Source organism: Rhinoraja longicauda, chromosome 28, assembly GCF_053455715.1.
Source record: "Rhinoraja longicauda isolate Sanriku21f chromosome 28, sRhiLon1.1, whole genome shotgun sequence".
Taxonomy (NCBI): Eukaryota; Metazoa; Chordata; class Chondrichthyes; order Rajiformes; family Arhynchobatidae; genus Rhinoraja; species Rhinoraja longicauda.
Window position 1 is genome coordinate 29,852,008 of NC_135980.1, and position 71,089 is coordinate 29,923,096.

The 71,089-nt window shown below is 49.4% G+C and overlaps 3 protein-coding genes and 1 long non-coding RNA gene across 7 annotated transcripts in view; 2 read left to right on the forward strand and 2 right to left on the reverse strand.

Moving 5' to 3' along the window:
• Positions 1–3,323: 3,323 nt before the first annotated feature.
• On the reverse strand, positions 3,324–9,331 carry c28h6orf120 (chromosome 28 C6orf120 homolog). Its single transcript, XM_078424150.1, has 2 exons — positions 9,227–9,331; positions 3,324–5,383 (listed from the first exon to the last, which is right to left on the reverse strand). Exon 2 carries the CDS (start codon positions 5,339–5,341, stop codon positions 4,793–4,795), a length of 549 nt encoding a protein of 182 aa, XP_078280276.1. The 5' UTR covers positions 5,342–5,383; positions 9,227–9,331; the 3' UTR covers positions 3,324–4,792.
• A 35,653-nt stretch (positions 9,332–44,984) lies between these two features.
• On the forward strand, positions 44,985–56,883 carry LOC144606996 (uncharacterized). 3 transcript variants are annotated; one of them, XM_078423513.1, is made up of 5 exons: positions 45,003–45,909; positions 47,216–47,273; positions 47,957–48,068; positions 49,493–49,615; positions 51,636–51,771. In XM_078423513.1, the coding sequence occupies exons 1-4, from the start codon at positions 45,436–45,438 to the stop codon at positions 49,605–49,607; spliced, it is 759 nt and encodes a 252-aa protein (XP_078279639.1). In that variant the 5' UTR covers positions 45,003–45,435; the 3' UTR covers positions 49,608–49,615; positions 51,636–51,771. The 3 variants fall into 3 exon arrangements, with proteins under 3 accessions (XP_078279640.1, XP_078279638.1, XP_078279639.1); XM_078423514.1 differs by lacking the exon at positions 47,957–48,068 and having other exon boundaries at positions 44,985–45,909; XM_078423512.1 differs by lacking the exon at positions 49,493–49,615 and having other exon boundaries at positions 44,995–45,909; positions 51,636–56,883.
• LOC144606997 (uncharacterized) lies at positions 52,858–60,035 on the reverse strand. Its single transcript, XR_013549042.1, has 3 exons — positions 59,178–60,035; positions 57,564–57,755; positions 52,858–54,829 (listed from the first exon to the last, which is right to left on the reverse strand). It is a non-coding gene; the product is annotated as an uncharacterized LOC144606997 (long non-coding RNA).
• A 6,258-nt stretch (positions 60,036–66,293) lies between these two features.
• The window catches only part of LOC144606995 (uncharacterized), a 9,316-nt gene continuing 4,520 nt past the window's right edge, over positions 66,294–71,089 (forward strand). For both annotated transcript variants that reach the window (XR_013549041.1, XM_078423511.1), the window contains exons 1-4: positions 66,294–66,998; positions 68,639–68,717; positions 69,399–69,510; positions 70,927–71,049. Coding sequence is in view for 1 of the 2 variants with exons in the window: in XM_078423511.1 (XP_078279637.1) it covers positions 66,306–66,998; positions 68,639–68,717; positions 69,399–69,510; positions 70,927–71,041 (999 nt within the window). In the remaining variant the exon portion in view is untranslated. The remainder of the gene's footprint in view (positions 66,999–68,638; positions 68,718–69,398; positions 69,511–70,926; positions 71,050–71,089) is intronic.

Below are 71,089 nucleotides of genomic sequence, written 5' to 3' on the forward strand. Positions count from 1 at the left end.
CTATCCATGTATCTGTCTAACTGCTTCTTAAACGTTGGGATAGTTCCTGCCTCAACTACATCCTCTGGCCAGCTTGTTCCATACACACGCCACCCTTTATGTGAAAAAACAAAGTATGTCCTTTGTGTGTAGACACAAGAAGCTGGAGTAACTCAGCGGGACAGGCAGCATCTCTGGAGAGAAGGAATGGGTGACGTTTCGGGTTGAGACCCTTCTTCAGACTGAACACATTACATTATGTCCTTTGTCTCCTTCTGCCAAGTTAAGTTGGATGTTGGCTTTTCCATGACATACTGATGTGTCCCAGCGAATATTGACCCTCAATCAGTCATTAAATACATTCCATAGGCCATTCATCCATTTGCCAAGTGGCTTCCTAAACAATAGTGATCTCACATGACTCTGTGACATCTGTAGATGTGACAGGGACTACAGAAATGCAAGTTCTTTCTTTGTCTGGAATTCATACAAATAAGTGCAAGAAGGGTGGCACGGTGGTGCCATGGGTAGAGTTGCTGCCTTACAGCGCACCCGGGTTCGATCCTGACTACGGGTGCTGTCCGTATGGAGTTTGTACGTTCTCCCCGTGACCTGCGTGGTTTTTTTCTGGGTGCTTCGGTTTCCTCCCACACTCCAAAGACGTGCAGGTTTGTAGGTTAATTGGCTTGATATTAGTGTAAATTGTCCCTAGTGTTTGCTGGGTTGTGTTAATTCTGGATATATTAATAACAATAGACAATAGGTGCAGGTGTAGGCCATTCGGCCCTTCGAGCCAGCACCGCCATTCAATGTAATCATGGCTGATCATTCTCAATCAGTACCCCGTTCCTGCTTTCTCCCCATACCCCCTGACTCCGCTATCCTTAAGAGCTCTATCTAGCTCACTCTTGAATGTATTCAGAGAATTGGCCTCCACTGCCTTCTGAGGCAGAGAATTCCACAGATTCACAACTCTCTGACTGAAAAAGTTTTTCCTCATCTCTGTTCTAAATGGCCTACCCCTTATTCTTAAACTGTGGCCTCTGGTTCTGGACTCCCCCAACATTGGGAACATGTTTCCTGCCTCTAACGTGTCCAACCCCTTAATAATCTTATACGTTTCGATAAGATCCCCTCTCATTCTTCTAAATAGAAACATAGAAAATAGGTGCAGGAGTAGGCCATTCAGCCCTTCGAGCCTGCACCGCCATTCAATATGATCATGGCTGATCATCCAGCTCAGTAGCCTGTACCTGCCTTCTCTCCATACCCCCTGATCCCTTTAGCAAAAAGGGCCACATCTAACTCCCTCTTAAATATAGCCAATGAACTGGCCTCAACTACCTTCTGTGGCAGAGAATTCCACAGACTCACCACTCTCTGTGTGAAGAAATGTTTTCTCATCTCGGTCCTAAAAGACTTCCCCCTTATCCTTAAGCTGTGACCCCTGGTTCTGGACTCCCCCAACATCGGGAACAATCTTCCCGCATCTAGCCTCTCCAACCCCTTAAGAATTTTATATGTTTCTATAAGATCCCCCCTCAGTCTTCTAAATTCCAGCGAGTACAAGCCCAGTCTATCCAGTCTTTCCTCATATGTAAGTCCTGCCATCCCAGGGATCAATCTGGTGAACCTTCTCTGTACTCCCTCTAAGGCAAGAACGTCTTTCCTCAGGTTAGGAGACCAAAACTGCACACAATACTCCAGGTGAGGTCTCACCAAGGCCCTGTACAACTGCAGCAGAACCTCCCTGCTCCTAAACTCAAATCCTCTTGCTATGAATGCCAACATACCATTCGCTTTCTTCACTGCCTGCTGCACCTGCATGCTTGCTTTCAATGACTGGTGCACCATGACACCCAGGTCACGTTGCATCTCCCCTTCTCCCAATCGGTCACCATTCAGGTAATACTCTGCTTTCCTGTTCTTGCCGCCAAAGTGGATAACCTCACATTTATCCACATTATATTGCATCTGCCATGCATTTGCCCACTCGCCGAATCTATCCAAGTCACTCTGCAGCCTCCTAGCATCCTCCTCGCAGCTAACACTGCCACCCAGCTTCGTGTCATCCGCAAACTTAGAGATGTTGCATTCAATTCTCTCGTCCAAATCATTAATATACACTGTAAATAACTGGGGTCCCAGCACTGAGCCTTGCGGTACCCCACTAGTCACTGCCTGCGGTACCCCACTAGTCACCCGTTTATTCCTACTCTTTGCTTCCTGTCCGCCAACCAATTTTCTATCCACCTCAACACTGAACCCTCAATACCGTGTGCTTTAAGTTTGTACACCAATCTCCTATGTGGGACCTTGTCGAAGGCCTTCTGAAAGTCCAGATCGACTGGTTCTCCCTTATCCACTCTACTAGTTACATCCTCGAAAAATTCTATAAGATTCGTCAGACATGATTTGCCTTTGGTAAATCCATGCTGACTTCGTCCGATGATTTCACCACTTTCCAAATGTAATGCTATCACATCTTTAATAACTGACTCTAGCATTTTCCCCACTACCGATGTAAATTCCAGTGTAACGTTTTTAGATGATCATATCATCATATATATACAGCCGGAAACAGGCCTTTTCGGCCCTCCAAGTCCGTGCCGCCCAGTGATCCCCGTACATTAACACTATCCTACACCCACTAGGGACAATTTTTACATTTACCCAGCCAATTAACCTACATACCTGTACGTCTTTGGAGTGTGGGAGGAAACCGAAGATCTCGGAGAAAACCCACGCAGGTCACGGGGAGAACGTACAAACTCCTTACAGTGCAGCACCCGTAGTCAGGATCGAACCTGAGTCTCCGGCGCTGCATTCGCTGTAAAGCAGCAACTCTACCGCTGCGCCACTGTGCCGTGATGAAAAGGAGGACTGTCATTGGGGCAAATTGGTTTCAAGAGGGACCCGATGTGGGGGTGGGGGCTGAGAACAAAGAGGAACCATTGGGACTTCATTGAACACTTTGTAGTTTTGTCAACGCCCTATACGCGGCGACTCTTTGCATACTTTGTGAAAAATGCAAAACAAAGCATTTCATTGTGACAGAACACAGTGATAATAAAATATTAATCTAAAGTATCTCAATCAAAGCGAAGTGATACAGTTTGGAGGCTTTGACCCGTGCAGAATGACTACAGTAATTGTAATGCCAGGCTGCTGCTGCTGGACTAACCCCGACAGTCTTTATTTAAGGAAAGAAAAACTGCAGATGCTGGTTTAAATCGAAGGTAGACACAAAATGCTGGAGTAACTCAGCGGGGCAGGCAGCATCTCTGGAGAGAAGGAATGGGTGACGTTTCGGGTCGTGACTGGAGAAGGGTCTCGACCCGAAACGTCACCCGTTCCTTCTCTCCAGAGATGCTGCCTGAGCCGCTGAGTTCCTCCAGCATTTTGAGTCTACCTTAATCTTTATTTAAGGAAGGCTCACATTCACTCTCAACGATGGACACGCAGAAAGAAGATTCTCTCTCCGTCGTCATTGCGATGATTGTATTTATTGGCTTTCACTCTCACAAGGGATGTCGCCTGCATTCCTTTTCTTTCCTTCCCCCACAGTTTAGAAATGAAAACAAAGTATTAGAACCCTTTCGGTTGAGCCTCCCTCTCACAGGAAGCTTGGCCACGGATGGGAATCCCAGGGGTTTGAGAGAACTTCCATTTCCGATGTCTGGCGTGTTCAAAGTCTGCGGAGTTGGGATCATCCAGCAGCAGCAGCTCAGAAATGGAAGTTGTACCTTGTACGAATTCTGATGATTTTATTTTCCAAATGCAAAGGTACGGGCCCACCACCGATTATCCAGCACCCTTGATTCCGCAGCCTCTCTGCATTATCCGTTTAGCCGGACCGACAGAGGTCGGTCAGGCCGCAAAGTTGGCCTCGGGAGTCGGCTGTGGGAATGGATCTGCCGGCTCCGGTCGGCCGGAGTTCCAGAGCCCCGGCCGTGGGGGGGCAGATTCAATCCCTCCTCCGATTGGCCGCGGAAGTCCCGATGAGGTTGACATCGGGATGTGCATCGGACTTTGGACTTTCTTTTTGTAAATGGCACCAAGGTATGGGGAGAAAGCAGGAACGGGGCACTGATTTTAGATGATCAGCCATGATCATATTGAATGGCAGTTCTGGCTCGAAGGGCCAAATGGCCTTCTCCTGCACCTATTTTCCATGTTTCTATGAGATCGGCCGCCTCACATGGCCTGGGTGATACATTATCGTGGGGGAGGGGGGGTGACGACGACTTTCACGGGGAGGATTTCAAGTGCGTTCTCCTAGTGTCCGAATTAGAGGAGCCGGACCATCAGTTATCGGAAAATTGGGGTGGTGGGCCTGTATCTGTAATCTGACCGGGCCAGTTGTGGAACAGTTGTGAGGAGGGGGATGCTGAGAAGCAGATCTGACACGGACAGAACTGCGGCAATTCTGGGAAATGGACAGGAGATTAACCAGAGAGGGTTTATCCCAGAAAATAAGACATGGAATAGACAGGCAAGGAGTATCCTACATCAGCACATCTTGGAGTCCTACATGTAATTGTACATGGGGGTTGGGAGTTCACCAAATCACCAACCTCTTACACCACTCTGAGTAGAACCGAACGCACCACTAGTCACCGGCTGGTTAAAATCTGTGAAGAATAAGTTTGGTCTTGTCTGATAGAGAGCAGGCAGTGATGGTTTGGGGCCTTCAGATCGGTCTCCAATTGTCCTCTACCCACATGTATGCATGCACGCACCACGCACACATGTATACGCACGCACGCAAACAAACGCACACACAACCCCCCGGCAACCACGAGGGGAGCCTTCAAAAGAGGATCTCCAACACCAGTTTGAGAATGCCAATCAATATGGTCCACAGCACCGACTCTTCCGTCTCCTCGCTCGCCGTCATTTTCGGGGGAATCTTGTCGGTGGTGTCCTCGTCTCCGGGGTAGTAGAGCACGGGAAAGGGGGTTTCTCTCAGCACTTCGTCCAGGTACACCCTCATCTCAAACTCTGTCTGTAGGTGTGAGGGGTAGCCGTAGATGGCGATGCCCACGGGCCTGCGGAACTTGGCGGGCACCGCCAGAACGTCCAGGCCGCAGGTGGACGACTGCAGCTCGTACTCGTCGAAGCTGGGGTGGAGCGTGGTGTCGGAGATGTACAGGTCAGCGTCGCCCAGCGGGCTCTCCATCCTCAGCATGATCTGCCCGTCGTGGTTGAGGCGCAGGTAGCTGTAGTTGCCGGCACCCACTTGCCCCTGGACCACGTGCAGCAGCACCCAGTCTTTGGGCACCAGCTCGCTAACCGTGAGTCCACCCGGGACCAGCCAGCACAGGAGCACGAGAGGAATCACCCACCACACCACCGCCATCTGCCAGGGATGCCAACTCTGCCCACGTCATCTGCACATCTCCTGGGGAAACACCAGAGGGGGGCACCTTTAGACTTTACTTTAGAGATACCGTTCCGTGGAGTTTAGTTTATTGTCAGTGAAAAACATTTGTCGCGTGCTGACCAGCCAGCGGAAAGACAACACATGATTACAATCGAGCCATTTACAGTGTACAGATACATGATAAAGGAATGACGTTTAGTGCAAGGTAAAGGCAGTAAAGTCCGATCAAAGGTAGTCCGACGGTCCTTGATGAGGTAGATAGTAGTTCAGGACTGTGTAGTAAGGAACTGCAGATCCTGGTTTAAACCGAAGATCGACACAAAATGCTGGGGTAACTCAGCGGGACAGGCAGCATCTCTGGAGAGAAGGAATGGGTGACGTTTCAGGTCGAAACCCCTCTTCCGACCCGAAATGTTACCCATTCATTCTCTCCAGAGATGGAGCCTGTCCCCCTGAGTTACTCCAGCATTTTGCGTCTATCTAGTCGTTTAGGACTTCAGGTTGAGGGAGGATGGTTCAGTTGCCTTATATAGCTGGGAAGAAATTTCCCCTGAATCTGGAGGTGTACGTTTTCACACAGCATGGAAACTGGCCCACCATGTCCGCACCCACCAGCAATCACCCATACACTGGCACTATCCTACACACGAGGGACAATTTTCAATTTTACTGAAGCCAATTAACCTACAAACCTGCACGTCTTTGGCGTGCAGGAGGAAACCGGAGCACCCGGAGAAAACCCACGCGGTCAAGGGAAGACCGTACAAACTCCATACAGACAGCACCCGTTGTCAGGATGGAATCTGGGTTTCTGGTGTTGTAAGGCTGTAACCCTACTGCTGGGCTACTGTGCAACCTGTGACAAACTTTTAAGAAGGTAAAGAAGGTGTACGGCATCCTTGCCTTCAACACTTGAAGCATTATGAGAGTCAGAAGTCACGTTGCAGCATAATAAAGCATTGGACATGCTGCATTTGGAGTATTGCATGCAGTTCTGGTCAGCCTATTACAGGAAGGTTGTAAGGAGGTTTACCAGAATGCTGCCTGGGTTAGAGGGAGAGGTTGGTCTACCTGGGGTTGTGTTATCTGGAGCACTTCTACAGGTGTACAATAGAGAGCATATTGACTGGTTGAATTATGACCTGTTGCGTCAACACGAATGCCCAAGAAACGAAGAAGATTGCAAAAAGTGATGAACATTGCCCAGTCCATCACGGGTACTGACCTCCCCACCATCGAAGGGATCTACAGCAGTCGCAGCCTGGAAAAGGCAGCCAGCATCATCAGAGACCCACACCACCCTGGCCCACACCACCCTGGCCACACTCTCACTGACCCACACCACCTTGGCCACGCTCTAATTTCATCCCTGCCATCGGGAAGAAGGCCTGAAAACTGTAACGTCCAGGTTCAGGAACAGCTTCTTCCCCACAGCCATCAGGCTATTAAGCACTACAACCTCCAAATAAACTGTGAACTACGTAGACTTGGGGGCATTATTTTTGTCTTTGCTTCTTGTTTATTTTGTGTGCGTGTGTGCGTATATATATATTTTATACAGTGAATTTTCTTTTGTTGTTTATTATGGGTTTATAGAGTACCGTGTTTACATTGGACACTTGCCAATAAAACACACTTGACTCTTGAAAATTATGAGAGGCATACATGGAGAGGAATGGTAGTTTATATGGAGGTATTGTTACCTAAATTGTTAAAGAGGCTACATCGGTGCATAGTTTTGCCGCTATATTTAAGAAAGAACATACTAGCTTTGGAGGAAATCCAGAAGAGATTCATGAGGTTAATTCCTGGGATGAAAATGGCAGTGTGTCATGAGAGGTTAAGGAAGTTCGATCTGTCTTCTTTAGAGTTTGGAAGAATGAAAGGTGATCTTATTGGAATACCTGAGAACTTAAGAGGGCTTAACAGCAGAGATACTAAAGAAAGACACAAAATACTGGAGTAACGCAGTGGGCAGGTAGCATCTCTGGAGAGAAGGAATTCCTTCTATCCAAGGATGCTGCCTGTCCCGCTGAGCTACTCCAGCATTTTGTGTCCATCTTCGGTATAAACCAACATTTGCAGTTCCTTCTTGTACAGGGGAGATCTTGAAATATCCACTGGAGGAAGAATCTCAAATAGGGGACATTCCAGGATGAAGAGAGGCAGTGAATTAAAATTGAGATGATAGGAGTTTCTTCTTCCAGATGGTGGTGTATTTCAAAAATTCTGTACTTCAGAGGCTTGATTACGGAATAGTATGGTTTATTTAACCGCGCGTCCGGAGTACAGTGAAAAGTTTTTTTTATTGTGTGTTATGCAATCAGTGGAAAGACAATACAGGACTAGTCATATAATCATGGGGGATAATGGAGGGGTAAGGAGGAAGGGGGTGAAGGCAGTAACGTGTAGGAGAGTAATGAGAGGGGAGTAATGGGAGTGGGGTTAATGGGGAGAGGGGAGTAAAGGGGAATTGGGGTGGGGGAAATGGGGAGAGGGGAGTAAGGGGGAAATGGAGGTGGGGGAAATGGGGTAGGGGAAGTGAGGAAGTTGGGGGAGGGGGGTGAGAGGGGAGGGGGAGTGAGGTGATGGGGAGTGAGGTGAGGGGTAGGGGGTGAGGGGAGGGGGGTGTGAGGGGTTATGAGGGGGATGGAGGGGTGAGGGGAGGGGATGAGGGGAGTGAGAGGTAGGGGGAGTGAGGGTAGAGGAGTGAGCGGCAGAGGGAGTGAGGGGAGGGGGGAGTGAGGGGAGGGGGGAGTGAGGGGAGGGGGGAGTGAGGGGAGGGGGGAGTGAGGGGAGGGGGAGTGGGGGGAGGGGGGAGTGAGGGGAGGGGGGAGTGAGGGGAGGGGGAGTGGGGGGGAGGGGGAGTGGGGGGTGGGGGGAGGGGGAGTGGGGGTGGGGGTAGGGAGGTGAGAGAGGGGGTGAGGAGTAGGGGTTGTGAGGGGAGGGGGAGTCAGGGAGAGAGGGGGTGAGGGGAGTGAGAGGTAGGGGGTAGTGAGGGTAGAGGAGTGAGGGGTAGAGGGCTGAGGAGGGGAGGGAGGTGTGAGGGGAGGGGGGTGTGAGGGGAGGGGGGAGTGAGGGGAGGGGGGAGTGAGGGGAGGGGGGAGTGAGGGGAGGGGGGAGTGAGGGGAGGGGGAGTGAGGGGAGGGGGAGTGAGGGGAGGGGGAGTGAGGGGAGGGGGAGTGAGGGGATGGGGGTAGGGGGGAGAGGGGGTGAGGGGGGAGAGGGGGTGAGGGGGGAGAGGGGGTGAGGGGAGTGAGAGGTGGGGGGAGTGAGGGTAGAGGAGTGAGGAGTAGAGGGCTGAGGGGGGGAGGGAGTGAGGGGAGGGGGTGTGAGGGGGGGAGTGAGGGGAGGGGGGAGTGAGGGGAGGGGGAGTGAGGGGATGGGGGTAGGGGGGGTGAGGGGAGTGAGAGGTAGGGGGGAGTGAGGGTAGAGGAGTGAGGAGTAGAGGGCTGAGGGGGGGAGGGAGTGAGGGGGGGAGGGAGTGAGGGGGGGAGGGAGTGAGGGGGGGAGGGAGTGAGGGGGGGAGGGAGTGAGGGGGGGAGGGAGTGAGGGGGGGAGGGAGTGAGGGGGGGAGGGAGTGAGGGGGGAGGGAGTGAGGGGAGGGGGGTGAGGGGGGAGTGAGGGATGGGGTAGGGGGGGAGGGGGGGGTAGGGGGGGGGAGGGGGGGAGGGGGGGAGGGGGGGTAGGGGGGAGGGGGGGGGAGGGGGGGAGGAGTAGGGGTTGTGAGGGGAGGGGGAGTCAGGGGGTGAGGGGGGTAATGGAGGGGCAGCCGATGTGGGGCCGGCGGCCACTCCGGGCCTGGTGTTTGTCCAACTCCTCCCGGACCCCGGGCCACGGTACCACAGCGCCCCCGCTTACCGTGCTGTCGCCGCCGCCACTTCCCTCAGTCCCAGGCCGCGGCTTCACCGACACCGACGCTGCACAGCGACGCCGCCCGGCACCGCCACTCCTGGCCGGAGGCCGCCACTGCAGGCTCCCAACCAACGCGTCCGACACCGCCTCGCCTGGCCGGAGGCCGCCACTGCAGGCAGGGTCAGGACAGCCAGGTTCCACTGTCGCGCCACGCCCCGCCCGGCACCGTCACCCCTGGCCGGAGGCCGCCACTGCAGGCGCAGGGTTGCCCATGGAGGAATTTGGGAGTCAAAGAGTCAAGAGTGTTTCATTGTCATATGTCTCCAAACACAACAATGAAATCCTCACTTGCAGCAGCACAACAGGCACGTCAACATAGTACTGTGTCAACATCATAATAAACAACAAAAACAACTTCGGTATATATATATATATATAAACATAGCACAAAAAGTAAGGAAATTTGTGTTTGGTAGATTATTTCTTTGTTGTAACAATGCTTCTTGGCAATAAATCTTATACCGTTGGAAAGCCTGTTTATTTCCCTTTTAAATGGTGCCACATTTGTAAGGAACATGCATTTGTGGGATGAGCAGCAGAGCTGAGTATATGGGTTGCGCCCATGAAAAATTTGCCAAATCTTCTCTGCCAATGCCAAACAGCTTATTCTGCTGTTGCTATTGACTCTTGTTTTGAGCTTCTGGTACCCCCAGGTGCTGCCAATCAGGTGCCTGATTGGCACCTGATTGGCAGCATCTGTGAGCATGGGCCCTGCTACAGTGGTCAGTAGGTGTCTGCTCCAAGAATCGGCATGCCACGTTTGACTGATCTGGATAGGGCCTGTGCGATAGGGCAACTTCAAGCTGGTGTTCCGCAAAACCAAGTTGCGGCATTATTTGGAGTGAGCCCTAGTACCATCTCCAAAGTGAAGGCCAAGTTCCATGTAATGGGGGATGTCAGAGACAGGCCGCGAAGTGGGCGTCCCAAGAAGACGACACCCGAAGAAGACCGTTTCCTCACCCTGTCAGCACTCAGGAACCGTAGGCTGTCTTCTACAGATTTGCAGTCAAGGTTTGCAGGACGATATGGCCGACGGCTCTCTGCCCAGACAATTCGGAACAGACTGCACGCAGCCGATCTCCGGTCTCATAGGGCTGCCAGGAGGCCTGCCATGACTGCTCTTCACCGTCAGGCCCGTTTGCACTGGTGTCGGCAACACGTGCACTGGAACCTGAACATGTGGAGGAACGTTATGTTCAGCGATGAGTCCAGATTCTGCCTACGGCAGTTGGATCATAGGGTCAAAGTGTGGAGAAGACGCGGAGAACGCTATGCTGATTGCTGCACCGATAGAGTAACATCTTTTGGTGGAGGCAGTGTGATGGTGTGGGGCGGCATCTCCCTCACTGGAAAAACGAGGCTTGTCATCATTGGAGGCAATCTCAATGCAGAGAGATATCGAGATGAGATTCTGCAACCAGTGGCAATCCCATATCTCCACAGTCTGGGACCGAACTCTATCCTCCAAGATGACAATGCTCGCCCCCACAGAGCAGGGTTTCTCAGAGACTACCTCCAGAATTTGGGAGTGGAGAGGATGGTATGGCCTGCCAGCAGTCCTGACCTCAACCCCATTGAACACTTGTGGGATCAGCTTGGGCGTGCTGTTCGTGCCAGAGTGACCAACACAACCACGTTGGCTGACTTGCGACAAATGCTGGTTGAAGAATGGGATGCCATCCCACAACAGTGTGTGACCAGGCTGGTGACCAGCATGAGGAGGAGGAGGTGCCAGGCTGTTGTGGCTGTGTATGGTTCTTCCACACGCTACTGAGGCTCCTGTTTATTAAATGAATAAATTGTTAAATTGCCAATATGTCTTGTTTCTTCAGACTTCAATCATCCAATCCACCAAACAACACCGAACAAGAGTCAATGGCAGAATAAGCTGTTTGGCATTGGCAGAGAAGATTTGGCAGATTTTTCATGGGCGCAACCCACATACTCAGCTCTGCTGCTCATCCCACAAATGCATGTTCCTTACAAATGTGGCACCATTTAAAAGGGAATTAAACAGGCTTTCCAACGGTATAAGATTTATTGCCAAGAAGCATTGTTACAACAAAGAAATAATCTACCAAACACAAATTTCCTTACTTTTTGTGCTATGTTTATATAAGGTAGACACAAAATGCTGGAGTAACTCAGCGGGTCAGGCAGCATCTCTGGAGAGATTCCTTCCCCCCTGAAATGCTGACCGACCTGCTGAGTTACTCCAGCATTTTGTGTCTACCTTCGATTTATTAGATATATATATATATCTCCTTTCCCCATGCCAGTATGTTCCCTCCTCGTGTAGAATATTCACCTATTTTCCTTTATCCCCAGTACATTGGAGTGAGAGAGTGTTGAAATAGGCCCTTCGGCCCAACTTGTTCACACCGGCCAACATGTCTCATCTACACTAGTCCAACCTGCCTGCGTTTGGCTTAGATCTCTCCAAACCTGTGTGGGAAGGAACTGCAGATGCAGGTTTAAATCGAAAATAGACATGAAAAAGCTGGAGTAACTCAGCGGGTCAGGCAGCATCTCTGGAGAGAAGGAATGGGTGATGTTTCGGGTCTAGACCCTTCTTCGGACTGAAAGTAGAGGTAGGAGGGGTGGGCGAAGAAATAAACTGGAGATGAGAGAAGGCCAGAACAAATCAGGGCCAGCAACAGGTGACCTCAGGAAGGGTGGAGCCCACAATGGTCCATTGTTGACTGGGGAAGAGGTGATAACAAGAGGGATGCAAGGATGTGAACAGTGGAACTGGTAGGATGACTATCGTTGGGGGGGAGGGCGTGCAGAGCTAGAGTGCGAAGGGGAGAGTATACAGAAGTTACTATAAATACTCTGACTGATGAAAGAGTTCTTGGCTACTCACCTGTGGTCTGACGCCACTTTGGCCCTTTGTGTTCTCATCCTGAAGTTTGCAGCAGACAAGATAACTGTTTGCACATAAGCTTTCAGTGTGAATAATGTTTTACTTAGATTTATATTGCTCTTAGTATAGTCTTTAGTTTAGAGAGACAGTGCAGAGACAGGCCCTTCAGCCCAGCGAGTCCGCGCCGACCAGCCATCCCCGCACACCAACACTATCCTACACACACCAGTGACAATTTACAGAAGCCAATTAACCTGCAAACCTGTACACACTATGGAGTGTGGGAGGAAAACCGGAGATCCTGGAGAAAACCCAAGTGGTCACGGGAAGAAACTTCGTACAGACAGCACCCGTAGTCAGGATCGAACCAGGTCTCTGGCGCTGTAAGGCAGCAACTCTACCGCTGCACCGCCGTGCTGCCCCCTATTCTGCAGATCTAAGGGCTGGCACGGTGGCGCAGCGGTAGAGTTGCTGCTTCACAGCGCCAGAGAGACGGGTTCAATCCTGACTATGGGTGCTGTCTGTAAGGAGTTTGTACGTTCTCCCCGTGACCGCATGGGTTTCCTCCGGGATCTCCGGTTTCCTCCCACACTCCAAAGAGGTACAGGTTTGTAAATTAATTGGCTGGGTATACGTGTAAATTGTCCCTAGTGTGTGTAGGATAGTGATAGTGTGCGGGGATCGTTGGTCGGTGTGGGTATAAGGGCCTGTTTCCGCGCTGTATCTCTAAACTAACCCAAACTAAAGTAAACAGCATTGACCCTGCCTGGTGGGAACTGCAGGAAGCAAGTGTGGAGGTTTCTGGGTTACTGAACTGGCACTGAAATCACAGCACTCCCCGAAGACAGAGTTGTTCACGGCTGGCTTATCGAGCGGCTGCTTCTCACGACTCCTGCAGCCCGTGCCAGGTCAGCTCCAGGAGGTGAAGGAAAGGTTTGCTTGCACTCGTTCACCTCTCTCCGGGGTTTAATAGCAGCTGAAGACCCTCGTTATGGGTTCAAGGATAATGCCAGTGAGGGGGCCTTGGTGAATTATGCCGCATCTAAAAATGTCTTCTGTTCGCTGAATTGCAATAAATTCTACGTCAACTTTTTATTGACGGAAGTATGGGACCATCTGTAGTTGGCTCTGCAGTGTCTTTGGATGAGAACATCAGAAACAGCAGCAGGAGCAAAGTGTACCATCGTGCCTACTCCGTCATTCAATTAGATCCTGTCCCTGAGCACCACTTTCCTGCACTAATCCCATTAGCCCCGAATGCCTCCAGTCTGTACAACTGTACGAAGCTGACTTAAATACACTCGGTGACTAGGGTTGCCAACTTTCTCACTCCCAAATAAGGGACAAAGGGTGATGTCACCGCCCCGCGCCCCACGTGACCTCACCCAGCCAGCGTCCACGAGCCCCCGCTCCAATGGTGGCCGCCCGGGCCGGGAGGTGGGTTGCTAGGCAACCTCCATTAGGCGGCGCCCGGGCCTCCGGGCCTACACTGTCCGGGCCTACAGCGGCCCCCAGACCTACAGTGTCCGGGCCTACAGTGTCCAGGCCTACTGTGTCTGGGCCTACAGTGGCCCCCGGGCCTAATACGGGACAAGGACAGTCCTGTATGGGACAAACCAATTTAGCCCAAAATACTGGGATGACCCGGCTAATATGGGACAGTTGGCAACCCTACCGGTGACTGACCCTCTTGGGTAGAGACTTCCAAAGCTTCACTACCCTGTGCCTGTAGAAATTTCTTCTTAAACCGTTGACCCTTTATTTTTAACACTGCGGCACGGCGGCGCAGTGGTGGAGTTGCTGCCCGACCGCGCCAGAGACCCGGGTTCGATACAGATGAGATAAGCATCTCAGATACAGGACAAGGGTATAGCAGTAGTACACTGAGACAGTGTCCAGAGTCTGCATGAAAGAACTGCTGATGCTGGTTTAAATCGAAGGTAGACGCAAAATGCTGGAGTAACTCAGCGGGACAGGCAGCGTCTCTTGAGAGGAGGAATGGGTGACGTTTCAGGTCGAGACCCTTCTTCAGACTGATGTCAGGGGAGTGGGCGGTACAGAGATAAAATGTAGTCGGAGACAGTAAGACTGGTGGGAGAACTGGGAAGGGGTAAGGGATGGAGAGAGAGAGAGAAAGCAAGGGCTACTTGAAATTAGAGAAGTCAATGTTCATAGCGCTGGGGCGTAAGCTACCCAAGTGAAATATGAGGAGAGGCGCCAGTTTGGTGCCAGTTGTTGTCGGTGCAGGGTTTTTGACCTGACCATAAAGGTCTGTTTAGTTTAGAGATACAGTACAGAAACAGGCCCTTCGGCCCACCGAGTCCCCACCGACCAACAATCCCCACACATTAACACAAGCCTACACACACCAAGGACAATTTTAGACTCATACCAAGTATACAACCCAAGCCAAATTAGCCTACAAATCTGTACGTCTTTGGGATGTGGGAGGAAACCGAGGCACCCGGAGAAAACCCACGTGGGTCACGGGGAGAGAAGGTACAAACAGCACCCATAGTCAGGATCGAACCCGGGTCTCTGGCGCTGCAAGCGGTGTAAGGCAGCAACTCTACCGCGGTGGCGCCTGGCTGCCCTGTTGTCCTGGCGGCGTGGCGGGGTCGGCCTGGCTATGTCTCCAGGTGGGTTCCCCTGGGTCCTTGATCCACCTCCTCCGGCAGTTCGTTCCACAAGAGTTCTCCTTTATCTCTCTTTGGGTCGTTGTAGATTCATCTGCCGTGCCACCGGGACTTTTGTGCAAATCATTTTATATTAACTGTAAATAGCCGAGCTCCCGGCTCCAGTCACTGAGGCACTGCTCTTGATGCGTTTCACCAGGCTGAAAATGAAACATAAGTGCATTCTCTGTGCTGCCGATTAGACAGTCAATCTCCTCCACATGCCAATATGTCACCGCCTACGCCCCAGCTATGGTTTTCTGCAGTAATCTTTGATGGAAATCTCAGCACAGAATATTCACCTATTTCATAAGTTGTAGGCAGACACAAAAAGCTGGAGTAACTCAGCGAGACAGGCAGCATCTCTGGAGAGATAGAAGGGTCTCGACCCGAAGCGTCGCCCATCCTTTCTCTCCAGAGATGCTGCCTGTCCCGCTGAGTTACACCAGCTTTTTGTGTCTATCTTCGGTTTAAACCAGCATCTGCAGTTCCTTCCTGCTCATAAGTTGTAGGAGTAGAATTAGGCCATTTGGCCCATCAAGTCTACTCCACCATTCAATCATGGCTGGTCCATCTTTCCCTCTCAACCCCATTCTCCTGCCTTCTCCCCATAAGTACCATGTACATTTATAAGTACCTGGGTGTCCACCTCAACAATAAACTGGACTGGACTGAAAACACCGATGCATTATGCAGAAAGGGCCAGAGCAGACTTTATCTGCTAAGGAGACCCAGGTCCTTTGGAGTGCAGGGGGCACTCCTAAGGACCTTCTACAACACGGTGGTTGCATCGGCCATCTTCTATGGAGTGGTCTGCTGGAGCAGCAGCATCTCAGCGGCGGAAGGGAAGAGACTCGACAAGCTGGTCAGGAAGGTCAGCTCTGTCCTGGGTTGCCCCCTCGACTCAGTGCAGGTAGTGGGAGAGAGGAGGATGATGGCAAAGCTAACATCGCTGCTAGACAATGACTCCCACCCCATGCAGGACACTGTCACTGCTCTGAGTAGCTCCTTCAGTGATAGACTCCTTCACCCCAAGGGTGTGAAGGAGAGATATAGGAGGTCCTTCCTTCCCGCTGCTGTGAGACTGCAAACCAGCACTGCTCCCAGCAGACGAGTCAACAATAACAGCTAAGAACACACAGAAAACTGATGACAATTTATGTATCTTTTATTTATAATGAATGATCTCTTGCTCTCTTGCGATCCACTTTGCTGCTGTAACACTGTAAATTTCCCCGGTGTGGGACGAATAAAGGAATATATATATATACATAACCTCTGACACCTGTACCTATCAAGAACCTATCAATCTCCACCTTAAAAATATCCATTGACTTGGCCTCCACAGCCACCACCCTCTGACTAAAGAAATTCCTCCTCGTCTCCTTTCTAAAGGTACGCTATTTAATTCTGTGGCTGTGGCCTCTGGCCCTAGACTCTCCCACTAGTGGAAACATCCTCTCCACATCCACTCTATCCAAGCTTTTCACTATTTGATAAGTTTCAATGAGGTCCCTCCTCATCCTTCTAAACTCCAGCGAGTACAGGCCCAGTGCTGTCAAACGCTCATCATGTGTTAACCCACTCATTCCAGGGACCATTCTTGTAAACCTCCTCTGGACCCTCTCCAGAGCCAGCACATCCTTCCACACTGGCGCCCAAAGCTGCTCACAATACTCCAAAAATCCGACTGCGGACGGTTCAACAGCCCCGACCGCAGGAGAACAAAGAGGAAGCTGATTGAACTTTATTACCTTCCATCACAGTGAGGAATGTGCAATCCGCTGTGGTGGTTGTTTATGTTAAATTTTATTTTATGTGGCTGTGTGTCTTGTTGCTTTTCACTTAGTATGGTTGCATGGTAACTCAAATTTCACTGTACCTTAATTGGTACATGGGACAATAAATTGATCTTGAAATCTTGAAATCTTGAAATCTTGATCTTGATCTTGAAATATCCCTTTATCCCCAGTCCAATTACTTCTTGAGAGAGCTTCAGAGAATCCAAAGGTGATTTTTTGTTCACCATGCTGACTTTCCCTGATTAATTTTATTTCTAAGTGCCCTCCTGTTATATCTTTCATTGAGGCTACAGCGTTTTTCCTGTCATCCAAGTGAACCAAGCTAAGGTATCTCACTGAGCAAGACAAGAGGGAAAAAGGAGGAAATCCACCGGCACGTTGCCATGAGTTTAGGAAGCAATGGAAGTCATGTTCTGTCATTATCATTGCATCTTGTCTACCAGTCTCCCATCAATCACACAAACAGCAGCCTAATAAAACCCTTAATGCGCGGAACGTGATGAAAGACTAGATCACGGAATGGAAACACTTTGGACATTAGTAGATCCTGTGTTTTATATCTTATTTTCTTCTTGGAGTGTTGAAATCCCAGCCAGAAATAGGCAAAACTACAAAATACCGGCAATTTTTAACTGATGCATCCAGATTCAGGGACGGTTTCTTCCACTAAACCATCCTACCGTAACGGGAGAGCAGTGCTGAATGACTATCCACCTCATCAGGGACCCTCGGACTATCTTTGATTGAATTTTACTGGCTTTACCTTGCACTAAACGTTATTCCCTTATCATGTATCTGTACACTGCGAATGGCTCGATTGTAATCATTATTGTCTTTCCGCTGGCTGGTTAGCACGCAACAAAAGCTTTTCACTGCACCTCGGTACAAGTGACAATAAACTAAACTGAACTGAACTAAATATGCGCCAATATGTGTAGGGAACATAGAAACATAGAAAATAGGTGCAGGAGTAGGCCATTCGGCCCTTCTAGCCATCATCACCATTCAATATGATCATGCCTGATCATCCAAAATCAGTACCCCATTCCTGCTTTTTCCCCATATCCCTTGATTCCCTTAGCCCTAAGAGCTCTTTCTTGAAGGAACTGCAGATGCTGATATACACCAAAGATAGACACAAAATGCTGGAGTAACTCAGCAGGTCAGGCAGCATCTCTGAGGAAAAGGAATAGGTGATGTTTCGGGTCGAGACCCTTCTTCAGACTATGGGGAACACTATGGGTGCTGTCTCTACATAGTTTGTACGTTCTCCCTGTGACCACGTGGGCTTTTTCCGGTGCTCTGGTTTCCTCCCACACTCCAAAGATGTGCAGGTTTGAAGGTTAATTGGCTTCGGTAAAAAATTGTAAAATTGTCCCTAGTGTGTGTAGGATGGTGTTATTGTACAGGGTGATCATTTGTTGGCATGGACTCGGTGGGTTGAAAGGCCTGTTTCCACACTATCTCTAAAGTCTAAAGTAAATGGATTAGTTATTATGTAAAGATGCCTCGGTTTGTACGAAGTGTTATACGAGGGTAAGGTCTTATTTGTTTCCAATCCTACTACAATCTGACAGGTACGGAGATAAGACGGGTTTTTTCACACAGAGGGTGGTGGGTGTATGGAACAAGCTGCCACAGGAGGTTGTTGAGGAAGGGACTATCCTAACGTTTAAGAAACAGTTAGACAGGTACATGGATAGGACAGGTTTGGAGAGATATGGACCAAGCGCAGGCAGGTGGGACTAGTGTAGCTGGGACATTGAATTGAATTGAATTGAATAAATGTTATTAGCCAAGTATGTACACATACAAGGAATTTGCCTTGGTGCTCCGCTCGCAAGTAGCAACACGATGTACAGTAAACAATTAAGAATAAAACATAATTTAAACATGTGAATCTATGTGAATCTATAAATGGAATAAAATACTAGAGCAAAAGGAGGCTACAGACTTTTGACATGTTGGCTGGTGTGGGTAAGTTGGGTCGAAGGGCCTGTTTCCACACTGTGTCACTCTATGACTAGGTTTCGAGGGATATGGGCCAAACGCAGGCAGGTGGGGCTAGTGTAGATGGGACATGTTAGCTGGCGTCGGCAAGTTGGCCCGAAGGGCCACTGTATGACTCTATGACTCCACAATGGGTTCCACCATCCCGGTACCTCTGACTCATGGAAGTAACGTCTATCTGTCTGGACTGATAACTGACGGGAATGTGTTTGTACTTTCACAAATCACACTTCTCCAGCAGGGCCGGTCTGTTTTTTTCTTTCTAATTCGGTCAGCGTTTCCTCCGGGCTGCCTTTGATTCCAGCCTCTGTAAGCATTGACAGAACAGCTGAGAGATCACTCACCCATTCCCTTTCCCAGTCATGAATCTTTAAACAGTCTTCACTGCCTGCCCTGCAGAAATGCAGAAAGAAAAGTCCCACTCAGCCATTCTGTTAGCCGATCAACAGATTGCTTTTTTTTTTTGCTCCAGAGAACACAGTTTCATCAATGGATCTGGGGTAGGGGTGCCAACTATCTCACTCCCAAATACGGGACAAGGTGACGTCACCGCCCCGCGCCCCACGTGACCTCACCCAGCCAGCGGCCACGTGTTCCCGCCGCGCCAATGGCGGCCGCCCGGGCCAGGAGGCAGGTTGCTACGCAACCTCCGTCAGGCGGCGATCTACGAGAAGGCAGGAGAGTGGGGTTAGGAGGGAGAGATAGATCGGCCACGATTGAATGGTGGAGTAGACTTGATGGGTTGAATGTCTTAATTCTGCCCATATCACCTATAAACTTATAAACCAATCTAAACTAAAATTAAAAATAAGACTAAAACTAAATTAAAATTAAAACTAAACTAAAACGTGTCACATTTTACATTTCAGGTATCCTCATTTCACTGTACCTCGGTACACGTGACAATAAACTAAACTGAAATTAAAAAGGGGGGGTTTTAGATAGATGCAAGAAAGAACATTTCGCAGGTTGTTGGAGTAAGCGAATGCAGCGAATGCAGCGCCGGAGACTCAGGTTCGATCCTGACTACGGGTGCTGTACTGTAAGGAGTTTGTACGTTCTCCCCGTGACCTGCGTGGGTTTTCTCCGAGATCTTCGGTTTCCTCCCACACTCCAAAGACGTACAGGTATGTAGGTTAATTGGCTGGGTAAATGTAAAAAATTGTAGGATAGTGTTAATGTACAGGGGATCACTGGGCGGCACGGACTTGGAGGGCCGAAAAGGCCTGTTTCCGGCTGTATATATATGATATGATATGATATGAAGTGTGGGGAGTAATAAACTAAATTAAACTAAAGTATATTGTGTACTTACATTTCTGAATTGGGTCTCAAATCTTCAAACTCCCAATGTGGGATAATGGCGCCATCCACTCAATTGACGGGCGACACGGTGGCGCAGAGGTAGAGTTGCTGCTTTACAACGATTACAATGCCAGAGACCCAGGTTCGATCCTGTCTACGGGTGCTGTCCGTACGGAGTTTGTACGCTCTCCCCGTGACCTGCGTGGGTTTTCCCCAAGATCTTTAGTTTCCTCCCACACTCCAAAGGCGTACTGGTTTGTAGGTTAATTGGCTTGGAATAAGTGTAAATTGTCCCTTGCGTGTGTAGGGTAGTGTTAGTGTGTGGGGATCGCTGGTCTGCGCGGGACTCGGTGGGCCGAAGGGCCTGTTTCCACGCTGTACCTCTAAACCAGATAAAATAAGACTGGTCTGTGGCTATTTGTGCTAACTGGCCTGTTCTGGGTCTCCACAGGTCAGGAAATCAGACATTTCCATTTTCTACTTTAACTTAATTTATGTTTACAAGCAGTGAAATAAAGACCAGACTCCAGCTCAGCCGACAACGCAGTCTGGCTGCTAAAACAGCTGGCGTGTATTATAACTAATTTTACAATTTGAGATAACAGGTATCTTTTACTATCATCTGACACGGGTGCTTCTGGGAGTTAACATGGACCGGAAGTCATGAGTCATCTTTTGTCGAATAAAGACTTCATTAGAAAACATAGAAAAAAATGGGTGCAGGACTAGGCCATTCGGCCCTTCAGGACTAAGCTCTCCCAGTATTTGGAATTCCAGCTACTAAACAGGTCTGTAGCATTGAAAGCGGACACAGATGGCAAACTGATTGATCAATCGATTTTAATTCAATTTTAATTCTCCTCCCCTCTTCGATTCTTCCCATTTTGTTTTCTAGACCAGAGCAGGTTGTGAAACATGCCCTGTCACACTCCATCGTTTAAGGAAGAAGTTAGGACTGAGATGAGGAAAAACTTTTTCACCCAGAGAGTTGTGAATCTGTGGGATTCCCCGCCACAGAAGGCAGTGGAGGCCAATTCACTGGATGTTTTCAAGAGAGAGTTTGATTTAGCTCTTAGGGCTAACGGAATCAAGGGATATGGGGAGAAAGCAGGAACGGGGTACTGATTTTGGATGATCAGCCATGATCATATTGAATGGCGGTGCTGGCTCGATGGGCCAAATGGCCTACTCCTGCACCTATTTTTCTATATTTCTATTTTCATCCAGAGAGATTTTCTCGTTTGGAAAGCGCTGCCTCAACGAACAGCAAATGTAGATTGGGCAGGAACTTTCCAGGGATCTGGAGACATAGTCAGGGGGGAAATGTGTGGGGCTGTGGGGAAAGAATGTAAAAACAGAGACGTAATGCTGAGGCTCTATAAGGCGCTGGTCAGACTGCATTTGGAGTATTGTGAGCAATATTGGGCACCGTATCTGAGGAAGGATGTGCTGGCTCTAGAGAGGGTCCAGAGGAGGTTTACGAGAATGATCCCAGGAATGAGTAGGTTAACCTATGATGAGCGTTTGTCGGCACTGGGCCTGTACTCGCTGGAGTTTAGAAGAATGAGGGGGGACCTCATTGAAAATTAACGGATAGTGAAAGGCCTGGATAGAGTGGATGTGGAGAGGATGTTTCCACTAGAGGGAGAGTCGAGGACCAGAGGCCACGGCCTCAGTATTAAAGGACGTACCTTTAGAAAGGAGATGAGGAGGAATTTCTTTAGTCAGAGTGTGGTGAATCTGTGGAATTATTTGCCACAGAAGGCTGTGGAGGCCAAGTCAGTGGATATATTTAAGGCGGAGATTGACAGATTCTTGATTAGTGCGGGTGTCAGGGGTTGTGGGGAGAAGGCAGGAGAATGGGGTTAGGTGGAAGAGATAGATCGGCCGTGATTGAATGGCGGAGTAGACTCGATGGGCCGAAAGGCCTAATTCTGCTCCGAGAACTTGTGAAAGAGCGGAGGGGTGTTGTAAACTGGAGAGTCAGCAGGGGGCAAGATGGACCAAATGGCCTTCTTCCGTTTCCTAAGAGACAGTGGGACAGAGACCTTGGTTGCTTGCACTAAAATGGGTGCTATGGTATCGGGATCACCCACCATCCCACCATCCCCCCCCCCCCCCCCCCCACCTTCTCACCCACTCTCAGTGAAACAAGTTTCCATCACCAGATCTGTCTGTGAATGGTGTTGATCACACTTTGCAGAACGATGATTATTCATCGGGTCGGATTTATTTTGTTTAAGATTGCTTCTTTCTTTATTCATTTTTAGCTTTTAGTTTAGTTTAGAGGTACAGCACGGGAACAGGCCCATCGGCCCACCGAGTCTGCGCCGACCAGCGATCCCCGCACACTAACACTACCCGACACACACTAGGGACAATTTACAGTTCTTACTGAAGCCAATTAACCTACAAAACCTGCACGTCTTTGGAGTGTGGGAGGAAACCGGAGCACCCGGAGAACGTACAAACTCCGTACAGCCAGCACCTGTGGTCGGGATCGAACCCGGGTCTCTGGCGCCGTGAGGCAGCTGCTCTACCAACTGCGCCAACTCTTGCTCAGACTCAGTGAAACTAATCTCCATCCCCAGACCTTTCTGTGAATGGTGTGTAGGAAAGAAAACTACAGATGCTGGTTTAAATCGAAGGTAGGCACAAGATGCTGGAGTAACTCAGCGGGACAGGCAGCATCTCTGGAGAGAAGGAATGGGCGACGTTTCGGGTCGAGACCTCGCCCCGAAACGTCGCCCATTCCTTCTCTCCAGAGATGCTGCCTGTCCCGCTGAGTTACTCCAGCATCTTGTGCCTACCTTTCTGTGAACGGTGTTTATCGCACTTTGCAGAACTCAGTCGGGATAATTCATGGGGAAAACCAGGGCAGGAGTTTTGCTCAAGATTCCTTCTGTCCTGATTCTTCTCGGAGTGAAAACAATTCCTTTTTTATGCTTCTGCAGAATAAACTTCAAAGGGGAAATAGCACTCCGCTGATCTGCTTTCCGATTTGGAACGGGGCGGGTGATTATCTGTTTCAACGGCCGACAGGATTTAATAAATCTGACAGTGGGGGATGATTCACAGAGCCGTGGGGAGCTTTGCTTTCCTTGCTGGCAGCACGGTGGAAGACCCTCTGCTATGCTCATTACCCTGGCCATGAACAAACGTCTTTGTCTTCCGCCGCTTGGCCACCGATTGTAATTCTGGTGAAAACAGTCGCACTTTCATGAAACTATTCAGCGGTGAGTGAAGGAATGCCGCTGTGTTTAGTCTGGACTGCGGCTTGGAGGAGCGACCCAGTTAGATTTACGACCGGCTTCACTTCACCTCCACAGAGTGAAACCGATCGTCATGTTTCCGTGAAACTGAAGATGGGGCTTTAATGAACTCTTTAAATAGCACGGCCACTTGCGGTGAGCGAAGGCTCGTGAGTCCAAAGGACTAAAAGCTGGACAGGTTTTATATAATAACTCTCCGTGCCTGAACAACAGCTCGGCGTTGAGGTGGGGGGGAGGGGGGGGGGGGGGGGGGTGGGGGGGTGGGGGGGGGGGCGCTGAGAAAACAAAGAGGAACTCGGTGTGGGGGGGGGGGGGCCCATTGAGAACTAGGGTTGCCAACTGTCTCACTCCCAAATACGGGACAAGGTGACGTCACCGCCCCGCGCCCCACATGGCCTCACCCAGCCAGCGACCACCTGCTCCCACTCCACCAATGGGCCGGGGGGGCAGGTTGCTATGCAACCTCCGTTAGGCGAACGCACTCGGCCCCGCTCCCCGAACACACTCCGTTAGCCCACACTGTACGGGCCTACACCGCCCCCCCCCAGGCCTGCAGCGCCCCCCCGGGCCTACAGCGCCCCCCCCTGGGCCTACAGCGCCCCCCGGGCCTACAGCGCCCCCCCCCCTGGGCCTACAGCGCCCACCCCTGGTCCTACAGCGCCCCCCCCCCCCCCCCCCGGGCCTAATCTGGGACAAGGGCGGTCCCGTACGGAACAAATCATTTTAGCCCAAAATACGGGATGTCCCGGCTAATACGGGACAGTTCGCAACCCTACTGAGAACATGGGGGGGGGGGGGGGGGGGAGCCGGCATGGGGGGGCTTCTGAGAACAAAGAGGGTGGGCGAGAACTAAGAGGGACCATTGGGACCATATTGGACATTTTTGTGACTTTGTACGCACCCTTTGCATACCTGGTGTACTGGACACAAAACAAAGAATTTCACTGCATCAAGTACATGTGACAATAAAGTATTCAATCAATCAATTAATCAATCAATCAATCAATCAATCAATCAATCAATCAATCAATCAATCAATCAATCAATCAATCAATCAATCAATCAATCAATCAATCAATCAATCAATCTCATCAATTAATCAATCAATCATCAATCAGACTGTAGCCCCAACATTTCCACAGCACACTACACTTTGTCCTTGTCATTTTTATTCAAGACAAATCCTTAATGTGGCGCAGTGGTAGAGCTACTGCTTTACAGCGCTGGAGACCCGGGTTCCATCCCGACTACGGCCGTTGTCTGTATGTAGATTGTACGTTCTCCCCGTGACCTGCGTGGGTTTTCTCCGAGCTCCTTGGTTTCCTCCCACACTCCAAAGTGTGGCAGGTTTTTGTAGGTTAATTGGCTTGGTGTAAAATGTAAAAAAACTGTCCCTTGTGTAGGATAGTGTGAGTGTGTGGGGATCGCTGGTCGGCGCAGACTCGGTGGGCCGAAGGGCCTGTTTCCGCGCTGTATACCTTAAACTAAAACTAAAAACAGTCTGGTGATTCGACCCACCGATCGGCCGCGGAAGTCCCGATGAGGCCGAGATCGGCCGTCTCACCCGGTCCAGGTGGAATATTTTCGGGGAGACTTCCAGTGGAGGGGGAGGAGAGTATTCTGTCCAGATTAAGGTGCGGGTCAGACAAGCAGTTGCCAGAACATCATTGGTGGGCCTGTCCATTATCACGTGCACCGAGGTACAGTGAAAAGCTTATTTGTTGCGTGCTAACCAGTCAGCAGAAAGACTGTACACGATTACAATCGAGCCGTCCACAGTGTACAGATACAGGTTAAAGGGAATAATATCTAGTGGAAGACAAAGTCCAGTAAAGCCCGATTAAAGATAGTCCAAAAGTCTCCAATGAGGTAGATGGGAGGTCAGGACCGCTCTCTAGTTGGTGAGAGGACGGTTCAGTTGCCTGATAACAGGCGGGAAAAAACTGTCCCTGAATCTGGAGGTGTGCGTTTCGCACCTTTTGCCCGATGGGAGAGGGGAGAAGAGGGAGTAACCGGGGTGAGACTGGTCCCTGATTATGCTGCTGGCCTTGCCGAGGCAGCGTGAGGTGTAGATGGAGTCGATGGAAGGGAGGTTGATTTGTGTGATGGTCTGTGTTTGTACGTGTCTACCTGTGTTTGCTCATGTATGTATGTGTGGATGTGTGTGTTTGTCGTAAGGTCATTAGTGATAGGATCAGAATTAGGCCATTCGGCCTTTCAAGTCTACTCCACCATTCAATCATGGCCAATCTATCTCTCCCTCCTAACCCCGTTCTCCTGCCTTCTCCCCATAACCCCCGACACCCGTACCAATCAAGAGGTTTGTGAGTATCAATAGACAATAGACAATAGGTGCAGGAGGAGGCCATTCGGCCCTTCGAGCCAGCACCGCCATTCAATGTGATCATGGCTGATCATTCTCAATCAGTACCCCGTTCCTGCCTTCTCCCCATACCCCCTGACTCCGCTATCCTTAAGAGCTCTATCTAGCTCTCTATTTAATGCATTCAGAGACTTGGCCTCCACTGCCTTCTGAGGCAGAGAATTCCACAGATTCACAACTCTCTGACTGAAAAAGTTTTTCCTCATCTCAGTTCTAAATGGCCTACCACTTATTCTTAAACTGTGGCCCCTTGTTCTGGACTCCCCCAACATTGGGAACATGTTTCCTGCCTCTAACGTGTCCAACCCCTTAATAATCTTATTGTTCGTGTTGTTACAATTGAGCGGAGCACCGAGGCACATTCCTTGTATGTGTACATACTTGGCTAATAAACCAATTCAATTCAATTCAATTCAATTCAATTCATTTCAATTCAATTCAATTCAATTCAATTCAATTCAATTCAATTCAATTCAATTCAATTCAATTTAATGAGGAAGGAAGTTGAGACTGGACTTCAAAACAAAGAGTCGAATGTCCATCATCTCATCCACATCAACCTCTCGATGAAGCAATGAAGCACTGTTGAAGTGTATCGGTTCAATAGCATGAGGAGCAGATGGGCCCATCCAGTGTACTTCAATCGCGGCTGATCTGACTTTGGGACTTTAGAGGTACAGCGCACAATCAGGTCCCTCGGCCCACCGATTCCGCACCGATCACCCCGTACATCAACGTTATCCTACACGTGAGGGATCATTTACGATGTTGACGTGCAAACCTTTACGTATTTGTGGTGCGGGAGGAAACCGGAGCACCCGGAGAAAACCCACATGGCCACAGGGAGAACGGACGATCTCCATACAGACAAGCACCTGCGTGCGGTCAGGATGGAACCCGGGTCTCTGGCGCTGTAAGGCAACAACTCTACCGCTGCGCAACTGGGCCGCCACCTGTCCTTTCCCCTCAACCACATTCTCCTGCCTTCTCTCCGTAGCCCTTGACAACCTTACCAAGCTCTCTATCTCCGCCTTATGTCTTGGCCTCCACAGTCGTCTGTGGCAATGAATTCCCCACATTCACCACCCTCTGACTAAAGAAATTCCTCCTCTTCTTCACCTTGAACCTCTGTCCTCTGGTCCACGATTCACCTACTCTGGGCAAGAGACTCTGTGCATCTACCCAATCTATTCCTCTCATGATTTTTTACACTTCTGTAAGATCACCCCCTCATCCTCCTGTGACCCAGCCTAAGCTACAGCTCAGACCCTCGAGTCCTGGCAACATCATCCTAAATCATCTCTGTTCCCTTCCCTGAACTCGGTATCTACAGCCTTGCTTAGTTTAGTTTAGTTTGGAGATACAGCGCGGAAACAGGCCCTTTCGGTCCACCGGGTCTGCGCCGACCAGCGATCCCCGCGCACTAACACTAATCTACACCCACTAGGGACAATTTTTACATTTACCAAGCCAATTTAACCTACAAACCTGTACGCCTTTGGAGCTTGGGAGGAAACCGAAGATCTCGGAGAAAACCCACGCAGGTCACGGGGAGAACGTACAAACTCCACAAGGACAGCGCCCGTAGTCGGGATGGAACCCGGGTCTCCGGCGCTGCATTCGCTGTAAGGCGGCAACTCTACCGCTGTGCCACCGTGCCGCATGTGCAATTACTGATGGAAGTCTCGTTTCAGAGGAAACTTTCAGGCTGGGCAGAGCTGGAGGATGTTTTGTTTGGACGTTTCGCTGGCTCACATGCCTAGTCTTTCCATCCATCCGTCTAAGTCACACTGCGCTGGCCCATTGGCACCGGTACTCAATATTTATGCAGCAGCAGGTTAAATCTCTTTCCCCGAAAGTACATATTATTTGAGGAAAAACTGCTCAGACAGACACAAGGCAGCAATTCAGGCTCAAAGGACCGTTTCTTTGGTACCTGTTGATGGGATAAAGTTTATTTTTCCTCCGACTGTTTGCGTTAAGCCAGGCACCGGCCACTTCAACTTCCAGAAGCTTTCCAATTTCGTCCTTTAAATCGAAACAAGCCGCCAGTAACAAAATAGAAATGTCAGATTTGATAACCTCCTGCCACTGGAAGTAGGGTTGCCAACTATCTCACTCCCAAATAAGGGACAAGGTGACGTCACCGCCCCGCACCTCACGTGACCTCACCCAGCCAGCGGCCACGTGCTCCCGCTCCACCAATGGCGACCGCCCGGGCCGGGAGGCGGGTTGCTACGCAACCTCCGTTATGTGGCGCCCGGGCGTCCGGGCCTACAGTGTCCGGACCTATAGTGTCCAGGCCTAGTGTCCGGGCCTACAGTGTCCGGGCCTACAGCGTCCGGGCCTACAGCGTCCGGGCCTACAGTGTCCGGGCCTACAGTGTCCGGGCCTACAGCGTCCGGGCCTACAGTGTCCGGGCCTACAGTGTCCGGACCTATAGTGTCCAGGCCTACAGTGTCCGGGCCTACAGTGTCCGGGCCTACAGTGTCCGGACCTACAGCGTCCGGGCCTACAGTGTCCGGGCCTACAGCGTCCGGGCCTACAGTGTCCGGGCCTACTGTGCTCCCCCCCCGGCCTAATACGGGACAAGGGCGGTCCTGTATGGGACAAACCAATTTAGCCCAGCAAACGGGATGTCCCGGCTAATATGGGACAGTTGGAAACCCTACCTGGAAATGGGGCCGCACTATTCACGGTATCTCACAGTGAGCTGATGAAATGACACATCGGTTTGGTCACCCCAGGCTGGTACTGAGACCAATTCCTCATCTCTTCTCTGTTGGTAGGAAGACACAAAATGCTGGAGTAACTCAGCGGGTCAGGCAGCATCTCTGGAGAGAAGGAACGGGTGACGTTTCGGGTCAAGAAACTTGTTCATTCCTTCTCTCCAGAGATGCTGCCTGTCCCGCTGAGTTACTCCTGCATTTTCTGTCTACCTTTGATTTAAACCAGCATCTGCAGTTCCTTCCAACACATAATCTGAGTTTAATTCATTTTAATTTAGTTCATTTTAGTTCAGTTTAGTTTAGTGATACAGTGCGGAAACAGGCCCTTCGTGGAATAGGAGTCTGAAGAAGGGTCTCGACCTGAAACGTCACCCATTCCATCCATCCAGAGATGCTGCCTGTCCTGTTGAGTTACTCCAGCATTTTGTGTCTATCTTCAGGATTGTAGGTTAATTGGCTTCAGTAAAATGGTAAATTGTCCCTCGTGTGTAGGATAGTGTTCGTGCAGTGTAGTGCAGGATCGCTGGTCGGCACGGACTCGGTGTAACGCGTGCACATAAAATGATGTCATTCCCCACACTTCCTGAATAATTGGTCCACAGGGCAGTGTCCCACGGTATAATTTATTGGATATTTGAGACAAACAGATTTTACAACCAAAGACATGCAGGTCAATTGTCCTCTATAAAATTGCCCCTAGTGTGCAAGTACACGGACCCTGGTTTACAATGCGTTCACAAATTAGAGATGATTGAAATCTTCAAATTCCTGGGAGTATATATCACCAGCAACCTATCCTAAACAAGCCACATCCAAGCAGACTATACGTCTCTGGGGTGGCATGGTGGCGCAGCGGTAGAGTTGCTGCCTCACAGCGCCAGAGAGTTGCTGCCTCACAGCGCCAGAGACCCGGGTTCGATCCTGACTACGGGTGCTGTCTGTACGGAGTTTGCACGTTCTCCCCGTGACCTGCGTGGGTTTTCTCCGGGTTCTCTGATTTCTTCCCACATTCCAAAGACGTGCAGGTTAATTGGCTTTGGTATAATTGTAAACAGTCCCCAGTGTGTGTAGGATAGTGCTAGTGTGCGGGGATCGCTGGTCGGTGCGGACTCGGTGGGCCGAAGGGAACAAGCCTTGGCGAGTTGACTGAGATGGGCGGTGGTGGTGGTGGTGGTGGTGGTGGTGGTGACGGTGGCTGTGGCGGTGGCGATGGTGGTGGTGGTGGTGGTGGTGGCTGTGGCTGTGGTGGTGGTGGCTGTGGCGGCGGTGGTGGTGGTGACTGTGGTGGTGATGGTGGTGGTGACGGTGGCTGTGGCGGCGGTGGTGGTGGCTGTGGCGGTGGCGATGGCGATGGTGGCGATGGTGGCGGCAGTGGTGGTGGCGATGGCGGTGGCCCAGCGACTCACCGCCACCTGGTAACCTTCTCACTTACAGCTCCCTGTATCACACGCACGCTGACACACACACCCCACACACACATAGACACGCACGCTCACACACACACCCCACACACACACAGACACGCACGCTCACACACACACCACACACACATGCACACACACAGGCTCACTCACACGCACACACACATACACCCTCACGCACACACGCTCACACACAAGCACACACACGCACACACACGCACGTTCACACACACACATACGGGCTCACTCTCACGTACTCACACACACGCTCTCATACGCACACACACACACGCGCTCACACACACACGTTCACACACACACGCACACACACACACGGGCTCACTCACACGTACACACACACACACGCTCTCACACGCACACACGCTCACTCACACGGACACACATTCGCTCACACACGCACTTGCTCACACATGTACACTCACACGATCACACAGGAACACATACATGCACGCAAACATGCTGCACGCATGCGCACACACTCACAATGCACACACACACACACACACGTACTACCCCTTTATTGTTAAACTGTGTGACCCCTGGTTCAGGACTCGCCCAACAGCGGGAACATTTTGCAGGAATCCAGTTGGCTGAAAGAAGATGGAGAAGATCGTCCACATTGACTGACAAACATAAGAAGGTGCTGGGCTTGTATTCACTGGAATTTAGAAGGATGAGAGGGGTTCTTATAGAAACATATAAAGTTCTTAAGGGATTGGGCACGCTAGATGCAGGAAAAATGTTCCTGATGTTGGGGGGAATCCAGAACCAGGGGTCACACAGTTTAAGAATAAGGGGTAGGCCATTTAGGACTGAGATGAGGAAAAACTTTTTCACCCAGAGAGTCGTGAATCTGTGGAATTCCCTGCCAACAGAAGGCAGTGGAGGCCAATTCACCGGATGTTTTCAAGAGAGAGTTAGATTTAGCTCTTAGGGACTAACGGAATCAAGGTGTATGGGGAGAAAGCAGGAACTGGGTAGTGATTTTGGATGATCAGCCATGATTATATTGAATGGCGGTGCTGGCTCGAAGGGCCTGCAACTATTTTCTACGTTTCTATGACAAGGTGCTTGGGTTCCTGGCACGAAACTCTGAGCTAAAGCGCAAAACAACATTTGATTGGAAGTGTGGATGTAAAAGGTTGTTTTAAAACATTCCAGGACGTTTGAGATTGAGTAATGCAGAACAAGGTGCCAGGATCAGATAGCGGTCCATGTAAACATGTAGCCTTCTCTCGACTGACCGGTAGCAGTGAATTATTGAAAATTCCAAGCCTTTCTCTCGTTCCCATTTGGTTCCAAAGAGGTGAATCGCCAATTCATGTTTAGTTTAGAAATACTTGATTAGTATGGGTGTCAGAGGTTATGGGGAGAAGGCAGGAGAATGGGGTTAGGAGGGAGAGATAGATCAGCCATGATTGAATGGCGGAGTGGACTTGATGGGCAGAATGGCCTAATTCTGCTCCGATCCCTTGTGACCTTATTTCCTATCCATGCACCTGTCCAAATGTCTCTTAAATGTTGTTAGACATAGAGAGACATAGAGGTTTCTGAAGAAGGGTCTCGACCCGAAATGTCACCCATTCCTTCTCTCCAGAGATGCTGCCTGACCTGCTGAGTTACTCCAGCATTTTGTGATACCTTCGATTTGTACCAGCATCTGCAGTTATTTTCCTAGAGAGACATGGACATAGATGTAGAGAGATAGATCAGCCATGATTGAATGGTGGAGTAGACTTGATGGGCCGAATAGCCTACTCCTATTCCTTACGACCTTAGGATAGCACAGAAGGGGGCCCTTCGGCCCACTGAGTCCGCGCTGCCCATCGTTCACACCGGCACCATGTTATTCCACTTTCCCATCCACTCCCTGCACACGAGGGGCAATTTACAGAGGGACTATTAACCTGCACGTCTTTGGGATGTGGGGGGAAACCGGAGCACCCGGAGCAAACCCACACAGGTCACAAGGAGAACGTGCAAACTCCTCACCGACGGCATCTGTGGTCAGGATCGAGCCTGGGTCTCCGGCACTGTGAGGCAGCAGCTCTACCCGCTGCACCACCGGGTATTTTTAAGGCAGAGATAGATAGATTCTTGACTGGTACGGGTGCCAGGGGTTATGGGGAGAAGGCAGGAGAATGGGGTAGGAGGGAGGGATAGATCATCCACGATTGAACGGTGGAGTAGACTTGATGGGCCGAATGGCCTAATTCTACCCCTACTCCTTATGACCTGACTCAACCAGTACTGTACCCCAGTGTTATTTGATGACTACCAGTGTGGTATGTCCTGTTGCTAATGTATCTACATGTTTATGGTTGTACAATGGGAAACTTGTCGGATTTCCTGCCTCTTGCGTGGCCATTGCAATCCCCATTCCTTAGGCAGCTCTGCCCCCTGCTGTCCACACCCTGCATTGGCAACCAGGCTGTCAAACAGTCATAGTGTGGAAACAGGCCCATCGGCCCAACCTGCCCACAACGTCCCAGCTACACTAGTCCCACCTGCCTACGCTTGGTCCATATCCCTCCACACCTGTTCTATCCATGTACCTGTTTCTTAAACGTTGGGATAGTCCCAGCCTCAACTACCTCCTCTGGCAGCTTGTTCCATACACTCACCACCCTTTGTATGAAAAGGTTACTACCCCTCAGATTCCTATTAAATCATTTCCCCTTCCCCTTCATCTTAAACCTACAGTATGTCCTCTGGTCCTCGATTCCTACTCTGGGCAAGAGACTATTTATTTATCCGATCTATTCCTCTCATGATTTTATACACCTCTATAAGATCACCCCTCATCCTCCTGCGCTCCAAGGAATAGTGTCCCAACCTACTCAACCTCTCCCTATAGCTCACACCCTCTAGTCCTGGCAACATCCTCATAAAACTTCTCTGTACCCTTTACAGGTGACAACATCTTTCCTATTGCATGATGCCCAGAACTGAACACAATACTCCAAATGCAGCCTCAACAAGACCCTTACGTCAGAGGGTGGTGAATCTGTGGAATTCTTTGCCACAGAAGGCTGTGGAGGCCAAGTCAGTGGATATTTTTAAGGCAGAGATAGATAGATTCTTGATTAGTACGGGTGTAGACTTGATGGACCGAATGGCCTAATTCTGCTACAATCACTTACGATCTTATGATAAATTCAGCCTCACCAATGTCTTATACAACTGCAACATGACCTCCCAAGTGTGGCAGGCTGACCTCTACCATGGTCAAGCCATGTGGCAGCTGGGGTCGCAAACTGTCCCGTATTAGCCGGGACATCCCGTATATTGGCTAAATTGGTTTGTCCTGTACTGGACCGCCCTTGTCCCGTATTAGGCCCGGGGGGGGCGCTGTAGGCCTGGACACCGTAGGCCCGGGGGCCGCTGTAGGCCCGGGTGGCGCTGTAGACCCGGACAGTGTAGGCCCAGAAACCTAGGCACCGTCAAACGAAGGTTGCTTAGCAACACGCCCCCGGCCCGGGCGACCGCCATTGGTGGAGCGGGAGCACGTGGCCGCTGGCTGGGTGAGGTCACGTCACCTTTCATCCCTAATTTGGGAGTGAGGAAGGTGGCAACCCCTAGTGGCAGTTCTCAGACACCTCCTCATACCCACCCCTTGACCATGACTCCACAGAGAAGTAGCATCAGCCTATCATCTCACAGACTGTTTCCAATCTCGTCAGCTGTGCCCAACTCCCCACCAGAGCCCCCACCCTTAGCGTTCCCCAGCCCCACTTCTACCTCCTACAGGACCACCCTGGTACAGCCATTGTTTCTGCCTGCTCCTGCTCCTGCCCCACGGAACCCATCTCCACACACCATCTCCATCAGTCCATCCTATACACAATTGTCCAATTCCTTCTGACCTACATGTGAATCTGTGGAAATCTCTGCCACAGAAGGCAGTGGAGGCCAATTCACTGGATGTTTTCAAGAGACAGTTAGGTTTCCATCTTCGGTCTAAAGGAATCAAGGGATATGGGGAAAAGTAGGAACGGGATACTGATTTTGGGATGATCAGCCATGATCATATTGAATTGCGGTGCTGGCTCGAAGGGTCGAATGGCCTACTCCTGCACCTATTTTCAATGTCTCTATATTTCTATATCTGAGGCACCTCAAACACACTTCATCCTTTCAGTTTCCAGCCCCCCCCCCACCTCCCGTTCGTTCATCTTTTCCAAGGGCGTCCAGTCCCTTCACGCCTTCACCCTCCACCAGGAAGGTCTCACGGCCCTCTGGTTCTACCGGAGACCCAGGTTCGATCCCTACTACGGGTAGTCTGTGCAGAGTTTGCACGTTCTCCCCGTGATTGAATGGCAGAGTAGACTTGAGGGGCCGAATGGCCTAATTCTACTCCTATAGATGCAGAAAACAAAGCCAACATGTCATTAGCTTTCTTCACTGCCTGCTGTACCTGCAGCCTTGAGGCACTCCACTCGCCACTGCCTGCCATTCTGAAAAGGACCCGTATATTCCTACTCTTTGCTTCCTGTCTGCCAACCAATTCTCTATCCATGTCAATACCCTACCCCCAATACCATGTGCTCTAATTTTAGTCACCAATCTCCCGTGCGGGACCTTATCAAAGGGTTTCTGAAAATCTAGATACACTACATCCACTGGCTCTCCTTCATCCATTTTACTTGTCACATCCTCAAAAAATTCAAGAAGATTAGTCAAGCAGGATTTCCCCTTCAAAATTCCATGCTAACTTGTACTGCTATCCAAATGCACCGTTATTACCTCTTTAATAATTGACTCCAGCATCTTCCCCACCACCGATGTCAGGCTAACTGGTCTGTAATTCCCTGTTTTCTCTCTCGCTCCTTTCTTGAAAAGAGGGATAACATTAGCTGCCCTCCAATCCACAGGAACTGATCCTAAATCTATTGAACATTGGAAAATGATCACCAATGCATCAATGATTTCCAGAGCCACCTCCTTGAGCACCCTGGGATGCAGACCATCAGGCCCTGGGGATTTATCAACCTTCAGTCCCATCAGTCTACCCAATACTATTTCTCGCCGAATGCAAATTTCTTTCAGTTCCTCTGTCTCCCTAGATCCTCTGTCCACTCGTACATCTGGGAGATTGTTTGTGTCTTCCTTAGTGAAGACAGATCCGAAGTACCTGTTCAACTCTTCTGTCATTTCCTTGTTACCCATAATAATTTCATCCATTGCTGCCTTCAAGGGACCCACTTTTGTCTTCACTACTCTTTTTCTCTTAACATACCTGTTGTGAGGCAAATGAAAATTCCAATTTACTTAAACTTTATTTAAGCTTTAAGCAACTCATTTCCGTAATACACATCTTCTAAGCGTCTGGAAATTATCACTGATTCCACAGGCCTCGCCCGCCCGAGAGTCCCGCACATGCGCACACTTCATTCTCCCCTCCTATTTATAAGTTGAGACGGTCAGGAGGTTTAGTATGTCTTGATGACCGTCGCAGCACTGGAGCATCAGGAGATAATGATGTTTCAATAGCTGGTGGGACATATATTGCTTGGTCATCAACTTCACTCATATTATTTACATTTTCAATTTTAGAATTACTTATAGAAGTTTTCATAGGGGATGATGGGAGTGTTGAAGGAAGTTCTCGATTAATATTATCAAGGAGTGATGGAGCTGATGGAGAACATGGACATGGTGCAAGGTCACGAAGTGAGACGGTTGACTGACATCCATCCTGATACTTGATAGTTGAATAAGAAGGGTTGACATCAGTCAGTTCAACTTCATCAACAAAGGGCTCATTCTTATTTGATCGGACATATCGACGAAGCAACACAGGCCCAGGGCTAGTCAACTATGATGGCTGAGAAATACCACTAGAAGAATGCCGTTTGAAGTTAAAGAACCGCTCATGTGGAGTAGTATTGGTCGCGGTTGACAGTAGAGATCTGATGGAGTGTAATGCATCTGGTAGAACACATTCCCACTGCTGATCTGGTATGTCATTTGACTTTAATGCCAGTTTCACTGCTTTCCAAATGATTCCGTTATACCTCTCAACCTGACCATTTCCAATAGGATGATATGGTGTTGTTTTATTTGTTGCAATTCCTCTATTAGAAAGGTAGTCCTTTGACATGAATGAGGTGCCCCTATCAGAATGTATGTAACTTGGAAATCCACAGAATGAAAACAGTTGATCTAAACATTTGATAACCGTAACAGCTGACATATTTGGACAAGGAAAGGCAAATGGAAACCTCGAATATTCATCAACTATGGTAAGTATATAAACATTTTGAGAGGAGGATGGTAAAGGCCCTTTGAAGTCAATACTCAAACGTTCCATAGGTTGAGTAGCTTTGATCAATCTTCCTTCTTCAGGACGGAAAAACCTTGGTTTTAATTCAGCACAGATTCTACATGAAGCACACGTCATCTTCACATCTTCTGTAGAGAAAGGTAAGTTTTTGGAACGAACATAGTGTAACATACGAGTGACTCCAGGATGACACAGACCATTGTGAAGATCAGTGAGTGCAGAGGAATGAACAGAGGCACAAAATGCTCGAGTTAATGCATCCGGAGCAACATTATCCTTACCAGGGCGGTACTCAATTGAATAACTGTATGCAGATAACTCAATCCTCCATTCATGAATTTTACTGTTTTTAATCTTCGTTCGCTTCCGATTATCTAGCATAAAAGCTACTGAATGCTGATCTGTTATCAAGGTGAAGTGCTGGCGAGCAAGGAAATGACTCCATTTTCTCACTGCTTCAATAATTGCTGTTGTTTCCTTTTCGACAGGTGGGTAATGTAATTCACTACCTTGGAGAGTACGAGACATGAAAGCCACTGGTCGTCCTCCTTGATTTAATGTTGCTGATACTGCTAAATCAGAGGCATCACATTCAACAACAAAGGGGAGATCCTCATCGATGGCGTATAATGTCGCAGATTCTAATTGTTTCTTCAAAGAAGTAAAGGCACCAATTGCTGTAGGGTCAAGGGGGAAAGATTTTGCTCTAATCAAAGGTTGAATTTTGTCAGAGAAATTTGGTATCCATTTAGCATAATATGCAAACATGCCAAGAACTCTTTGTAGAGAGTTTAATGTAGCTGGAACAGGTATCTCTTGGAGTGGGCTGAGTCTTTCTGGATCAGGCTTGATCATATCATTTCCAACCCAATAACCAAGAATATTAATTGATGACACTGATATTATTGACTTAGCCTCATTTAATGTTATATTTTTAGAATGTACAACTTCTAAAAACCGTTGTACATTTTTGTCATGTTCAGTTTGGTCTTTTCCTGCAATAGTTATATTATCAAGATAAGGGAAAGTATCTTTAAGGTTTTCCTGTTCAACAAGTTTGTCCATCTCTCTCTGAAAAACTGCCACACCATTAGTTACACCAAAAGGAACTCTGCAATAGTGGTATAATTTTGTCCTTAACCATGACAACTTGTGCCCTCCAAGGAGAAGAGCTGGGCTCTATGATACCTTCTCGTAAAAGATTAGTACCTCTGTGGTGATAAAGTTTTTGTCATCCTTACTAAAATGTCTTGATTTTGTAGCAATTGGCTTGCACTTAGAGGATAAATTAGTGAATAATGAAGGACATTCAACAGATGCAGCAGAAAAAACACACAATACTGGTGGCTTTGACCATACAAGATCAGGCATAGTTCCATACATTATTTGAAGTGATCTGTGCTGTTTCTGAAAATCCTGACCTAGAATTACATCGCTACACAAATTTTCCAAAATACCAAGACATACAGATTTATAACTAGTTTTGTTCAGAATAAAGTCTACAATACAAGATCCAATAATTTGAGCATTGAAAGATGTCAGAGCCATCGAGATTTCTCTATTTGAAGGAATTATAGTTAGATTTAGTCGAGACACAACTTGTTCACTTATAAAACTTTCTGAACTGCCAGAATCAAGTAGTACATTAAGTGTATGACCATTGATGGATACCGTTGTAGCTGCGTGAGACAAGCTCTGAGGAATTGCAGCTGTGATTGTACATAGAGAAGGCATATACATAGCAGCAGTCACACTTTTAGTAGTTGCTTTGGACTTGCATACTCTAGAATAATGTCCCTTCTTGCCACAACTATTACAAGTTGCCTCTCAAGCAGGACATATCTCTCTATTATGAATATTACCCCCGCAAAAGTAACACTTCCTTTTTGGATAAGTATATGCTGCAGCAAGGGCACATTTATCAGTGGAAATTGTTTCAGCTTGCTCTATGTTAGTACTTGGGTGAGATTCTTTTGTAGTAGTTGCAGCAGAATACACATTAGATGAGCCATAAGCATCTGAATTTCTCTGAGCCAAGTCTAATGAGTAAGCTTGATTGTAAGCTGACTGTAAATCCAAGGTTTTGTTTTCTAACAGTCTCTGTCGTATTAAAGGCAGTGCCAAACCATTGATAAACGAGTCTCGAATAAGTTCCTGTCGATATTGATCAGCTGTAACTGCTTTGAAGGCACAGTCTTTACTAAGTCCTTGAAGTTCTTGTAAAAACTCATCAAGTGACTCACCAGGTTTTTGTTTACGAGTAGCAAGGAGGTGTCGAGCAAATATTACATTGGGTGTCTTAACGAAGAGTCTGCTTAGTACATCAATAGCAGAATCATAAGTTGTACATTCCTCTATGTAATCATATACATCATAAGAGACAGAGCTTATTAATGTCCTGAATTTGTCTGGTGCATTGTCACCACACTCATCAAAGAATTTATTTAGTGTACGAAGCCAGTGCTTCCATTCCTTTGCTGCAGTAGGTGAGTTGGGATCCAGATCCAAGCGTTGCGGTTTCAATAGTTTCTCCATCTCGACGTCACACTGCTTAACTTCTGAGATTGAGTTGCTTAAATTGTTGTGAGGCAAATGAAAACTCCAATTTACTTAAACTTTATTTAAGCTTTAAGCAACTCATTTCTGTAATACATATCTTCAAAGCGTCTGGAAATGATCGCTGATTCCGCAGGCCTCGCCCGCCCGAGAGTTCTGCACATGCGCACACTTCAATACCTAAATAAGCTTTTACTGTCCTTTATATTCTTGGCCAGCTTCCCCTCGTACCTCATCTTTTCAGCCCCTATAGCCCTTTTTGTTACCTTCTGTTGCCCTTTGAAAGTTTCCCAATCTTCTGGCTTCCCGCTACTCTTTGCTATGTTATACATCTTTTCTTTTAGTTTTATTCCATCCCTAACTTCCCTTGTCAGCCACGGTTGCCTCCTACTCCCCTTAGAATCTTTCTTCCACTTTGGAATGAAATGATCCTGCTTCTTCTAGATTATGCCCAGAAATTCCTGCCATTGCTGTTCCACCGTCATTCCTGCTAGGATCCTTTTCCAGTCAACCTTGGGCAGCTCCTCTCTCATGCCTTCATAGTCCCCTTTGTTCAGCTGCAACACTGACACATCTGATTTAACCTTCTCCCTCTCGAATTGCAGATTAAAACTAATCATATTATGACCACTATCTCCAAGCAGTTCCTTTATCTTGAGTTCCCTTATTAAATCTGGTTCATAGGACACCACTAAATCGACTCTAAAAACCGTAGTAGGTCATGGGTACATTTCAGCTCCATTTTAGTAAGCAGATTCTGTGTGCTAGACTGGTACTGTGTTCACAACTCTCTGCCATTTCTTCGTATATAAAATGTTTGCAACAATTATTTTTGTTCAACTTCTTGGATAAGTTGACAGTTGACATTTATAACTATTTCTTGAGGAGTTATTATTTCGTGATCTTTAAACTTTGGATGTACCTGATTGAATATTTGCACTAGAGATCCACTCTGTCTATCAGGCCAATTGATCAAACTTAATGAACTGTTCTTCTTTGCTTTCTCTGTTAATTTTAATTCCACCTCCACGAGCTGTATCTCTTTTTGTTTTATTTTTAAAAGTCATGGAAGCAGAGATTAGGCATTTGCAAACAATAGAACTCTACTGTATCCACAGTATATATATATAGAAGGTATTTATTTCACAAAATGCTGGAGTAACTCAGCAGGTCAGGCAGCATCTCAGGAGAGAAGGAATGGGTGACATTTCGGGTCGAGACCCTTCTTCAGTCTGAAGGGTCTCAACCCGAAACGTCACCCATTCCTTCTCTCCTGAAATGCTGCCTGACCCACTGAGTTACTCCAGCATTTTGTGAAATAAATACCTTCGATTTGTACCAGCATCTGCAGTTATTTTCATATATATATATATATACTAGACCGAGTGGGCCCGTTGGGCCCGTCCCCGTAGGGTTTCCATTGTAACTGGGAGGATGGGAGGGAGGGAAGAGGGAGGGAGGGAGGAGGGAGGTGTGGAGGGAGCAGGGGAGGGGGAGGGAGAGGGGGAGGGGAGGGTGGAGTGGAGGGGGGAAGGGGGGAGGGAGGGGGACCTCCCCTTTTCCCAGTACCCCTCTTTCCCCGTTGGGCCCGTCCCCGTAGGGTTTCCATTGTAACCGGGAGGGGGGAAGGAAGGGTGGAAGGAGGGGGGAGGGGGAGGGGGAGAGGGATGGAAGGGTGGAGGGATGGGGGTGGGAGTGGGGGAGGGAGGGATGGAAGGAAGGAGGGAGGGGGGGGAGTTAGGGGGGAGGGTTGAGGGAGGTGGAGAGGGATGGGGAGGGAGGGGGAGGAGGGGGGAGGGAGTGGGGATGGAGATGGGAAGGAGGGGGAGGAAGGGGTTGAGGGGTGAAGGGGACCTCCCCTTTTCCCAGTACCCCTCTTTCCTCCACCACCAAGCCCCCTCCGCAACGACCCCTGTTGTCCCCATCCCCAGTCCCCATTCTCAGACCCCCCCCCCATTCTCTCTCTCCCCCAGACACACTCTCAGTGCTTTTTTCGAAACACTTGCCCCGGTGGCCCACGAGCATAGGGGCCCAATGCTGATCTGTGTATGTTAAGTGACTTGCAATTAAAAAAAAGACGTAAAAAAAAGATAAGTGCTTTTTAAGTGCTCGTTTTGAAACATTCGCGGTCACATAGTGCTTCTCACTGCGATCTGTTAGTGGTGCTTTTCGAAACAATGTAGCACCCATCTCACACAAGCATTGGGAGGATGGGAGGGAGGGAAGGGGAGGGAGGGAGGAGGGAGGTGTGGAGGGAGGAGGGGAGGGAGGGGGGAAGGGGAGGGGGAAGGGGAGGGGGGAGGGGGGAGGGAGAGGGGAGGGAGGGGGGATGGGGGAGGGAGGGGGACCTCCCCTTTTCCCAGTACCCCTCTTTCCCCGTTGGGCCCGTCCCCGTAGGGTTTCCATTGTAACCGGGAGGGGGGAGGGAGGGTGGAAGGAGGGGGGAGGGGGAGAGGGATGGAAGGGTGGAGGGAGGGGGGAGGGATTGGGGGAGGGAGGGATGGAGGGAAGGAGGGAGGGGGGAGTTAGAGGGGAGGGAGGGGGGAGGGGGGAGGGAGTTGGGGAGGGAGGGGGAGGAGGGGGGGAAGGAGTGGGGATGGAGGTGGGAAGGAGGGGGGATGAAGGGGTTGAGGGGGGAAGGGGGACCTCCCCTTTTCCCAGTACCCCTCTTTCCCCGTTGGGCCCGTCCTCGTAGGGTTTCCATTGTAACCGGGAGGAGGGGAGGGCGGGAAGGGGGAGGGAGGGAGGAGGGAGGTGTGGAGGGAGGAGGGGAGGGGAGGGAGGAGGGAGGGGAGGGGGGGGAGGGGAGAGGGGGGAGAGGAGAGGGGAGAGGAGAGAGGGGAGGGGGAGAGGAGAGGGGAGAGGGGGGAGAGGAGAGGGGGGAGAGGAGGGGAGAGGAGAGGAGAGGGGAGAGGAAAGAGTGGAGGGGGAGAGGAGAGGGGGGAGAGGAGAGGGGAGAGGGGGGAGAGGAGAGGGGGGAGAGAGGAGAGGTGTCTATTTTACTTTAAAATAAACAGCATTCTTTGTTGAAAAAGAAATTAATCTTATCTATAGAGCAGAAGCGGGAGAGGCGACGGCGACTACACTTCCCGGCGGTCAGCGCTGCGGGGAAGGGAGGGAGGGAGGGATGAGGTAGGGGAGGGGGAGGGGGGAAGGGGGGAAGGAGGGGGACCTCCCCTTTTCCCAGTTCCCCTCTTTCCCCGTTGGGCCTGTCCTCGTAGGGTTTCCATTGTAACCGGGAGGACGGGAGGGAGGGAAGGGGGAGGGAGGGAGGAGGGAGGTGTGGAGGGAGGAGGGAGGTGTGGAGGGAGATGGGGAAGGAGGGGGAGGGGAGGGGGTAGGGGGAGGGAGAGGGGAGGGAGGGAGGGGGGTAGGGGGAGGGAGGGGGGAGGGGAGGGGGGAAGGGGGGAGGAGGGGGACCTCCCCTTTACCCAGTACCCCTCTTTCCCCGTTGGGCCCGAGGAAGGGGTTGAGGGTTGAAGGGGACCTCCCCTTTTCCCAGTACCCCTCTTTCCTCCACCACCAAGCCCCCTCCGCAACGACCCCTGTTGTCCCCATCCCCAGTCCCCATTCTCAGACCCCCCCCCATTCTCTCTCTCCCCCAGACACACTCTCAGTGCTTTTTTCGAAACACTTGCCCCGGTGGCCCACGAGCATAGGGGCCCAATGCTGATCTGTGTATGTTAAGTGACTTGCAATAAAAAAAAAGACGTAAAAAAAAGATAAGTGCTTTTTAAGTGCTCGTTTTGAAACATTCGCGGTCACATAGTGCTTCTCACTGCGATCTGTTAGTGGTGCTTTTCGAAACAATGTAGCACCCATCTCACACAAGCATTGGGAGGATGGGAGGGAGGGAAGGGGAGGGAGGGAGGAGGGAGGTGTGGAGGGAGGGGGGAAGGGGAGGGGGGAAGGGGGGGAGGGGGGAGGGAGAGGGGAGGGAGGGGTGATGGGATGGGGGAGGGAGGGGGACCTCCCCTTTTCCCAGTACCCCTCTTTCCCCGTTGGGCCCGTCCCCGTAGGGTTTCCATTGTAACCGGGAGGGGGGAGGGAGGGTGGAAGGAGGGGGGAGGGGGAGAGGGATGGAAGGGTGGAGGGAGGGGGGAGGGATTGGGGGAGGGAGGGATGGAGGGAAGGAGGGAGGGGGGAGTTAGAGGGGAGGGAGGGGGGAGGGAGTTGGGGAGGGAGGGGGAGGAGGGGGGGAGGGAGTGGGGATGGAGGTGGGAAGGAGGGGGGATGAAGGGGTTGAGGGGGGAAGGGGGACCTCCCCTTTTCCCAGTACCCCTCTTTCCCCGTTGGGCCCGTCCTCGTAGGGTTTCCATTGTAACCGGGAGGAGGGGAGGGCGGGAAGGGGGAGGGAGGGAGGAGGTAGGTGTGGAGGGAGGAGGGGAGGGGAGGGAGGAGGGAGGGGAGGGGGGGAGGGGAGAGGGGGGAGAGGAGAGGGGAGAGGAGAGAGGGGAGGGGGAGAGGAGAGGGGAGAGGGGGAGAGGAGAGGGGGGAGAGGAGAGGAGAGGGGGGGGAGAGAGGAGAGGAGAGGGGGGGGGAGAGAGGAGAGGTGTCTATTTTACTTTAAAATAAACAGCATTCTTTGTTGAAAAAGAAATTAATCTTATCTATAGAGCAGAAGCGGGAGAGGCGACGGCGACTACACTTCCCGGCGGTCAGCGCTGCGGGGAAGGGAGGGAGGGAGGGATGAGGTAGGGGAGGGGGGAAGGGGGGAAGGAGGGGGACCTCCCCTTTTCCCAGTTCCCCTCTTTCCCCGTTGGGCCTGTCCTCGTAGGGTTTCCATTGTAACCGGGAGGACGGGAGGGAGGGAAGGGGGAGGGAGGGAGGAGGGAGGTGTGGAGGGAGGAGGGAGGTGTGGAGGGAGATGGGGAAGGAGGGGGGAGGGGAGGGGGTAGGGGGAGGGAGAGGGGAGGGAGGGAGGGGGGTAGGGGGAGGGAGGGGGGCGGGGAGGGGGGAAGGGGGGAGGAGGGGGACCTCCCCTTTACCCAGTACCCCTCTTTCCCCGTTGGGCCCGTCCTCGTAGGGTTTCCATTGTAACCGGGAGGAGGGGAGGGAGGGAAGGGGGAGGGAGGGAGGAGGGAGGTGTGGAGGGAGGAGGGGAGGGGGAGGGAGGGGGGGAGGGGCGGGGGGAAGGGGGGAGTGAGGGGGTAGGGGGGAGGGTGGGGGGAGGGAGGGGGAGAGGGGAGGGGGGTAAGGGGGGAGGGGGAAGGAAGGGGGAAGGGGGGAGGGAGGGGGCTCTCCCCTTTTCCCAGTACCCCACTTTTCCCGTTGGGCCCGTCCTCGTAGGGATTCCATTGTAACCGGGAGGAGGGGAGGGAGGGAAGGGGGAGGGAGGGAGGAGGGAGGAGGGGAGGGAGGGGGGGAAGGGGAGGGCGGAAAGGGGGGGAGGGGGGAAAGGGGGGAGGGGGGAGGGAGAGAGGGGGAGGGTGGAAAGAGCATCCCTCTCCCGATCAGAACTGCCCCCTCCATCGACTCCTTTAAGTCCAGGCTCAAAACCTATTTCTACTCCCTAGCATTTGAGGCTAATTGAGGAGGCGCTGTGAACTGTTTGCGTGCTACTTACTGTATGTTTCATTTTTTCCCTTAGTACCTAATCAGATGTACAGCACTTTGGTCAACGTGGGTTGTTTTTAAATGTGCTATACAAATAAAATGGACTTGACTTGACAGCTCTTCGCAACAATGTAGCACAGGGGCATTGTGACGTCACACGCTGAATACCGCTGGGGGGGGGGGGGGGGGAAGGGGGGTCAGCGAACCGCATGCTGATTAAGGCGGTACAAAAATCGTGGCGCTACGGTTCACCGTTTTGCCGGAATTGCCGTATTCAGCCGACATCAGTGGAATATATATATATATACACAACATCTGAGTTTTAATAGTATATAGATATATATATATATATGCATACACATAAACCACAAAGGTCGAATCGCCTTTATGGTTTATGTACATCATGTGAAAAATAAGATGAAGAGAGAAATGGAGCGTTGCTTTAAATCAAAGTTACTTCTGATCCATGAAAGGGAACTTTGAGATCTATTTATCTCTATCTTGCATCTCACACACAAACACACTCATATATATACATGTTAAATTTGTGCAGAGTGTGTGTTTGAGCAATACAAGGGAAACTACACAAAAGAGGAGGCTGGGGAGCAAATGGGCAGAAACAGTAAGAAAGAATAAAATCAGAGATTGAGCGGGAAAAAACCCCATTTAAAAATAAATATAACAAAAAAAGAGTTGATAGACGAGATATTTTCTGCATTTTAATGGTATCATCACACACACTGTTCCCCTACAACACTGATTACACTGCGAACGGCGGGTTTTGTTGACTAAATTGGCAGACTACACAACAGTTTAGGCGATTTCAACGGAGTGGTCCAACTTGCTCATCCAGTAGGGTAAGAAAATAACTGCAGATGCTGGTACAAATCGAAGGTATTTATTCACAAAGTGCTGGAGTAACTGAGCAGGTCAGGCAGCAGCATCTCGGGAGAGAAGGAATGGGTGACGTTTCGGGTCGAGACCCTTCTTCAGACTCATCTAGTATTTTGTTCCCCAGCCAGTATCTCAGTGTTGATTGGACCTGCAGACAGATTGCTTCTCCTGGCTCTGTGTTTTAGTTTCAGTTTCATTTCCGATTCTGAAGAGTTTTGTTTCCCATTGAACTGCATCTGCAGCCCCTTGCGCCATATGTAATGTGTCAGTGGGCGTCAGGGAGCATGTGGACCATTGTGGGGCTGGGCTGGAACAAGCGAGGAGACGCGGGCGGACACCTCCCGTTTTGCTGAAAGGGACGCAGCCGGCGGCCAGAAGAATGCAGAGTGTTGTGATCTCTCGCCTGCTCCAGCGACCGTGCTCGCTGACCGCCCTGGTGTGCTTCTGTCTCCTGCTGTTGCTCTACGTCCTTACTCCGGGCGGTCAGCGGCACCTCCAGCAGCCCGGGGCCGGGGAGCCGGTCAAGCTGCAGGAGGAGCCGGTCAAGCTGCAGGTGGAGCCGGTCAAGCTGCAGGTGGAGCCGGTCAAGCTGCAGGAGGAGCCGGTCAAGCTGCAGGAGGAGGTGGTCAAGCTGCAGGAGGAGGCAGACAAGCTACGGGGAGAGGTGGTCAAGCTGCGGGAGGAGGCGGTCAAGCTGCAGGAGGAGCCGGTCAAGCTGCGGGATGAGGCGGACAAGCTGCGGGGAGAGGTGGTCAAGATGCAGGAGGAGGCGGCCAAGATGCAGGAGGTGGTGGTCAAGCTGCGGGGAGAGGTGGTCAAGCTGCGGGGAGAGGCGGACAAGATGCAGGAGCAGGTAACTGGGCTGCGGGGAAAAGCCGGCGATGGAGGGCTACACTAGTGGACACTATAGTGAGGGGGGTACACTAGTGGACACTGTAGTGAGGGGAGGCTACACAAGTGGACACTATAGTGAGGGGCTACACTAGGGGACACTAGTGAGAGGCTACACTAGTGGACACTACAGTGAGGGGCTACACTAGTGGGCACTGTAGTGAGGGGGGTACACTAGTGGACACTAGTGAGAGGCTACACTAGTGGACACTACAGTGAGGGGCTACACTAGTGGGCACTGTAGTGAGGGGGGGTACACCAGTGGACACTATAGTGAGGGGGGTACACTAGTGGACACTATAGCGGGGGGGCTACACTAGTGTTCACTATAGTGAGGGGGATACACTAGTGGACACTATAGTGAGGGGGGGTACACTAGTGGACACTATAGTGAGGGGGTACACTAGTGGACACTATGGTGAGGGGGGCTACACTAGTGGACACTATAGTGAGGGGGGCTACACTAGTGGACACTATAGTGAGGGGGGCTACACTAGTGGACACTATAGTGAGGGGGGCTACACTAGTGGACACTATAGTGAGGGGGGCTACACTAGTGGACACTATAGTGAGGGGGGCTACACTAGTGGGCACTATAGTGGGGGGAGTTACACTAGTGGGCACAATAGTGAGGGGGGCTACACTAGTGGGCACTATAGTGAGGGGGGGTACACGAGTGGGCACTATAGTGAGGGGGGCTACACTAGTGGGCACTATAGTGGGGGGAGCTACACTAGTGGACACTATAGTGAGGGGGGCTACACTAGTGGGCACTATAGTGAGGGGGGGCTACACTGGTGGACACTGTGGACACTGCAGTGAGGGAACTACACCGAGTCCGCACCGACCGGGGATCCCCACACACTAGCACTATCACACACTCGGGACAATTTACAATTATACCAAGCCAATTAACCTAAAAAAAACCTGTACGAGTTTAGTTTATCGCGTGTTCCGAGGTACAGTGAAAAGCTTTTGCTGCGCGCTAACCAGTCAGCGGAAAGACAACACACGATTACAATCGAGCCGTTTACAGTGTACAAAAATACATGATAAGGGAATAACGTTTAGTGCAAGATAAAGCCAGTAAAGTCTTATTATAAGATAGTTTGAGGGTCTCCAATGAAGTAGATGGTAGTTCAGGACCGCGCTCTGATGGTTGGTAGGATGGTTCAGTTGCCTGATAACAGCTGGGAAGAAACTGAACTACTTTAGAGAAAGTCACATTTTTTTACATTTCAGTTTTTTTCTTGTCTCTTTTTAAACAGATATCTGCTCAGAATGAAACGATCAAAAAACTACAACCACAAATGGACAAATTGCAAGGTCAGCTCAACAACAATTTCATTTGCATAGCACCTTGGAGAATGAATGTTCCTACGTACCAGAGAGAAATATATATGTTGAATAAAATTTGCTGCTGAGCTAGTGAGTCAGAGAAGAGGGTCATAAGTTCATAAGTGATAGGAGCAGAATTAGGCCATCTTTAGTCAGAGGGTGGTGAATCTGTGGAATTCTTTGCCACAGACGGCTGTGGAGGCCAAGTCAGTGGATATTTTTAAGGCAGAGATAGATAGATTCTCGATTAGTGCGTGTGTCAGAGGTTGTGGGGAGAAGGCAGGAGAATGTGGTTGGGAGGGAGAGATAGATCAGCCATGATTGAATGGCAGAGTGGACTTGATGGGCCTAATGGCCTAATTCTACTCCTATCACTTATGACCTTAAGTCTACTCCGCCATTCAATCGCGGCTGATCTATCTCTCCCTCTCAGTTCCGTTATCCTGCCTTCTCCCCGTAACCCCATGACACCTGCACACTTGTCACACCTGACACAAGGAGGTCACAGATGGGGGTCATACAGCATGGAACTAGGCCCTTCGGGAGGGGGATGGTGTTTCAAAACTCATCGGGAAACACTGAAAAATCCTGGGGGGGGGGCAAAGATTCAGCTCAAAGAAGCTCCATCCTTTCTCCCCAAATCCACAATCTTTAAACTCTCCTTTTGACAGGTAACCTCCGGCACTGTCAGGCAGAGAGCGGGAAGCATGGACAACTGGTACAAGAATTAAAGGACAGTTTGGAATACTGTGGACGACAAATCTCAGACCTTCACTATTCTCTGTGAGTCCCTGTGATTTAAAATAGAATTTGACTCTGGGTACCATTGGATACCTTTGGAAAAGAAGAGAAGTCGGCATGAAGCAGGAACAGGGGACTGACTGGCAAAGGGTAGTGTTTAGTTTAGTTTAGCGATACAGCAGAGAAGCAGGCCCACCGAGGCCGTGCTGACTGGTGATCGCACTTACACCAGTCCCATCCAACACACAGTCGGGACAGTTTACGGAAACCAATTAACCTACAACCCTGCATGTTTTTGGAATGTTGGAGGAGACCGGAGCGCTAGGACGGCGCGGTGGTGCAGCGGTAGAGTTGCTGCCTGAGACCCGGGTTCGATCCTGACCATGGGGTCCGTCTGCACGTTGTTTGAAAGTTCTTCCCGCGTGGGGTTTTCTCCGGGCGCTCCGGTTTCCTCACACATCCCAAGGACGTGTAGGTTTGCAGGTTAATGTAAGGTTGTGAATTGTCCCTGATATGTGAGAAAGTGCTGGTGCACGAGGTGAACACTGGCTGGCATGGACTCGGTGGGCCGAAGGACCTGTTTCCACGTTGTGTCTCTAAACTAAAACCCAAGCAGTCACAGAGAGAACATACAAACTCCGTGCAGACAGCACCCGTAGTCAGGATCAAGCCCAGTAAGTGCCGTAAGGCAGCAACCCTACCGCTACGCCACCGTGCCGCCCGTAATGGGTTATGGAGGGAATTGCCCTGTGAGTTTGGATGACTAAAGGCCAGACCAGATCAGAGCGGCACGGTGGCGCAGCGGTAGAGTTGTTGCCTTACAGCTAATGCAGCGCCAGAGACCCGGGTTCCATCCCGACTACGGGGCTCTGTCTGTACGGAGTTTATACGTTCCCCCCGTGGTTTTTCTCCGAGATTTTCGGTTTCCTCCCACACTCCAAAGACGTGCGGGTTTGTAGGTTAAATGGCTTGGTAAATGAAAAAATTGTCCCTAGTACAGGTATGGGGGTATGGGGAGAAGGCAGGAACGGGGGACTGATTGAAAATGATCAGCCATGATCACATTGAATGGCGGTGCTGGCTCGAAGGGCCGAATGGCCTCCTCCTGCACCTATTGTCTATAGTGTGTGTAGGATAGTGATCGTGTGCGGGGATCGCTGGTCGACGCGGACCCGGTGGACCGAAAGGGCCCGTTTCCGCGCTGTATCTCTAAACTAAATTAAACGAAACTAATATATATATATATATACATACATACACACATAATGTGGATACAGTAGAGTTCTATTGTTTGCAAATGCCTAATCTGCTACCATGACTTTTAAAATAAAACAAAAAGAGATACAGCACGTGGAGGTGGAATTAAAATTAACAGAGAAAGACCTTTCTCAATAAGACCTTTCATCAACCTCCATTTTATAATAATTGGAAGTTAATTCAGAATTACCTGCATTTATTTCTTCCAGACACGACTGCCAGGGTCAATCATGCAAATGGCAGGATGATGACTTGCTGTGGTACATTTTGGCTTTTGTTTTGGGCTTGTTCCTGGGTTGTGGCCTAGCCTGTTGCTCCAAATGACACGAAGGGTAAGTTGAAGCAGGCAGTGGGTGGAAAATAAAGGCAGGGGGTGTGTGAGGGGGTGCAGGGTTCATAAGTCCTCAGACAAGAATTAGGCCATTCGGCCCATCAAGCCTGCTCCACCATTCAATCATGGTAGCAGTGAGGTGTGGGAGGTACGGGGAGAGGGGGGGTGAGATGTAGAGATTGTTGGGGGTGGGTGATAGGGTGTGGTAAAGATAATGATAGTATGTTTCGATTTATTCACAAAATGCTGGAGTAACTCAGCAGGTCAGGCAGCATCTCGGGAGAGAAGGAATGGGTGACGTTTCGGGTCGAGACCCTTCTTCAGACTGAAGGGTCTCGACCCGAAACGTCACCTATTCCTTCTCTCCCGAGATGCTGCCTGACCTGCTGAGTTACTCCAGCATTTTGTGAATAAATCGATTTGTACCAGCATCTGCAGTTATTTTCTTATAATGATAGTATGTGTTTGATTGGGGAAGGGCTGTGGGCTAAGGGTTCGGGTGGGAGTGAGAAATGGGGGGGGTGGGGGGGAAAGAGCAGTGAGAGAGGGAATCATTGGGACGGCAAATTGTGGACGCAGCCCAGATCATCGCACAAACCAACCTCCCTTCCATTGACTCCATCTACACCTCACGCTGCCTCGGCAAGGCCAGCAGCATAATCAAGGACCAGTCTCACCCCGGCCACTCACTCTTCTCCCCTCTCCCGTCAGGCAAGCAGCACAGAAGTGTGAAAATGCACACCTCCAGATTCAGGGACAGTTTTTTCCCGGCTGTTATCAGGCAACTGTACCATCCTACCACAACCAGAGAGCAGTGCTGAACTACTATCTACCTCATTGGTGACCCTCGGACTATCCTTGACCAGACTTTGCTACCTTGACCTTGCACTAAACGTTATTCCCTTACCATGTATCTGTACACTGTAAATGGCTCGATTGTAATCATGTATTTAGTTTAGAGATACAGCGCGGAAAGAGGCTCTTCGGCCCACCGGGTCCGCGCCGATCAGCGATCCACGCACACTAACACTATCCTACACCCACTAGGGACAATTTTTACATTTATACCAAGCCAATTAACCTACAAACCTGCACGTCTTTGGAGTGTGGGAGGAAACAGAAGATCTCGGAGAAAACCCATGCAGGTCACGGGGAGAACGTACAAACTCCGTACAGGCAACACCCGTAGTCGGGATGGAACCCGGGTCTCCGGCGCTGCATTCGCTGTAAGGCAGCAACTCTACCGCTGCGCCACCGTGCCTCTCTGTATACGTATTGTCTTTCCGCTGGCTGGTTAGCACACAACAAAAGCTTTTCACTGTAACTCGATGACCATAAACTGAACTGAACTAGGGGGAGAGGTGGGTGATTTGTGGGGAGATTGTGGGCATGTTGTCTGGGGAGTTGGGTGTCGGCAAAGCTTGTTGGAAGAGTTCAGGTCAGTAGACATCCTGGTCGGTTATGTGGGAAGGGTTGTATGAAAGATTCGGAGGGTATGTAGAAAGGTGGTACAGGTCATGGTGGCGCAGCGGTAGAGTTGCTGCCTTATAGCGAATGCAGCGCCGGAGACCCGGGTTCGATCCTGACTGTACGGAGTTTGTACGTTCTCCCCGTGACCTGCGTGGGTTTTCTCCGGGTGCTCCGGTTTCCTTCCACACCCTAAAGACGTACAGGTTTTTGTAGGTTAATTGGCTGGTATAAATGTAAAAATTGTCCTTAGTGGGTGTAGGATAGTGTGATTAATGTGCGTGGATCGCTGGTCGGCGCGGACCCGGTGGGCCGAAGGGCCTGTTTCCGCGCTGTATCTCTAAACTAAACTAAGATGCTGGTTTACACCGACGATAGACACAAAGTGCTGGAGCAGTAACTCAGTGGGTCAGGCAGCATCTCTGGAGGGAAAGGATGGGTGACGTTTCGGGTTGGGACCCTTCCTCAGACTGGGGGGAGGGAGGTTATGAGATGGAGCGGTGATAGGAAAATAAAAATGTCTGAATATCTTGTTGTGTCCTTTAAATCCCAAGGCAGATGATGAAAGTTGGACAACTCCAGTCTGAAGGGCAGGGAGCGGTTGGTGGTTATAAACAGAACGATGATCCTCGAGAACTTTATAGTGACGATCTTTCCCCATTTCTGGTTCTGCTCCACATTAATGGTTATGTTGTGGGGAGAGTGGCCAGGGATATCACAGCAATGGCCAGCATCTTTGGCACGCCTTTCTTCAATGAGTTTGCAATGAAACATAGAAAATAGGTGCAGGAGGAGGTCATTTGGCCCTTCGAGCCAGCGCCGCCATTCATTATATCATGGCTGATCATCCACAATCAGTAACCCGTGCCTGCCTTCTCCCCATATCCCTTGATTCCGCTAGCCCCTAGAGCTGTATCTAACTCTCTTTTCAATTCCTCCATTGAATCGGCCCCCACTGCCTTCTGTGGCAGAGAATTCCACAAATTCACAACTCCCTGGGTGAAAAAGTTTCTTCTCACCTCAGTTTTAAATGGCCTCCCCATTATTCTTAGACTGTGTGGCCCCTAGTTCTGGACTCACCCAACATTGGGAACATTCTTCCTGCATCCAGCTTGTCTTGGCTCTTGGTCCTCCAAAATATTCCAAATGGAATTTAAAGGGTTGTCCAGTCCTTTTATAATTTTATACGCCTCTGTAAGATCCCCTCTCATCCTTCTAAACTCCAGTGAATACAAGCCGTCTTTGAGACTGCAAACCAGGCTTGGTTGGGTGATGTGGAGATGCGTAGAGGCATGGGACATAGAATGGGAAGACCAACTGCGGATATCGGTCCCGTTCCCCAACCTGCCCCATTATAGACCTTACACCTCATCTCCACCCTTCCCTGTACCCACATCACACTGCCCCCTGCATTGTTACACTAACGCTGCAATCACTGCAAACTACAACTAATCCTCCCGTTCACCAACGCTACTGACCGATTATCACAAAAGATAGACATCAAATGCTGGAGTAAATGCTGCCTCCTCCAATCTCTGGCCTCTCGGTGATGGCACGCCCAGATACTCTTGCCCAGGGTACTCGCGATGCCGAGACCATGGAAAGACACCCAGTGCTGGAGCGACCAAAGATAACAGAGCAGAGCAAGATAGACCACTCCACCTTAAAAACCGTAGTAGGTCACGGCGCCATTTTAGTCGGCAGAAACCTGCAGAAACATTTTAAAAGAAAAATAACAAAAATCTGTCAGTTGATAGATTAGATATATTCTCTTTATTCTACTCACCCAGGTGGGAGAGAGTCTAGAAACCGGAGCGTTTAGAAACACTCAGGAAGCTAGTGTAGTCTCTCTCTCCGAATGCTAACAATTACACATATTTATACCCGAAATACATGTGCCAGTACATTTCCTGTTGCTACCTTATATGGCAAGTTTTACAATGTCCTATAAATCTTTATGTGTCTTTCGGGACCTCCGTGTCCGTTGTGTCCATCGTGACCTCTTCTTTCTTGGGAACAAAGGGCAGTCCATATGGCAAGTTGTTCTTCTTAACACTTCAAAGGATGGCTAACCATCAAAGCCTTAAAGCCAGTTGCCCATATCAAAGGATACCCTTAGCCATAAACAGGATGTCCAGGCAACATAATCGAGCTGGAGCTTTTACACCTTTTTTACACCCCTGCAATAAAACCCACATGGTTATGCTGAATTTGAGCCCTTACATCCCCTCTTTGATTATACTATAATCACAGTCTTTTAAAGTGGTTGATTCACAAATATTTGGTATATACATGGACCGAAGCAATAACAGATTAACAGAATCACAACAATTAACGCAATGATACTGCCATAATGGAGAATCGGCCCCCACACATATCCTAAACCAAACCAATCCCATCTGGAAGCATTAATTTGATTTTGGGCTAAATCTGCCCTTATTTTCCTAGTCAAGCCAAGTCAATTTTATTTGTATAGCACATTTAAAAACAACCCACATTGACCAAAGCGCTGTACATCAGTTCAGGTACTAAGAACATACATACAATGGCACACAAACATAACAGCATATACATAAACAGTTCACAGCGCCCCCTCAGAGGGCTCAAACGCTAAATGCTCTTTCTATAAACTCCTTCACATGCCCCGCGATATTGGTAATATTAGAGGATACATCTGGTACAAATGAACAACATTCCTGCCCTATCATAGCACAGGTACCCCCTTTCTCGGCCAGCAGGAAATCTAGGGCTATACGATTCTGGAGAGCGAGAAGACGCAGGGCCATTATTTCAGTTGTTAGCTGGCCTATTTGTTCCTGAGTTTTGTACAGTCCATTAGCAGTACAATTTGCCAATTATTCCAGGGCACTAGCTAAGTTTCTAATTTCAGTTCCCACCTGAGCAGTTCCCCATCTCGGGAATATTATCCACCAAAACCTCTCAAACTCCGATACAGCTCGTTTAGAGCTCCACTCTGGATGCTGTAGAGGATGATCTATGATTCGTAAATGTGGGATTACAAAAGCTAGATAACAGCACCCTGTCCAGGTCTCATAAGATCCCTGATCATACCATGGCGAAAGTCCTGGTAACCAGACATATGCTCAGCTCCCACATATTAAGTAAGTCCCATTGAGAGGTCTTGGGGGAACTGTAGTACTGATATGGGTGCATGTGCTGAATCCCACAGACAGGCTCCATTTGGTCTAGATCCCATTCTGCAGAAACAAGTTGTATTTATTGGTGTTTCTGGAGAGTCATGAGGAGAATTAACTTGTATCCGGGGCCAATTCTCCTGTGTTTGATTAAGATAGGGTCTCAAGAACCACCCATTAAAACATTGACATCCACAGTCATCTGATTGGTTGTCATAATCCGTACACCAATTATTGGGGCCAGGGCTCTGTGAGTGATTAAAAAAGAACCGGGCAGTCCTGACTTCACTCGGAGTGAAGGGGACCGGGTAAAGAGGCATCATGCTTTTTCCATGTGTTGAAACCTGGGGCGCACACCCAACAGGCAGACCGTTCCACCTGTGAAGCATATGTCTGACATAAACGATTGGTTCGCTTGGTTGGTTGGTCAAACGATTGGTTGAAGAAACGATTGGTTGAAGAAACGATTGGTTTGCCGGAGATCCGAGGTTCGTCCTTCTATCTGACTACCGAGGGTCAATATAATCCACAATCCCATCTTAGCCTCATGTTGTCCCGTGGTTTCTGGGCGTCTCGGACCTGAGAATGCTAGGCTGATAAAGATTGGGTTAATAATTTCATTTATTCAATTAAACGCTCATCCAGGTCATACAGTTCATGGAGGTTGATGCACCCCTCTCCCTCCATCCCCCAAGGGGTTCGGAGTGGTTTCCCGTATAATACCTCAGCTGGGGCTAATCCTGTAGTAGAGTGGGGTTATACGCATAGAGGTTTTCTAAATGTGGTCCTCAGGCATTGAATAAATGAAAAGCAAAATACTTCCTTTAAATATCTTATGTACCCACTGACCCAAGTAAATAGGCTTCAAAGGCTAATTTATCAACTAAGCTAGTACAAAAATAGGAAGGGTCCACAATTCCAGCACAATTGTAATCTTCAATTCATTCTCAAATATTCAATTCATCCAGTTAAAAAAAACAAACGTTGAAATGTGAAGCCAAAGATACAGATCCCAGTTCGTTTAGACCATCTACACTAGTCCAGCAGTCTTGTGCTCAAATTTCCTTCTTTGTTATATCCCTGTATGAAGGGGTACCTCAATGAGAAATGCTGAATTATTGCATGCACATCCTGAACACGTGGAACAGCCAGAATACTGGATGTGTGTAGAACAGCTGCTATCAACCGTTTTTGTTCCTGCAAAAACTGGCATTCATAATCCTTGGGTGACAACATCGGCTCTGTCACATGCTGACCTGGTGTTCTGAAACACCAGCTCACCCTCCGAGCAAATGGTTATCGCTCTCAATACTAGGCAGTAAATAAGTCAATAGTAAAGCGTGCACGGAATAGGAGTAAGGAAAGGTGTTATCCATAAAATAGTTCACCATGAAGTTGCTATGCCTGATTAAAAGCTTTGTCAACTTGTAACATGAATTTTAAAATACCTGGACTGAAAGACAAAAACTAAATTCATCTGTCAGGCATTGGAAATTAAACTGGCACAAAGCATGTCCACAGGGTACAACACAATAGGCTTGGTCTCTCAATTGTTTAGCTCTGGTCTTATTAAATCATCCTGAGCAGGGTCCTATTCTTTCTGCCTTCCATGGTATTGTGCCATTGCCTCCTCTGCATATCATCTGAATGTCTTTACATAAACGTCATGGAGTAAATACAGATTAACCACAATACCATATAATTCTTGAGTGCACTTCCCCTAATAGCAGGAGTAACAATAGCAAAATAGCAACATCACTAGCAAAATCACTCCATCAGCTAAACACATCAACAATAACCAAGCAATACTTATAACTATGTACACGTGGCAATTCAATAAAATCAATTTGTAAACCCCAATGTATTTTGGGGTGATACCATGTAGCATTTATTACATCCAACATTCCCCTCTTACCAGCATAGGTAAGAGAGTACACATAATGCAACAAAATAGGTAAAAGCACGTTAGGGACACAAACTTTGCCAGAGGCAGTAACCCAAAGCGAGTCAGATTCGCGAGGGGAACACCCATCCTGGCTCCACTGGTGTCTCTCAGCCTCGGGGGCGTCCCCCTGAAGCTGGCAGAGTTCCGAAACACTGGGCATAGCGGTAGTTGCAGAAAACTGCTGTTGTTCACCTAAAGGAACTAAAATGGTAGGGGTCAGGGCCTCTGTGCATGCCAATGTGTCAGCCAATGTATTCCCGAAAGAAATGGGATCCCTGACAGATGTATGCGAATTACATTTAATGACAGCCAAGGTTTTTCGGGAGTGTTAAACTCGCTAGTAGATTTTGGAAAAACAGGACATTTTTAATAGGAGTGCCTGCTGCAGTCAAAAAGCCCCTGTGCTGCCACAGGTTACCAAAATCATGTGCAACCCCAAAGGCATATCATGAGTCAGTGTAAATATTAGCACATTGGTCAACGCAAAGGTGGCAGGCCTGCGTGAGGGCAAATAATTCAGCCTGCTGGGCAGCATGAGGTATACGAAAAAAGGCGAGGGTAGGCAGTATCCTAGGCAGTATCTCTAGCGCCGATCGTGCGGATTCTTGCTCGTGGCGCAACTTAACCCTTTGTCTGGGACCTATCCATATTCCCTGATGCTGTCTCATTATCGGGGGTAGTCCCCAATATTCTGGCGGGGAGGGTAGAACCGGGACTGGCACCACCGCAGCCGGTGACTCTGCCTGTGGGTCTGTGGGGATCGGACGTGTCCAGGGTTCCTCGTCACCCTCGGACTCCTGATTACCTAATAAAGCCGCTATAGACTCCAGTGGTTCGGATTCTGACTTTTGTTGTTGTTGGGCGAGATATATCCCTTTGGTACCGGTTTTAAATTCACCTCGAGCTCGGGTAGCACAGTCAAGTCTTAGATCATACACCTTACATTCCGCTTGCAAAATATCGCATGTTTTCGGTATTCCCAACTTATCACACACTGATATCCCTCTACTACTTGCATTTTCCCTCCAACTTCGCTCCCTTGACTCCTGATGGTGCTTCCCCCTCTTTCCATTTTTTAAAATCCTCTTTTTCCATTTCTTCACTGCTTCTCGCTCCCACATTAATTGTTACCAAATGATCAATTTACCCAGACCAAGACAATGTCAACAAGAGTGACCGCCCTTTACGTTATAATACCGGGGCACCGCCATCACCTTATCCAAAGTCCGTCTCACATGTCTGACATCCAATTACCAAACGATCAATTTCTCTTATATCCATAGCCTGTCCCATTCCTGGCCTGACAACCAATCACTATACCACGTTATGAAATTACTCTTAAATTTACCCAAACCACAGACTCATGCGATAAAGACTCTTACCTCAATATTATCCTTGCCCTTTTCCTGTCTGTTAACGTCTGAAAAACGTCAACATCCGGGGTCTCGAACAACGGTCGAGAAGTGCACTCTGTCCCCTTCGGACGTGTTTCAGTCACCGCTGCCTCTTAGTCGTTCGTGGTTGACAGTGCCAAAGAGATCCTGCCGACTACGCCAAATGTTGTAGTTCGTGCCCTATGAACAGAATAGTCAGACAACCGGATTCGTATAACCTCTTTATTCTACTCACCCAGGTGGGAGAGAGTCTAGAAACCGGAGCGTTTAGAAACACTCAGGAAGCTAGTGTAGTCTCTCTCTCCGAATGCTAACAATTACACATATTTATACCCGAAATACATGTGCCAGTACATTTCCTGTTGCTACCTTATATGGCAAGTTTTACAATGTCCTATAAATCTTTATGTGTCTTTCGGGACCTCCGTGTCCGTTGTGTCCATCGTGACCTCTTCTTTCTTGGGAACAAAGGGCAGTCCATATGGCAAGTTGTTCTTCTTAACACTTCAAAGGATGGCTAACCATCAAAGCCTTAAAGCCAGTTGCCCATATCAAAGGATACCCTTAGCCATAAACAGGATGTCCAGGCAACATAATCGAGCTGGAGCTTTTACACCTTTTTTACACCCCTGCAATAAAACCCACATGGCTACGCCGAATTTGAGCCCTTACAATACTGTTCCCCCAAAACACTGATTACACTGCGAGAGGCAGAGCGAACGGCGGGGTTTGCTTACTAAATTGGCGGCCGTTCGACTCCTTGGCGTACTATACTTCAGTATAGGCGATTTCGACCGAGTGGTCCATCTTGCTCCTCCAGAATCTTTGGGAGTGACTCAGCGGGTCAGGCAGCATCTCCGGAGAAAAGGAATAGGTGATGTTTCGGGTCGAGACCCTTCTTCAAACAGAGAGAGAGATGCTTCCTGACCCACTGAGTTACTCCGACACATGGCGTCTACCTTCCACGTAGACCAGCATCTGCAGCTCCTTCTCACACGTTCAATTAACATTTCCGCTGTTTCCACGCAAAGTGTGATTTGTTCCTGGTCCATACCCTCAGCGGCTATGGATTTAATGTGTGTGTATGTGTTTTTTAAAAATTCTGATTCAACTTATAAAATATATCACGATTTTTTTTAAAAACAGGGTCACAAATCAGATTTTCTTGCTTCCACTTTATTAGAAGTCCTGTTATTCCCAACCCCCGCCTGGATATTGTTATTTAATTTAACGGACATGAATGTCACGGTGGTGCAGCGGTAGAGTTGCTGCCTCACAGCGCCAGAGACCCAGGTTCGATCCCGACCACAGGCGCTGTCTGCACGGAGTTTGTACGTTCTCCCCGTGACCGGCTGGGTTTTCTCCGGGCGCTCCGGTTTCTTCCCACACTCCAAAGACGTGCAGGTGTGTGTAGGTTAATTGGCTTTGGTAAATTTGTAAATTGTCCCTAGTGTGTGTAGGATAGTGCTTGTTTACGGGGTGACCGCTGGTCGGTGTGGACTCGGTGGGACGAAGTTTCTGCGCGGTATTTCTAAACCTGAAGCCAGCAGGCAGAGCTTTGTATTGGTGACATTTCGGGTCAGGACCCTTGTTCAAACTTACCGATCCACATTGAGTCAGTCTGAAGTTGGGTCCCGACCCGAAACGTCGCCCACTCCTTCTCTCCGGAGACGCTGCCTGACCCGCTGAGTTAGTTACTCCAGCACTTTGTGTCTACCTTCGAATCAGTCTGAAGTTGGGTTCCGACCCGAAACGTCACCCGTCCCACGTTGAATCCCTCATGTGAACCTGGCGGCAGACTATCCTGACTATTTTGGGCATTTGTTCTCCATCTCTCTACATCACCGTCTACATCCCTTATTCCCCTTTACTCTGACTCTCAGTCTGAAGAAGGGTCCTAATTCGAAATGTCACCTATTCCTTGTCTCCCCCAGAGATGCCGCCCGGCCCGCTGAGTTACTCCAGCATTTTGTGTCTATCATTGCAATTGACCTTCCCCAGATTGCCTTACCTTTATGTCTTTGTGGTAAAAAACGGAGGAGAATTATTCATTGAGGAGTCATTACCCCTTATTCTTAATAAGGGGTAGGCCATTTAGAATGTAGACGACAAAAAACTTTTTCAGTCAGAGTTGTAAATCTGTGGAATTCTCTGCCTCATTTGGCGGTGGAGGCCAATTCTCTGAATGCATTCAAGAGAGAGATAGATAGAGCTCTTAAGGATAGCGGAGTCAGGGGGTAAGGGGAGAAGGCAGGAATGGGGTACTGATTGAGAATGATCAGCCATGATCACATTGAATGGCGGTGTTGGCTCGAAGGGCCGAATGGCCTCCTCCTGCACCTATTGTCTATTGGTAATACAGTATAATCGAGTAACTAGAACCCACAGCTCTAGAGGTTACACCATCCCTAGCCGGCCTGGCCTGGGGTACTCTGTTGCCGGCCCTGATTTGTACTGGGTTTTTTCTTGCTTCCAGTCCCCCTCCCCCCCCCCCCTCACTCTCTCCCACCATCATCTGAAGAAGGGTCCTGACCTGAAACGTCACCTATCCATTTACCCCCGAGATGCTGCCTGTCCCGCTGGGTTACTCCGGCACTTTGTGTCTGTATTTAGTATTTATTATCTAACTAGTTGTTTCCAAATATAAACTTCTCTCCCCTCAATGCATTGCTTCAAAGTGACGACGCTGAACAAGGGTTTAGATTTAGAGATACAGCACGGAAACAGGCCCTTCGGCCCAGCGGGTCCGCGCCGCCCAGCGATCCCCGTACACTAACACTATCCTACACCCACTACACCCATTCCTTCTCTCCCGAGTCAAACTACTGGCCCGCGAAGGAATCCTATCCGGGCCCGCGGGATGATTTGGGGGGGAAAAAAAGCTGCGTTGTCAATCGTCGTGTGGAGGGCGGGCGGGCGGGCGGCATGTCGGGGGTTGTAGTTCCGGCGCACGCGTGAGTGGTAGCCGTGAGGAAGTTGCAGACTACAGTTCCCGGCGGGCAGTGCGACGGGAGGGATGGAGGGTGCGCGCGCAGTGCTATCCCGGCTCGGCGCCAAAAGCTGCGAGTCGGCGGCCGCGCCAAGCGACAGTTCCCCACATAGATGGAGGATCAACTGACAGGTTAAGTCCAATGGAACACTGCACACTGATAGAAACACAGCTTATCATATCATATCATATACATACAGCCGGAAACAGGCCTTTTCGGCCCTCCAAGTCCGTGCCGCCCAGTGATCCCCGTACATTAACACTATCCTACACCCACTAGGGACAATTTTTATATTTACCCAGCCAATTAACCTACATACCACCAACAATATTCTTAAAGCTTTTCTTTTGATTTCTGTTTGTCCAAAGCAGATATAAATACTTCCTATATTGGTGTACATTTCATGCTACCTGGTGTAATGATTCTTCCACTAAAACTGTTGTCATAACAAAGCAAGATTTAGAACCAGGAGCTGGCCACTCAGACCCCCCCTAGCTACTATTCAAAAACAGCATGGGTCAGCTTTTATCTCAGCACCCCTTTCCTCAACTAACCCCATAACTCTTGATTCCATCTATATACTAAAACTCTCGTTTGTTTGTTTGTTTGTTTGTTTATTCCTGAACTACAGCCAAAACGGTACACTATAGCGCAACAATTTTAGGCCCACCTTACTCACCGTCGTCCCTTTGGTGCTAATGGAAGAAGTTTCATTGAAATCGGTGTTATATCTTTAAAGTTATTCACATTTTAAAGTTTAAATCTATCTCTGAGGGAGGGAGGGGGGATAAGGAGGTTTGAGTGTGGGGGGGGGGGAGGGGGGTGGGGAGGAGAGCAGGGAGGGGGGAGAGGGGAGGGGGAAAGAGAGGGTGCTACACCAATGCAGGAGAGGTTTGGGCTCAATGGGTCCACTTGGTCTAGTTAACATCTAAAACCGACCAGTTGATCTCTGCCTTAAATATAAACTGTGCTGGGGGAGCTCATTCACTGTTTGTTTTGTCAGGTCTACATTTGTGTCTGCTAATGTTCGATTTCAAATGATTTATTAATGGAAAGGGTGTTGCTCCCGAAACAACCTGAGCCAAAATAGCATTGTTTTTTCTCTCACTCTCATCACAACTTTGTTGTAGCCTACAACTGTAAGTTAATACCAATCATAAAAGTAATGTTTGCGAGGCACTCTTCTTCATATGAAACGAAATTCGTAAAGTGAAACACTTTGTAGTTATAGCAGAGACTGAGGCACATGAGAGCAGGTTGAAAAAACCAAGGCAACGAAAGCTGTGGGAGCACGCACGCGTGCGTTTGAGCGTGCACAACTGATCAGCCCCGCATGAAGTCGCATTTTGCCCATTCCGGCCCATTACCTAAAATGAGTTTGACACCTCTGTCTTAGACAATAGACAATGGGTGCAGGAGTAGGCCAATCGGCCCTTCGAGCCAGCACCGCTATTCACCGTGATGATGGCTGATCATGCACAATCAGTACCCCGTTCCTGGCTTCTCACCATACCCACCGACTCCGCTATCATTATCTTCGTTGGATCTCTACTGTTGTACTGGGTACAGTCACCTACTATCTGTGGCACAGCGGTAGAGTTGCTATCTTACACCACCAGGGACCCAGGTTCGATCCTGACTACGGGTGCCTTCTTCAGACTGAAGAAGGGTCTCGACCCGAAACGTCAGCATTCGTTACTCCAGCATTTTGTGTCTATCTTCAGGATTGTAGGTTAATTGGCTTCAGTAAAATGGTAAATTGTCCCTCGTGTGTAGGATAGTGTTTGTGCAGTGTAGTGCAGTATCGCTGGTCGGCACGGACTCGGTGTAACGCGTGCACATAAAATAATGTAATTCCCCACACTTCCTGAATAATTGGTCCACAGGGCAGTGTCCCACTGTATAATTTATTGGATATTTGAGACAAACAGATTTTACAACCAAAGACATGCAGGTTAATTGTCGTCTGTAAAATTGCCCCTAGTGTGCAAGTACACGGACCCTGGTTTACAATGCGTTCACAAATTAGAGATGATTGAAATCTTCAAATTCCTGGGAGTATATATCACCAGCAACCTATCCTAAACAAGCCAGATCCAAGCAGACTATACGTCTCTGGGGTGGCACGGTGGTGCAGCGGTAGAGTTGCTGCCTCACAGCGCCAGAGACCCGGGTTCGATCCTGACTACTATTGCTGTCTGTACGGAGTTTGCACGTTCTCCCCGTGACCTGCGTGGGGTTTCTCCGGGTTCTCTGATTTCTTCCCACATTCCAAAGACGTGCAGGTTAATTGGCTTTGGTATAATTGTAAACAGTCCCCAGTGTGTGTAGGATAGTGCTAGTGTGCGGGGATCGCTGGTCGGTGCGGACTCGGTGGGCTGAAGGGAACAAACCTTGGCGAGTTGACTGAGATGGGTGGTGGTGGTGGTGGTGGTGGGCAGAGCGAGAGAGTGGAGCACCAGGTCCATGACTGGCCCAGCGACTCACCGCCACCTGGTAACCGTCTCACTTACAGCTCCCTGTAACACACGCACGCTGACACACACGCACGTGGCCGCTAGCGGGGCGCGGGGCGATGACGTCACCTTTCGTTCCTTATTTGGGAGTGAGGAAGGTGGCGCCCCTAGTGGCAGTTCGCAGACACCTCCTCATACCCACCCCTTGACCATGACTCCAGAGATGTAGCATCAGCCTATCATCTCACAGACTGTTTCCAATCTCGTCAGCTGTGCCCAACTCCCCACCAGAGCCCCCACCCTTAGCGTTCCCCAGCCCCACTTCTACCTCCTACAGGACCACCCTGGCACAGCCATTGTTTCTGCCTGCTCCTGCCCCACGGAACCCATCTCCACACACCATCTCCATCAGTCCATCCTATACACAATTGTCCAATTCCTTCTGACCTACATGTGAATCTGTGGAAATCTCTGCCACAAAAGGCAGTGGAGGCCAATTCACTGCATGTTTTCAAGAGACAGTTAAATTTCTCTCTTCGGGCTAAAGGAATCAAGGGATATGGGGAAAAGCAGGAACAGGATACTGATTTTGGAATGATCAGCCATGATCATATTGAATTGCGGTGCTGGCTCGAAGGGTCGAATGGCCTACTGCTGCACCTATTTTCAATGTCTCTATATTTCTATATCCGAGGCACCTCAAACACCCTTCATCCTTTCAGTTTCCAGCCCCCGCCCGCCCCTCCCGTTCGTTCATCGTTTCCAAAGGCGTCCAGTCCCTTCACGCCTTCACCCTCCACCAGGAAGGTCTCATGGCCCTCTGGTTCTACCGGAGACCCAGGTTCGATCCCTACTACGGTTGCTGTCTGTGCAGAGTTTGCACGTTCTCCCCGTGATTGAATGGCGGAGTGGACTTGAGGGGCCGAATGGCCTAATTCTACTAGAGATGCAGAAAACAAGGCCAACATGCCATTAGCTTTCTTCACTGCCTGCTGTACCTGCAGCCTTGCGGCACTCCACTCGCCACTGCCTGCCATTCTGAAAAGGACCTATATATTCCTACTCTTTGCTTCCTGTCTGCCAACCAATTCTCTATCCATGTCAATACCCTACCCCCAATACCATGTGCTCTAATTTTAGTCACCAATCTCCCGTGCGGGACCTTATCAAAGGGTTTCTGAAAGTCTAGATACACTACATCCACTGGCTCTCCTTCATCCATTTTATTTGTCACATCCTCAAAAAATTCCAGAAGATTAGTCAAGCAGGATTTCTCTTTCAAAATTCCATGCTAACTTGGACCAATCCTTTTACTGCTATCCAAATGCACCGTTATTACCTCTTTAATAATTGACTCCAGCATCTTCCCCACCACCGATGTCAGGCTAACTGGTCTGTAATTCCCTGTTTTCTCTCTCGCTCCTTTCTTGAAAAGTGGGATAACATTAGCTACCCTCCAATCCACAGGAACTGATCCTGAATCTATTGAACATTGGAAAATGATCACCAATGCATCCACGATTTCCAGAGCCACCTCCTTGAGCACCCTGGGATGCAGACCATCAGGCCCTGGGGATTTATCAACCTTCAGTCCCATCAGTCTACCCAATACTATTTCTCGCCGAATGCAAATTTCTTTCACTTCCTCTTTCCCCCTAGATCCTCTGTGCTCTAGTACATCTGGGAGATTGTTTGTGCCTTCCTTAGTGAAGACAGATCCGAAGTACCTGTTCAACTCTTCTGTCATTTCCTTGTTGCCCATAATAATTTCATCCATTGCTGCCTTCAAGTGACCCACTTTTGTCTTTACTAATCTTTTTCTCTTAACATACCTAAATAAGCTTTTACTGTCCTTTATATTCTTGGCCAGCTTCCCCTTGTACCTCATCTTTTCAGCCCGTATTGCCTTGTTACCTTCTGTTGTCCTTTGAAAGTTTCCCAATCTTCTGGCTTCCCGCTACTCTTTGCTATGTTATACATCTTTTCTTTTAGTTTTATTCCATCCCTAACTTCCCTTGTCAGCCACGGTTGCCTCCTACCCTTACAATCTTTCTTCCACTTTAGAATGAAATGATCCTGCATCTTCTAGATTATGCCCAGAAATTCCTCCTATTGCTGTTCCACCGTCATTCCTGCTAGGATCCTTTTCCAGTCAACCTTGGGCAGCTCCTCTCTCATGCCTTCATTTCGTGATCTTTAAACTTTGGATGTACCTGATTGAATATTTGCACTAGAGATCCACTCTGTCTATCAGGCCAATTGATCAAACTTAATGAACTGTTATTCTTTGCTTTCTCTGTTAATTTTAATTCCACCTCCACGAGCTGTATCTTTTTTTGTTTTATTTTTAAAAGTCATGGAAGCAGAGATTAGGCATTTGCAAACAATAGAACTCTACTGTATCCACAGTATGTGTGCATATATATATATATATATATATAGAAGGTATTTATTTCACAAAATGCTAGAGTAACTCAGCAGGTCAGGCAGCATCTCAGGAGAGAAGGAATGGGTGACATTTCGGGTCGAGACCCTTCTTCAGTCTGAATGGTCTCGACCCGAAACGTCACCCATTCCTTCTCTCCTGAAATGCTGCCTGACCCACTGAGTTACTCCAGCATTTTGTGAAATACATACCTTCGATTTGTACCAGCATCTGCAGTTATTTTCATATATATATATATATATATATATATATATATATGCATACACATAAACCACAAAGGTCGAATCGCCTTTATGGTTTATGTACATCATGTGAAAAATAAGATGCAGTGAGAAATGGAGCTTTGCTTTAAATCAAAGTTGCTTCTGATCCATGAAAGGAACTTTGAAATCTATTTATCTCTATCTTGCCTCGCACACACAAACACACACACATTCATATATATATATATATATCTAATAAGTTAAATTTGTGCAGAGTGTGTGTTTGAGCAATACAAGGGAAACTGCACAAAAGAGGAGGCTGGGGAGGAAGGGTGGGGGGAAATGGGCAGAAACAGTAAGAAAAAATAAAAAGAGAGAGATTAAGCGGGTAAAGTGAACTTCTCCTGGCACTGTGTTTTACTTTCAGTTTCATTTCCGACTCTGAAGAGTTTTGTTTCCCAATGTACCGCATCTGCAGCTCCTTGCGACATATGTAATGTGTCAGTGGGCGTCAGGGACCATTGTGGGGCTGTGCTGGAACAAGCGAGGAGACGCGGACGGACACCTCCTGCAAACTCCAAGCGACTCAGCACTTGGTTTGTTTTGTTGAAGGGACGCAGCCGGCGGCCAGAAGAATGCTGATTGTTCCGATCTCTCGCCTGCTCCAGCGACCGTGCTCGCTGGGCGCCCTGGTGTGCTTCGGCCTCCTGCTATTGTTCTATGTCCTTGCTCCGGACGGTCAGCAGCCCGGGGCCTGGGAGCTGGTCAAGCTTCGGGGGGAGGCGGCCAAGATACAGGAGGAGGCGGCCAAGATGCGGGGGGTGGTGATCAAGATGCAGGAGGAGTCGGACAAGCTGCGAGAGGGGCCGGTCAAGCTGCGGGAAGAGGTGAACAAGCTGCAGGAGGAGGCGGACAAGCTGCGAGAGGAGCCGGTCAAGCTGCGGGGACAGGCGGCCAAGATGCGGGGGGTGATGGTCAAGATGCAGGAGGAGGCGGACAAGCTGCGGGAAGAGGTGAACAAGCTGCAGGAGGAGGTGGTCAAGCTGCGGGAGGAGCCGGTCAAGCTGCGGGAAGAGGCGAACAAGCTGCAGGAGGAGGTGGTCAAGCTGCGGGAAGAGGCGAACAAGCTGCAGGAGGAGGTGGTCAAGCTGCGGGAAGAGGCGGTCAAGATGCAGGAGGAGGTGGTCAAGCTGCGGGAAGAGGCGCTCAAGATGCAGGAGGAGGTGGTCAAGCTGCGGGAGGAGCCGGTCAAGATGCAGGAGGAGGCGGACAAGCTGCAGGAGGTGGTGGTCAAGCTACGGGGAGAGGCGGCCAAGATGCGGGAGCAGGTAACAGGGCTGCGAGGAAAAGCCGGCGATGGAGGGCTACACTAGTGGACACTATAGTGAGGGGGCTACACTAGTGGACACTGTAGTGAGGGGGCTACACTAGTGGAGACTATAGTGAGGGGCTACACTAGTGGACACTGTAGTGAAGGGGCTACACTAGTGGACACTATAGTGAGGAGGGGCTACACTAGTGGACACTGTAGTGAGGGGCTACACTAGTGGACACTCTAGTGAGCGCCACACTAGTGGACACTATAGTGAGGGGGGCTACACTAGTGGACACTAGAGTGAGGGGGGGCTACACGAGTGGACACTATAGTGAGGGGGGGCTACACTAGTGGACACTGGTGAGGGGGGCTACACTAGTGCACACTATAGTGAGGAGGGGCTACAATAGTGGACACTATAGTGAGGGGGGGCTACACTAGTGGACACTATAGTGAGGGGGGGCCACACTAGTGAGGGGGGCTACACTAGTGCACACTATAGTGAGGGGGGCTACACTAGTGGACACTATAGTGAGGAGGGGCTGCACTAGTGGACACTATAGTGAGGGGGGGGCTACACTATTGGACACTATGGTTAGGGAGGCCTACAGTAGTGGACACTATAGTGAGGGGGCTACACTAGTGGACACTATAGTGAGGGGGCTACACTAGTGGACACTATAGTGAGGGGGCTACACTAGTGGAGACTATAGTGAGGGGGCTACACTAGTGGACACTATAGCGGGGGAGCTACACTAGTGGAAACTAGTGAGGGGGGTACACTAGTGGACACTATAGTGAGGGGAGGCTACACTAGTGGACACTAGTGAGGGGGGTACACTAGTGGACACTATAGTGAGGGGCTACACTAGTGAACACTATAGTGAGGGGGCTACACTAGTGGACACTATAGCGGGGGGGCTACACTAATGGACACTGTAGTGAGGGGGGGTACACTAGTGGACACTATAGTGAGGGGAGTCTACACTAGTGGACACTGTAGTGAGGGGGGTACACTAGTGGACACTATAGTGAGGGGGGCAACACTAGTGGACACTATAGTGCGGGGGGGCTACACTAGTGAACACTACAGTGAGGGGTACACTAGTGGACACTATAGTGAGGGGGGTACATTAGTGGACACTATAACGGGGGGGCTACACTAGTGGACACTACAGTGAGGGGGGTACACTAGTGGACACTATAGTGAGGGAACTACACCGAGTCCGCACCGACCGGCGATCCCCACACTAGCACTCGGGACAATTTACAATTATACCAAGCCAATTAACCCAAAAAAACCTGTACGTCTTTGGAGTTTAGTTTATTATCGCGTTTGCCGAGGTACAGTGAAAAGCTTTTGTTGCGCGCTAACCAGTCAGCGGAAAGACAACACACGATTACAATCGAGCCGTTTACAGTGTACAAAAATACATGATAAGGGAATAACGTTTACTGCAAGATAAAGCCAGTAAAGTCTTATTATAAGATAGTTTGAGGGTCTCCAATGAGGTAGATGGTAGTTCAGGACCACGCTCTGATGGTTGGTAGGATGGTTCAGTTGCCTGATAACAGCTGGGAAGAAACTGAACTACTTTAGAGAAAGTCACATTTTATTACATTTCATTTTTTTTCTTGTCTCTTTTTAAACAGATATCTGCTCAGAATGAAATGATCAAAAAACTGAAAGATCAGAACCGGGACTTGCAACCACAAATGGACAAATTGCAAGGTCAGCTCAACAACAATTTCATTTGCATAGCACCTTGGAGAATGAATGTTCCTATGTACCAGAGAGAAATATATATGTTGAATAAAATTTGCTGCTGAGCTAGTGAGTCAGAGAAGAGGGTCATAAATTCATAAGTGATAGGAGCAGAATTAGGCCATTTTTAGTCAGAGGGTGGGTAATCTGTGGAATTCTTTGCCACAGACAGCTGTGGAGGCCAAGTCAGTGGATATTTTTAAGGCAGAGATAGATAGATTCTCTATTAGTGCATGTGTCAGAGGTTGTGGGGAGAAGGCAGGAGAATGTGGTTTGGAGGGAGAGATAGATCAGCCATGATTGAATGGCAGAGTGGACTTGATGGGCCTAATGGCCTAATTCTACTCCTATCACTTATGACCTTAAGTCTACTCCGCCATTCAATCGCGGCTGATCTATCTCTCCCCCTCAGTCCCGTTCTCCTGCCTTCTCCCCGTAACCCCATGACACCTGCACACTTGTCACACCTGACACAAGGAGGTCACAGATGGGGTCATACAGCGTGGAACCCAGCCATTCGGGAGGGGGATGGTGTTTCAAAACTCATCGGGGAACACTGAAAAATCCTGGGGGGGGGGCAAAGATTCAGCTCAAAGAACTCCATCCTTTCTCTCCAAATCCACAATCTTCAAACTCTCATTTTGACAGGTAACCTTCGGCGCTGTCAGGCAGAGAGCGGGAAGCATGGACAACTGGTACAAGAATTAAAGGACAGTTTGGGATACTGTGGACGACAAAACTCAAACCTTCAGTATTCTCTGTGAGTCCCTGTGTCATTTAAAATAGAATTTGACTCTGGGTACCATTGGATACCTTTGGAAAAGAAGAGAAGTCGGCATGAAGCAGGAACAGGGGACTGACTGGCAAAGGGTAGTGTTTAGTTTAGTTTAGTTTAGCGATACAGCAGAGAAGCAGGCCCACCGAGGCCGTGCTGACTGGTGATCGCACTTACACCAGTCCCATCCAACACAGTCGGGACAGTTTACGGAAACCAATTAACTTACAACCCTGCATGTTTTTGGAATGTTGGAGGAGACCGGAGCGCTAGGGTGGCGCGGTGGCGCAGTGGTAGAGTTGCTGCCTGAGACCTGGGTTCGATCCTGACCATCGGTTCCGTCTGCACGCTGTTTGAAAGTTCTTCCTGGGTGGGGTTTTTTCCGGGCGCTCCGGTTTCCTCACACATCCCAAGGACGTGTAGGTTTGCAGGTTAATGTAAGGTTGTGAATAGTCCCTGATATGTGAGGAAGTGCTGGTGCACGAGGTGAACGCTGGCCGGCATGGACTCGGTGGGCCGAAGGACCTGTTTCCACGTTGTTCCTCTAAACTAAAACCCAAGCAGTCGCAGAGAGAAGGTACAAACTCCGTGCAGACAGCACCCGTAGTCAGGATCAAGCCCGGTAAGTGCCGTAAGGCAGCAATCCTACCGCTACGCCACCGTGCTGCCCGTAATGGGTTATGGAGGGAATTGCCCTGTGAGTTTGGATGACTAAAGGCCAGACCAGGTCAGAGCGGCACGGTGGCGCAGCGGTAGAGTTGCTGCCTTACAGCGAATGCAGCACCAGAGACCCGGGTTCCATCCCGACTATGGGCGCTGTCTGTACGGAGTTTATACGTTCCCCCCGTGGTTTTTCTCCGAGATTTTCGGTTTCCTCCCACACTCCAAAGACGTGCAGGTTTGTAGGTTAATTGGCTTGGTAAATGAAAAAATTGTCCCTAGTACAGGTATGGGGGTATGGGGAGAAGGCAGGAACGGGGTACTGATTGAAAATGATCAGCCATGATCACATTGAATGGCGGTGCTGGCTCGAAGGGCCTAATGGCCTCCTCCTGCACCTATTGTCTATTGTCTATAGTGTGTGTAGGATAGTGTTCGTGTGCGGGGATCGCTGGTCGGCGCGAGCCGAAAGGGCCCGTTTCCGCAGTGTATCTCTAAACTAAATTAAACGAAACTAATATATATATATATATATATACATACACGCACACATAATGTGGATACAGTAGAGTTCTATTGTTTGCAAATGCCTAATCTGCTTCCATGACTTTTAAAAATAAAACAAAAAGAGATCCAGCTCGTGGAGGTGGAATTAAAATTAACAGGGAAAGACCTTTCATCAACCTCAATTTTATAATAATTGGAAGTTAATTCAGAATTACCTTCATTTATTTCTTCCAGACACGGCTGCCAGGATCAATCGTGCAAACGGCAGGATAATAACATGCTGTGGTACATTTTGGCTTTTGTTTTGGGCTTGTTCCTGGGTTGTGGCCTAGCCAATTGCTCCAAATGACACGAAGGGTAAGTTGAAGCAGGCATGGGTCAACCTATGCACAGTGGG

What these genes read in the sequence shown, in the direction of transcription:
- c28h6orf120 (XM_078424150.1), bottom strand. Translation starts at nt 5,341, where the DNA reads ATGGCGGTGGTGTGGTGGGTGATTCCTCTCGTGCTCCTGTGCTGGCTG.
- LOC144606996 (XM_078423512.1), top strand. Translation starts at nt 45,436, where the DNA reads ATGCAGAGTGTTGTGATCTCTCGCCTGCTCCAGCGACCGTGCTCGCTG. An exon ending in CGGACAAGATGCAGGAGCAG is followed by an intron (nt 45,910 to 47,215) that starts GTAACTGGGCTG and finishes CTTTTTAAACAG; the next exon opens with ATATCTGCTCAGAATGAAAC. An exon ending in ACAAATGGACAAATTGCAAG is followed by an intron (nt 47,274 to 47,956) that starts GTCAGCTCAACA and finishes TCCTTTTGACAG; the next exon opens with GTAACCTCCGGCACTGTCAG.